The 59,855-nt window shown below is 37.4% G+C and overlaps 4 protein-coding genes across 8 annotated transcripts; 3 read left to right on the top strand and 1 right to left on the bottom strand.

Moving 5' to 3' along the window:
* Positions 1-7,387: 7,387 nt before the first annotated feature.
* Positions 7,388-28,981, top strand: LOC105428316 (uncharacterized). Of its 3 annotated transcripts, XM_089080671.1 has the most exons (7): positions 7,388-7,536; positions 9,991-10,100; positions 13,395-13,496; positions 17,149-17,388; positions 20,018-20,215; positions 23,034-23,189; positions 27,554-28,981. In XM_089080671.1, the coding sequence occupies exons 2-7, from the start codon at positions 10,011-10,013 to the stop codon at positions 27,617-27,619; spliced, it is 852 nt and encodes a 283-aa protein (XP_088936797.1). In that variant the 5' UTR covers positions 7,388-7,536; positions 9,991-10,010; the 3' UTR covers positions 27,620-28,981. The 3 variants fall into 3 exon arrangements, with proteins under 3 accessions (XP_088936797.1, XP_088936798.1, XP_011638858.2); XM_089080672.1 differs by lacking the exon at positions 13,395-13,496; XM_011640556.3 differs by lacking the exon at positions 20,018-20,215.
* Positions 28,982-29,699: 718 nt separating this feature from the next.
* On the bottom strand, positions 29,700-36,356 carry LOC105428315 (Mitochondrial amidoxime reducing component). The gene is made up of 5 exons (XM_089081317.1): positions 36,008-36,356; positions 31,892-32,190; positions 31,215-31,499; positions 30,282-30,559; positions 29,700-30,134 (listed from the first exon to the last, which is right to left on the bottom strand). Exons 1-5 carry the CDS (start codon positions 36,009-36,011, stop codon positions 29,969-29,971), a joined length of 1,032 nt encoding a protein of 343 aa, XP_088937443.1. The 5' UTR covers positions 36,012-36,356; the 3' UTR covers positions 29,700-29,968.
* A 1,279-nt stretch (positions 36,357-37,635) lies between these two features.
* Positions 37,636-40,501, top strand: Vamp7 (vesicle-associated membrane protein 7). The gene is made up of 6 exons (XM_089081318.1): positions 37,636-37,903; positions 38,813-39,025; positions 39,093-39,230; positions 39,311-39,469; positions 39,912-40,004; positions 40,084-40,501. Exons 2-6 carry the CDS (start codon positions 38,822-38,824, stop codon positions 40,150-40,152), a joined length of 663 nt encoding a protein of 220 aa, XP_088937444.1. The 5' UTR covers positions 37,636-37,903; positions 38,813-38,821; the 3' UTR covers positions 40,153-40,501.
* Positions 40,502-40,927: 426 nt separating this feature from the next.
* LOC105428314 (proton channel OtopLc) lies at positions 40,928-59,448 on the top strand. 3 transcript variants are annotated; one of them, XM_089081315.1, is made up of 10 exons: positions 40,928-41,263; positions 41,484-41,794; positions 45,308-45,616; positions 46,512-46,765; positions 52,832-53,059; positions 54,435-54,637; positions 55,131-55,444; positions 56,346-56,511; positions 56,582-56,861; positions 57,138-59,448. In XM_089081315.1, the coding sequence occupies exons 3-10, from the start codon at positions 45,530-45,532 to the stop codon at positions 57,841-57,843; spliced, it is 2,238 nt and encodes a 745-aa protein (XP_088937441.1). In that variant the 5' UTR covers positions 40,928-41,263; positions 41,484-41,794; positions 45,308-45,529; the 3' UTR covers positions 57,844-59,448. The 3 variants fall into 3 exon arrangements, with proteins under 3 accessions (XP_088937441.1, XP_088937442.1, XP_011638854.1); XM_089081316.1 differs by lacking the exon at positions 45,308-45,616 and having other exon boundaries at positions 40,928-41,794; XM_011640552.3 differs by lacking the exons at positions 40,928-41,263; positions 41,484-41,794; positions 45,308-45,616; positions 46,512-46,765 and adding an exon at positions 49,389-49,819.
* Positions 59,449-59,855: the final 407 nt, after the last annotated feature.

Raw genomic sequence — 59,855 nt, 5'->3', positions numbered from 1 at the left:
AAGTAATTGGCTTTTCTTCTAGCGCCATATGTTTCGTGGACATATTGAAGAGACAGCAAAAAGAAGATATCGCGAATTATTGATTTTTTTGCGTAACAATTAAAATTTTTAGTATTATTGATGCAGATAAAGGTGTCTCCGTCTGGTGAACATTCACCAAAGCCTTAGCACTAATCGAATTGTCCATTCCATTGGTTGTCTTAACAAGATAGCTGTCGGTAAAATCGTCATCATCATACAAAGATCAAGTTCATCGATATTTTTCTATATAATTCTAAAAAGAGCCGATCACTTCAGTCAAAAATATATGCTTCATTATGCGATGAGGCAACAATAATGTTATTTATGCATGAAAATATTATGTAGTAAAAACTATATTGCGCATGTTCGTGTCGTAATCGCATATCGTAAATAAAGTTTTCTTATAAGAAATGTTTCCTTATAAGAGACTTGCGGTTTATATTAATTAGATATATTGTAATAACTACAAAAATATGATAATTAGGAGTAATAAAACGCGCGAATCTACAGAATCTATATATTTAATCTATATATTTAAAAAAAAATTAAAAAAAAATATATATATATATATATATATATATATATATATATATATACATATATGTTTGCGATTTTAAATCGCACATATGTCAATATAATTGACATATAAAACGTATATGCATCTACGTATGCGTGTTATTGCACATGTAAATCACATTATGACATCATATTTAAATGACATACATACATATCTATCACATACGATTCGATGACGTCAAACGCTTTAAGAAATCAATATTTTCTAGTTACTTACTATTTTAAGTGCAAAAAGACAAAGGTACTTAAGCATAAGCTGAAATTATGGGAGTCGGCTGACAAAAATAGATCGACGAATTTAATTTCACTTTGCTTACAAACCTATGTCATTACGCAGGCTCATTACTCATTTCAGCAACGATTCTTGCAGAAATATAGGTGAAAAACGCGAAGCTCAATGACCGTTCTTTTCACCCTTTCGCAAATGCAGCGTAATCGATTCAAAAGATCGAACGCGAACGGCAAGAACGTCGAAACATCCGTTCGAGAGAGAAACCTTTGCACCGCTGTGCCAATCAATGATCATTTTCACTTTTACCCCGAATAATGATAAAAAAATGTTGAACCGGCACCCAGCGTGTGTCACATTTAATATGCACGTGAAACTCGTATTTTAGAGTGCAATCGAGTGGCAGAGCATAGAATATGCTTGCATGCACCCGGGTTCGCGATCGGGCAGTCCCGCTTTCATGCAAATCTCGTAATAACAAGGTCAACAACATTCGCGCTGAAACTATTCTTTCGGACGACGACGGCCTGTAGTACGTAGATAAATAATTCTTAGCTCGGTAGGTAGACGCGTGCTATTTTGAGCTTCATGCTATGACAACAAAACGAAACAGTATAAAATATACGACGGGAGAGAAAAAAGGAGGGAAACATCTGTAATAATACTAATTAAGATCAGTTTAGATCTCCATGCGCGATCACTTTTCCTTGTTGTATTTGCGAGATATATTATGCAAGACACACAATTGCAAAGAATTTTTATATAATTCTAGATTTCTATATGTGACGCAAAAAACAGTCTGAGAGGAAGGTACCTGATGATGATACTAATTAGATCCGGTTTAAATCAAAGTGTAATAATTTTGCAAGATATATCGTGATTGTAATGAATTTTTTTTTTAATTTTAGATTTCTACACAACAAGATGGATTATATTATTCTGTTTCGTTTCTAAAAGGTGTTTCTTGCGACATGGGAAAGAGAAAAAGAAAAGAGAAATTCAATATGTAACGTGGGAAAGAAAGGAGAGAAAGACAAATTATTTATTCATCCATTATTACACGTGTTTTCGCTTTTGTCAAACAATTTATGAAACATTTCGCAAAGCTCCGCTTGATTGTGCCAAGCTCGGAATTGCCTGATATTACAGTCTCCGGTTCGCAGAGAACAAAATCGTGCCACGTCACACTTTCACTGGTGACAGGAGAATCCGTTTCCGAACCAACGATCAAAAATATCATAAAAGGATTTATAAGATGATAATTCTGCGTCATGCGAAACGTGCGATATCGCGAAATAATGTGAGGAACATCTGGGAATATCTTTTTAATAGCAATTAATACTTGAAAGCTACAATATAAGAGATGATACTCCAAAATTTTTTCAACCAATAAAATTGTCGCTTGTCCTTTATCTAACGTCAACTGATTTGAGACGAACATTAGCAGTCGTAAAATGTTCGTAAATATAGAGGCTTTTTTTCTAGGCCATTACAGACATTTATACTTATAGATTGCAGCATTTATTCAAAGAACGTCATAATATACTCACAGACATTATGAATAATTGAAATGTTTTTTACTGAAACATTGACAACTGTTTTTTTCAAAAGAATTATTAATGAAAATTAATTATTGTTGTCGGATTATTTCTACTTGTCGGATTAACTTACAGATTATACATTTGTTCTTTATTATCTACATTATCTTTTTTTCTTGTTGTTTCTTCTTTTGCTTTTATACACATTATTTTTTATTATATTTTGATATTATGTGATTAATGTTTTTTTATAATTCTTGCATGTATCTTTACGTAAACTGTTTATTGGTATTTGAAGTGATATGCAAAAGTTATTCAGGTTACCTAGTTGTTCAATGAAATCAATGAAATCGTTTATTTCGAAAAAGACAAAGTCATACTCTAGATATTATCGATTCCAGATATTACCGAGGATTCGTTAACACGCGTCGAATCAAACAAATGCGGCGAAAGCGAAGAAAAAAATAAAGAAATACGAACAACAAGAATGACTCACAAGGTGATGCACAAAGATAAGTACGGTTTTGCAAGAACATCGAACAACGGCCTTGGCCTCTCCAGAAACATTCGGAATAATAACGAGAAATCATCGCTTCGTTTCTTTCGACCTATGATTGCCTTCATAGATACCTCGATCGTGCGAAAATATGGTTTTAATGTGGTAGAATATAACTAGCTGCGCGATAATGATAACGATAGCGATATTTATTGGTAATTAAGACCTTTCCATTATCTGAAATCTTTCTGAATAAAATTATATGAAGTCATCTATAAATATTTCTATAATTAAGAACTTCGATCTTTTTATTTTTTTATTTTTTTATTAAAAAGTGCCCGAAATTTTTATCTTAACACACGCATGTATATTTAACGTATACGTAAGTTGTATATTTATAAGATTTATTGCACTATATACAAGTGCGTAATGCCAGTTACGTATGCATTAATTAAATCTATAATTATTCCAGGCATTTCCTTTCTGTATAGCAACGTTACGATTATAACTTTTCATCCCTTTCTTTTGACGTTAACTATAAATTTATTCTTCCGGTTATATGTAATACTTTCGACGAGCAAAATGCATTAAAATAATTGATTAACATAAAAATTACATCAATATTATAGCTTTGTTCTTTATTTATTTTTGTTACTAATTGCTAGTCCAAATATAATTCCGGTATTGGAAATCTCTCGTTGGTTCTTTTTTAAGTTCCGCGTTACGCGATATGAGTTGCGATTGATATCGGAAATGCGTTCGCATTATACTCTCATTATAATATGTCACCCGACAAAATGAATGTAAGGATCTAAAAAAAATGAACTGTGAATTTCCGTAGATCGTAACCGCGATAAATGAGAGAAAACGAAAAAGCAGATTTATAATCAAGCTGTAGAGTCCCAAGAAAATTATAATTGCTGATTTTTGCTTATAATTAGGATAAAAAGAGAATAATTATTAAATAATAGACTTTTAATTTGTAAGTACCTAACTATAAATAATAATGTGCGCTCTTATGACGTATCAGAGTATGTGTCATCACATGCTCATTAATTATATACTTTCCAAGACAAATCATCTTCTTTTTGTCATAAAGAAAAAATAATTGCCTCACTTATGTGTCTTTTTTTTTTTGCTGTCATTCCGAGTTACTGACAAACGGAAACGAGAGAGGAAAATCAATCCGTCAACAAGCATTCGCAATCCTTAAAACAACGGAAAATTGCTAATGTAAAGATGCGATTTAACAATATACGCGACATAATTGAGAAGCTAAAGTAGGTAAAGATTGTTAATGTAATATGCATGAAATGACTTCACGGATGATTCAAAAACAATAAATTTATTAAGCATTAAAAATAGCGACATTGCGCAATGACTCAAGAACGAAGGATCGAATTCCAATTAATGGATAATTTCAAGAACAGTTACATTTCTGGTATCTCCAGTGGTAACATGGAAACGTTTAATTATATATTGTGCTAATTTGCACCTCCGTCTTTTGTAACCAGTGAAAATCTAGAAGCACGCAACATAAGTACTTGGAACGTATCGCTTTCGATTCTATTTTGCGGAAACTATAAGTTTCAAATTTTAAATTTCTCTAGTACTGAAATACGGTAGTACTTTGGATAATATCATTAGATACGTTATTATGAAATATATTAGATGTTATCCAATTAATTACTACTCATTTGAAGGATGTAATTAGGATATAGTTACGAATCATATAAAATATTTGTAGATCTTGCGTTAAGATAAACGGATTTTAATTTTAAGAGAAAACAACGTGTGAAACATTATGAAAAATCGACACGTAAAATTGATATATTATAATCACTTAAGATTAATTAAACCCTCTTACTTAAAAGTGTACTTTTAGTTCTTTAATTTTTACATTTATATGGTTTTATGATTTATTAAACTGGAGAGAAAGTATAGTTACATGAAATTATTACAGATTCGAATGAATTCATAATATAAAAGATGTATGTTTCTTTTATATATATGACAGTACGACATTGCAATTTCGTTACGACAATGACATGTAAAAGACTTATTACAGGATGGAAAATTTCACTTTCTTATTTATTTTATTTTACGCTACAATAAATGCGTATTGTACAATGCGTTGTTTTGCATTGATATAAACGTATGATATAATTTCAGGGGAGGGTTTCATAGCTTTCATAGCTTTTGTTTATGATAATTTTTTGCATACGCAAAACATGAGAATTTCTCAATTAATTTATGATTCTTTCTATTGTTAAGTTATTAGACTCTCTTATTAGATTCGAGTTCTATAAAAAAAATAACATAAAGCCAATTCAATAGGTGATATGAACGGAAAAGTCCATTGTTCTTCAAACTTTATCTTAAAGAAAAAAATATTTAAACATTAAAGTATAAACATTTAAATTTATATCCAAATAAATCGGCAATAAGTGAACAGGGAATATATGTGAATTAGAGATATCCTCATTGCTACTGAAACGAAAGCGTGTCAAAAGTACATGCACATTTCTGTAATCCAAATTCACGTGCGTTCCATTTCCAAACAGCGTTTGTTGGTAAATAAATAATTAAGTAAGAAAAAATTTCACGTTTGTTAAACAGAGCAGGATGATAGGTGCAATAGTCAAAAGTGATTCCTATCATTGAGGATATTTTGAGAAAGCCGATAGACAATAGCAGATAAAATTAAAGTGTTATCAATCGACTTTTTGCATAATTGCAAATCTATATATTGTCGCGTTCGCGGCGGTCACGATCACGAATCGCGTTACTCAGAAAAGCCGCGCGCGAAATAACATTTCTTTATAAGAACTTTATTAAGGCAAATGAACAATTAAAATGCCGCGGACACACGTCCGTCCGCCTCAAATCTCCGCGTAACAACAACCATACGTAAAACAGCGCGTTAAACATCCGTCAGGGAACGATCTTCTGTACGATCTTTAAATATTGATCCTTGAAGTATTGATTTTCCGGGGAAACGACGAGCGGATCACCGCTCGGTCGTAACAATATTATTTAATACAGTATTAAATATGTAACTTTCTAATTATTCACCTGTTCAATGTCAATGATATCGAGTACCCAGTAGGAAGCGAATTATTTAACTGTAAACGATTGATTTAAATTAAAACAAAGAGCATATACAAAATTTCCTTTAAACGGTTCAAGGCAATTCCCCATATAATTATATAGATGGTTGTGTGTCTTTATGAAGGATATATTCCGACGCACAAGTAATAAACACTGTAAGATTGCGGTGTATAATCATAATTGCTCTTTCCCATCAGAAGGGTTTATTTGCCTATGAATCAAGAGGCATGTAGCAGCGCATTTGCGCAATGCTACATCTGTCTACTTCCTATTGTCAGTAATATATGGTGTAATGAGAAATATATTACAGGCGTATTAAAACGCCTCGTTTCAACCCTTATTATAATTAACCCTATTAAAATTATAAACCGCGAGAGAGAAAAAAAAAAGCGCCACGTGGTGTTTTCACTACGACTAAACGGTTTCACCTGAAGAAAAATATTTGCACGACCTGCTAGAGTGTTTCATGACCCGAGTGAGAGATGCGTTTTATGTGCGCTTTTATTATCCGCGGCGCGCCGTAATTATCTATTGCGACATCGCATTTTGCATTAATCCATGGGGATTTACATCTAATAGCCTGTGTCATCAGAAAAAGAATAAGGTTTCACTGCTGCGATGCCTGCCGCTTTGTAATGCGAGTAAAAGTGATTGTTAGCAACGCATGGATAAACGTGATAAATAATAATCGCAGGACGTTAATTGGAAAGTCTTTTTGTAATTATCTGTGACAACTCCGCAGTTGTATCGAGCTAAAGTAACACGTGGATACATCATGTCTGTATCGAAAAATATAATATTTGAGACAAATGTCTCCGCAGACTGATTCTTATTTCGTAATTGTCCGTTGATTACTTAAAAATTTTATTCACGCCTTCGATCTTGTGTCGCATCTTATGATATATTATCTACCTACATCTTTGACACGCGTGTGTCTTTCTCATAATTTATGACTAATTATTGACTTTATCGATAATATTACAGAGCTTCCTGCCGCGGGAAAGAAAAGATTTAAATTGTTGTAAATGAGAAATCCGATAAGGGAAATCTTACTGTTTAATTGTCCGTACATTATTTTAAGATTTTGCTTAGATATCGTATCTGAGAAATGGCTTTATCGAAATATTAAGGTTTATCCAGAAAAAGAGATCTCGCAAGAGGCAAAGCTTTGCTAGACTAGCATAACAGAAATATAAATTACGTTGTTACATTCGAAAGCTCGCCACACGCGAGTGCACCTCTTGACGGTCATCCTTCAAATATATCCGCGTTTCGGAACAAAATTTATCGATCCCTTCTTCAGGATCTCTCGTGCAGGTTGCAGATAGAAGGAGAGGACGAGAGGCAGACGTGGACATAAGTGTAGCGTGGAGGTGGTGCCCAGGCCCCTCCTTCTAATAAAAGCCGCTCACTAAGCGTCGCTACACAGACAGTAACAGAAAACTCCGAAGAGAGCAGGAGCCGCCGAGAGCTCCTTCAGGGCCCCACGAAATAGTTTTTTTTTTTTTTTTCATTAAATTACATTTTCACGGCGAACCGTGTGACGGATATAATATCTGTGCGTGGTGAGTTCATACAAATCTCGCGTTTCTAATCTCAATCAGCGCCTTTTCCGGGACCGCTGTGCATCTCATCTTCAGTGTCTCGTGGAGAATTTGCTAAACGCGACGACCACGTGGTCAGATAGTGATAAGTGGGAAACTTTTGAGTTTCATGTGTTTTTCAAGGGGGACAAGTGTAGACAGACAGAACATTCGGAAAACATTTCCATATCCCAGATAAGAGATACATTATACATATAAATAATTACTGGCAAAGTGAAAAAATTATAAATTTACTTATGATCATTTGCAAAAAATCAGTACAATATATTTTAACATAATAAAATATTGGTTAATATTTAATGAAAGTGTTGCTAAATCGCGATTTTCCGGAGAAATCTCTTTCCATCTGGACGCTCAATTTCCTTAGTAATTAGTGATTATCTGATGAAAACGCAAGTTCTTTTTCTTTTCAAATAATAACTTATAAAAATACAAACATTGTTTTAAAATGTTGCTTATTTTTAACGAGATAATTGATGTAAATTTAAAGAAAAGAAAAGAGAAAGTAATTTTGATGAGGCACAGAAGGAAGTTGGTAGAGTAAAAATCTTGAAATTGAAGAACAAATTCTAGATGAAAATTGAAGTTTATGATAATCATACGAATTCAATTTCAACTCTGAAAAATATCCATTTTCTTTCTCCATACGAGAAATCCTTTGGAAAAATTCTCTTTGCGTCCGGTTCAATTGCAATCTTATTTATTTCACTTTCATTGCGCACAAAAGAGAAATAAAACTTTCTTAAAATAATTTAAGAAATCTTAATATTCTTAACCTTCACGATCTTAATTTGATTTTTTTTATTTAATAAATAATTATCTTCATTTATTCTTTTATAGTTTATTTTGTATAAATTTATGTATAAAAAAATTTTTAAATATTCCATTTGAGGAAAATTAAAAGAGATGCATAATTTATACATTATCATATCAAAATCACATTGTTCACTTCACGAAGATGATATGCCAATTAAAAATAATTAACATGTGGCCTCGAAAATGGAATATTATTGCAACATCGTCCTCGAGTAGATGTGATGTGTGCTGAATCTATATAATCTTAATGCCATTTTATATCGCCACGATCCATTCTCAGTGTGCCAAATACACGTGTAGTTATTTACACATACATTGACATACATTGGCAAACGTCAAAATTGCACGCACATCAACAACCTTTCTTACTAAAGAAACATTTCGTGATTCGTCATGCACATCTTACCTCTCACCCAATAAAATTATTTTAAAATCATTTTTTTTTTTAACATGCAAGTTAAGAATAATTAAATGCGATTGTTATTCTTTCACATTTGCTCCGATAGTTGCTACATATCCGTAATCGTTTTTTGTCAACTCCGGTCAGCGTTTACGTCACAAAACGAGTACTGATTTTATCCGATCGCAAGGAGCAAGTAAATTTACTTCGTGCCGAGTGATATGGAGGAAACGCATGAGTTAATAATAAGTACAATTCTAATGCGGACATAAAACGCAGGTGTTTAATAAAATCGGTACTAATTAAAAAGTTCACGCGCACGTTATCTCGCCTTTCCTCCCGCACCTGGAAGACGCCAGCAGCGTTCTCCACTTTCATTCCGTCGAAAGTGATAGTCGCGAACGGATCCATGTTCGAGAAAGGAGAGTCATTGCGCCTCTCCCTCTCGCTCTTCTCTCCGTGCGCCTTCTTGTCTCCTCCGTCTGTCATGATCCTCGTAAACGATTTCCGCTTTGCTGCCTGTGAACCGCGTCTTTGCATATCCACGTGAGAAAGAGAGAGAGAGAGAGAGAGAGAGAGAGAGAGAGAGAGAGAGAGAGAGAGAGAAAGAGAGAAAAGAGCGCATACTAAACATCTGAGAAAATCTGATAAGTAAGAAGAAGAATTATAATCTATAAAAAAATCTTTCATACTTTCATCATGCGCGCATTATATCTGAATATTTATTTATATCTAATAAATAATAAATAAATTATTTACATCTAAATATTTATTTTTATGTCGCGTGTGCCTCGAGTGAATGGTATTTCTAACACAGTCTCGAGGCTCATATAATGTTTATTCTTATCAACGTAAATTGATTACAATCTCAGTTTCATTTAGTTTTTACTAATTACATACTTTTCTAATTCTTAGAAATAAAAAGAGGTAGAAGGATAAAATTAAATCGAGATTAAAATTAATTAATGATAAAAATGGACACGAGAGAGATAAAAATAAATGTAACTACAAGAAATTCATCTTCGAGAAATCTGTATTCAATCGCGAGCACATGGATCTAAGCGATATAGATCTAAGCATCGCGTGGAGTGTGAAAAAAATCGTGAGAAAATACGATCCGCACACGACGCGTTAATGAGCACTAACTGCCGCCGTAATCGCGAATACTGTACGTTTAATGCAATACTTTATTTTCGCAGACTCTATCTACACGATCAAGATGAGATTTACCATTCTTTCGCTGACGGCTGCGCTCTGCCTCGCATTAGTGAGCTCGCATCCGCTTCCGGAAGACGGACTCCGATCAGAGGTAAGCACGTGAGCGGTGCATCTTCGTGCCTTTCTCTTTTAACCATCGCCATTCTATTTTGCGGAGATTAATTCGCGACATTAACGGTCACTCCTTCCGTGCATTATCGCTTAATTATCTAACACAAACGGCACGTGGCACGCAACTAACAGAATTCTCGATCGAATTTCAAGCGTGGCAATAGCGTGAAATTATGTTATTGTCTGTTTCGCAATTGGCAATATATGAGCGCTTCGACAGAGTTCGATAGTAGTACCTATGTAAAAATCGCGTGCATGACGATTATGATAATCTTCACCGGGTCATTGGGTCGTAATTTCAACCGTTTTCCATTAACCACTTCCATTAATCTTCACACACTTCTTCACTGGTCTTATCTTCATTTCTTTCCCATATCGATTAAGGAGAAAGTATCTGATTTGCAGAAAATATTTGTCGCAGAGAATTTCTCTGAATCGACGTATAGAAATTACGAGTGGTTATTAATTATTTAAACGATATGGATGATAAAACAAAATGATTCACTCTCGAACGCGAAAGTTCAGTTACGTATTGGTCTGAGAGCGTTAAATCCTCGATCGTTCTACCAAATCGACCAATTCCGATGGTCGAAGGTGATATTTTACTTTCAACGAGTCTTTCACTCGAACAATGTTGCTTCTAGTCGAGATTAGTGCGAACAAAACGGCGGGAAAAATCATCGCGCGATTGATATTTTACAGCACTACGTATCTGCGGTTTATGGAACCGCAGACAAAAATTTGTTTATTTAATGACATGGTTCTCGAAAACACGCCGGCAAACACGGAACAGATTTATTGTTCTCAACAGTAAATGAGCCTTACCGCGAAAACACTACTCTGATGAAGCCAATCAAATTTACATAAGATGATGCTACCATACATCGAAATACATAATAGAAATTCTTGAAATATTATCCGTAACACGTCACCGGAAGCTGTTCTGTAATTCTTCGAAAACGTGGCGTCGCGCGCGGTATTACGATCGCCGTTACGTTATTACATAACTTCGGAAATCATAGCTGTTACCCGAAGAGCTTGCTTTTCTCTCATAGCTGCTACTTGAACTTAGCGTAATTTATTTATAATTACCATGGCTTTACGTAATGCCGCGATACGATTCGCAATACGTCGCGTATGCGCGCGTAAATACGGCGGAAGAGCGGCCGGGCGGTTACGTGACAGTGAGTAAAGTACAAAAGGGAGTTATTCGTTCGGAAAACACTTGGCGGATAATGCCCGGGTACGAGGCACCGCACCGTCGCGATGAGTTCAATGTTTCGGTTATGCGGCCGTAAAATAGACGGTATAACCCTCAAAGTATACGGTCCGACGAAAAGCCGGGTCGTCCGACCGGCTCTCGTCCTCGCTCCGACACTTTCACTGGCCGCGAACACTGGCGAAGTTACCGGACACTTTCTTCGTTCGATAGGCGCCCGATGGAAAGCTGGTGCGTACGCACAAGTGCAATTTAACAACACGGTGTGATATACGAGGCACTGTGTACAAACAAATCGCCGGCTACACGCTCAATCTGCATTTTTGTAGCGAGCACAGGCAAGAGATATCATAGGAGATATCATGAGCATTAAGATAATATAAATAAATAAATACGAATATACAAGTGGGCAGACGAATACGAAGTATGCGAATGGTTTATTCAAAACTTATAAAAAATTCTTTAGATTTACATACTTAAATCCGGATATGTCCGGAATTAAGAAAATTTTTCTGGTTCTTTCAATTTTAATTTATTTTTATATAATCATTTAAATAAATAAAATGACCTTTTCTGATATTATATAGCTTAATTAGAATCGTAAAATTTTATTGGGGATAATCGGAAACTTCCTCTTTTAAATCTCGAAAATGAAAGTATAATTACAGTTGACCTTTTATTATATCATTTATTAATTTTTTCAAACGCAAAATAAAAGTTCAATTTTCATACAAATTAAATCTACTACAATTCTTTAGAATCTATAAATATTTTAGCAAAAAAAGATAGAAATAAAATTTTGGTTCAGAGTATTATTAGATAAATAAATAAATAAAAAACATTGAAAAATATTATGTGAAAAAACATAACGTTATTATACAGTAAATTATATATCATTTTTCCTATTTTATTCTTAAGATTATATTTTTAAATACGTCGAAACAAATTTAACAAGCAAAATTTCTTGACCAAAATTGGGAGAGACGAGTATTACGGTGACCACATGAATGTAAAACGAGGTTTGAGGGAAAGTATACCATAGTATACCATAGTACTCCGATTGAGCAACATCTGGATTCGGTGGTCGTCCATTGGCCAATCTACTTCCATCAGCGTTAAATTTAATATAAAATACGCACCGTTGGAATTGAATTGCCTTGTCACAAGTTGTCCTCCAATAAAATAGATATAGCCAAAATGTTGATGATTTCATAACTGAATTAACTAACTATAAATAAGCCAGAAATTTTATTTACATATTTCTTTAATGTATACATATTCAACCTTTACGAATTTAAATGAACGTTCAAGGATATACTTCTCGCAAGAATTTGAATCGCGATACTCAAATCCGAATTTACGATGACTGATTATCACACTTGTGCGAAGTAAATTGTGGGATAACCGAACAATTTCGTTCGACAGTGGCGCTGAATTAATGATAATCCTTGCTTGGCATCTAACACGAAGAACATTACACAACACAAATTACCTTCTCACAATAACATTCTCAAACGCACCAAATTCCATGATCTTTACCGTCCATTTTCAGAGTGGAAAAATTGTCCATCGCGGTACTTCCTTATTCGTCGTTACTTCGCGCAAATACGCTTCGCGAATATTTTAACGTCACCTCTGACAAGAACACGATGCACAAATGACCTTAACAAAAGAGACTTCTTCGCGTCCATCATATCGTAAATCAAACGTTGTCTAACACTTCACTTCGAGACACTACTCGTACTATTACTCCAGTATTCCGTAGGTTGAGAGATCTTAGTTTTTGCATACTTGGAAATTCTTGTGTAATAGAAATGCGCGAAACCGCTTACTTTGAGTAGATAGACATTTTCTCACAGTAGCAAAACATTGGCTTATTAATCCGTAGTAAATGCGTAGTCTCGATCAGCAATTTGAAATTCTACGCGAGTGTACCGATCGTATGCTTAATATCCCGCTGATCATCGGCTGAAAGGCTATCATCTCGTCGCTGTCGTAAAGATCCGATTTATTGCTGTCGTACGGCAGGGCCAACAGGAGGAAACTTTCTTTCAGGCCCTCGATCGGCTGGTGATGGCCGAAGCCGACAGCGAGGCGGCCCTGAGGAGCAAAAGGACGATCGGCATTCTACGACAGCTCTTCCCCGATATTTCTCAGGTGAGCAGTCGTGATACGCGAATTCAATCAGTAAGAGAAATCCTGCAGAAGGCCAGGACTAACACTGACACACGACGCCGACACGAGCGGCGTTTCGTAGAGGCGAGACTGTACATAAATTATCATCGCAGATTATATACCTCGCTCGAAACAACACTATCAAGGAGCAGTACGACATCCTTGAGCGATTCGCACTCGGGCTGAGGCGCACTAAGAACTTTTTGACACTCGCCGATTAGGATTTTGCTTGCGTCGATCTTTGCAGATCTGTGCCGTAAAACAGTACAGTAGAACGCTGAATACGCTCAGCCTTACATTCTTACCGAGAAAGTAACGCATACAATTTGCGAGGCGGCCAACACCAGCCAACTTACCCTTTGCTTATTCACTCTCGTACGCTCACGTATGGATCGATTTGTCTCGATCTAGTCGGGTTTATTCCGCATCAAGAGAGCGGAAGCGATTCGTCATGTTCGCGCTTGCAAAAAGAATAATCGCACGTCTCGTCGATCCTTATTGTTACCGATGTGTGGTTTCTCGAGTTTCTATTCCCCCTTTTTCTGAGACCCTTCGCTCGATCTCGTTGCGCGAGTGACACAATGGAAATTTTCACGGGATCTCCACGCAATTTGGTTAGGGAAAATTCCATTAGTTCTGAACGCAAAAATTGCGCAGTGCGAAGTAATCACCGACGGTAAAAGAGACTCCGTACCTATAAGAAATAAACATACTCGGGAAAGTTTCCTTCTTGCGTGTGAAATTCCTTCTGACCGCGCTGCCCATTTGAATTGTCCACGAATAAACTTCCTAATTTGACTAATAATATGCTGTGCGACTTTTTTGTCTCGTTAGCGAACGGCTTCCTCGGTGTTGGCCGGCGACGCCGGCTTCTTTTGCATGCGGTTGCATGTGCGTGCACATGCACGACAATGGCGATTGAATTAATAATTTCGAACTTACCTTCTTGTAGAATAACGTCAGTTAGTTATTCCGCATTGCCGCGAGGCCGCGATTTGCGCGAAACCGGAGGATCGTTCGTGGAGGAATGTCGAAATTTCTTCCGGGGCACGATCCTCGAGTGATTGGACAATCGACTACGATCGCACGAAGTGCAGGTCCCTCTCGGGTTACGAGATTACGGAATAACTGCATTTCGACAGGGAACCGGGTGTTCTTAATTCTGTCTTTATATTTAAAGTAGGCCTCGTTCTCGAATCTCGCTGAAATACCTGCCTCACCGAGCGCCGTTTATATTATATAAGAGCGACGAACCTGATTTCTCACCTGACTTGTAGCGCCTTTGAAATGAAGCAGTAATAAGAGATATAATGCAATAACAAGTGGTAACAAATCAGTCATACTTAAGTACGGCATTGACCAATCGCACGAATATTTATTATTAGACGGACGATTGGTTTCGGATATTCGAAAAGATCCTCGAACAGGCCGGGAAACGACTTGTAAGTCCGCATCATTCATAGAAAAAAACGTAAGTCAACGATCACTGTGCCGTGTGGACTGATCGATATCATACCATTCACCGATCACGATCGCAAAGCAAAGCGATGTCTTGAAGCCCTTGAATAAAAAAAAGAAGGAGAATCGAGCTAGCGCTATGATAGCGATAGCGATAAGAAGTTCTCCAGCTAAGGCCTGTTGTTTTCTAGAGAATCGAAGCGAAAGTCAACTCTATTATCGCGGAAGTCATTCGCGTCCTTGGTCCGGTCATCCTTCGCAATGTTCTTGGCGGCGGCGGCAATACCCAAGGTGTCCAGAGGGATGAGGACGGCACAAGCGTTGAAGGCAAGTCGCCCTTCGACGATGATGACGAGGATAATGCCGAGTCGACGTCAACAATCGGTTTAAACGGTTCCAAAGTGTCGATCTCTTTACCGACGTTTCCGCCAGATGACGTGGAAACCTCTTCTTCCACCACTTCGTCCTCAATAACGACGATAGAGAGCAGAGACAACTTTAATGCTACGACAACCACTATAGCGACACCAACGACAACACCGTCACTGACGGAAAACGAGGTCACCACTTCGCAGTGACTGTTTGACCAGCAGCTCGGTAAAAGTTTCGAGGTCATGACCTTGAGGAATCCTCACGAGGAATGCAGAACGCCTTGCAGAATGCCTTACCGCGCATTCAGGACTGCTGCGGCACTGCGCTGTCTATTTTATGTGCTAATTACTTACTGGCTACTCGAGAAAACGAGAATCATATCGATCGGCCGTTCGATCGACCAGCTCAGATCTCGAAGGATCTAACGACCGCTAAGTTACCGCGCAACCAGGACTGCCGCGGTTGCACACGGTTTCTCGTACATTGCTAACTGTTGTTGTTTCGTCCTCGTGTCTGCTATTTATCTAGCCATTAATAAATCGATTAATAACGTTGTATTGCAACTTATCCGTCGCCACGATATCCATCATTGCGATCTTACTCTATCAGAATTACACCGAAAAATTTTATTCTATTGGTATCTGGGTTCTTTTCATCTCGTTATTTCAATTATCTGTTCGTGATTCTCGTCTGCAACTCATGCCTCGTAAAATCATTCAAAAACTATACTGTGTCTATCCAAAGCTCTCACTTCTTCGTCATTTAACTCTGGCATAAATTTCAAGATCAGATTTTAATTTTTAGTCTCGCGCGTTTATGACGCTGAGACCATTTCAAGTGCGAAATCACTGTGATTCTCGAATTCTGAAACGCATCTCGAAATGATCCTTTTACCAAACAATCTTCTTCGTCCTTTCGCTCTGTCATCTTTATTTTTAGTACGTTAATCATTTTATAGTCATTAGCCATTGCAGGATAAATCAGTCTAGCGCGTTTATAATACTCTTGAGAAACACATTTTTTAAAAATCTCATACATCTCTTACAAGTACAATACAAGATATTATTGCAAAGACATAAGACTCGAGCAATCTCTTTGCAAATTATCAGTAATCAATGATCCAATAATCAGCTTTGTTTTTGTTCGATGAATCATTGGCGATTACATGACAGTGTCATGTATAATCTAACATAAATAACACATTAAAACATTTTGTTTAAAACATTTTTATTAATGTTGCTTCTGACTATGCAAACTTACGTATATCTGTCCCATTTGTTTTCGTAATACGCATGCTATTTTTATTTTTATATCCTTTTATAAAATCATAATCTACATAACTGTTCTGAAAAATTTTAAACTTTAAATGTAATATTAATTATACTTGCTTTAGCTCAAGTGCACGAAAAAACCCGATCAAAGAATAATGAAATTTATGCGTCGGAAGTCATATATACGTCATGAATAATTTATAAGATAACTTGCTGGAATATTACGTGAACCTAAGCGCACTTTACAGACCCTGGGATTATGCAGGTGACCCACTTATTTGCGATCGTGTTTTTTTGTGCATTCTTTTTGTCAAAGTAATCAACGATGATCTCTTGATTAATAACAAGATATTAACAATCAGTGTCAGGTATATATATTTTTACATCACGAGCGTTGCTTACGCTTACGCGATATGCACATGTAAAGTGACGAAACGAATAAATTATCCTTTATTCGTTCTGGAAAAATATTTGCAAAATATCGCACTGATTTATCGTAGGATCTCTGTCAGCCATGACGTTTTCTTTTACAGGACGTGAACCCGGAATCGGAGAATCGAGTGAACGAGATCGGATCGGAATCGCAGAACAACGAAGTGCGGGTGCAATTCGCGGACGAGGTGTCGAACGACAATTCGCCGCAGGAACTGACGCCATTGGACGAAGTTGAGACGGACGAGGACGAGAACAGAAACAAGAGATTCCTCTTTGGTTTAGGCGGCGGTGCCGGCGGCGGTGCTGGATCGGGCAACTTCATCTTCGATATTATCAGGGTGAGTCCGCGGTAGATCGAGAGATCTAGAAAAAAAAAAAAACCTGTCTTTAGTAACGCCGTGTGAAAAAGCCGTGGAGATCGGCACCGCGCTCACCAGCCGAGAAACGACGCTGCCGAGAACGAGGAAGCTAAAGAAAGCTTCGCGATCGCGTTGATAACGTCGCACCGCGACGATCAATCACGAATACACTTGATATTCCAGTAACGGGCGAGCAACCGCAAGGTCTTGCATCTAACTGCAAACGGCGGGTGAAAGTGAGCCACCGAATTGCCTTTAACCGCCGCCACACCACCTGGTTACTATTCCAAGGTTCCTGACCTAGGCACGATCGGGTATCTCGCGATAGAATTACCTCAGTCAAGATTCTCGAACGGAACCGGTGTCCTTGATTAAAGTCCACGCGGATCCGCGATTTCATATATGTGCGACTATAGCGAAATATTGCGGATTGGCCGGAAAAACAAGAAATTAACGATAATAGACGTAACGACTACTTTACCATGCCTACGAATATCGCTCGCGGTCTGATCAATCTAATCGCTGTCACGAAGAAATACTTATGCATATTTCTAAATTGATGTAGTTTTTTTTTTCCTCTTCAAATCCTTCTTAATGCTTTTTTCTTCTAAAAAAATTTAAAATTAATGATCGACCGAAAGTAACTCAATATTAAGTATTCAATAATCAGAACGCGATTTAATTATTAAAGTTAAACGAAATGTCGTGTTGTACCGCTAGAATGCGCATCAAAGTATAACAATGTTTTCCGATAGTGTTTTGAGGATAATAAGATAATATTTATATGAGAATCAGAAAGGGGTTTGCTAGAGGCGCTGCGGTTGTGAGGTGAAAATATAAACCAATCTCTCTTTTATAGAGATCTACTACTCACCTAGACGGCCAAATGACGCTCAAGATCGCATGTTGACAGTATGTTGATCAGCATATTGGCGACAATATGCCATCAATATAAGGTCGATATAACATTTTCCAGCACCATTTAGCATGTGGGTGGAGAAAAATCTCCCGAGTGTTCCCCCCCCTCCTCGGACAAAAGGTTTTATTTCCGTGGCGCTTTTAATTTTTGTTTTAAATCTCGTTGCCGTTAAAGAAATATCTTCTGCAAAAGTTAGTATTGACGGAAATCACACGTATTACAACACATTTTTTTTCTCTATTGCGACGTGCATTTAATTCTATAAAATTATAATTTTGCTTCTTATTTTCAGTTACCGTATCTCGATTAAATTATTATTATCTTTATTAAATTGTATTTAATTATAATTTAATGAAAATACATCTAAATTATATCAAATTTTTATTAAAAAAAGATATCTCTTCCATTAGGTGTTAATAAATTAACTGTAAATAAAATGCGTGATATTATGAGAAATCATTATTATGTGTTGGATGTAAGGTTTGTTTTCCGAGACGTAAAATCGGACGATTGCTCGTGTTGTGCGTCGCGTGGAAACGCGTGGAACAATAACGGTGTCGCGCATAAACATCACGCGGCGACTGGTTTTTCCTTTACAACGTCTATATCTGCGGAACTGGTTTTTCGTCGGCGCGACAGATGCAATCATGCGAAAATCGAGTTACCGTTTCCAATGGCCGCTGTCACCGTTATCCACTTTCCTAGCAAAAAGACGTTATTACGAGCGGCTCGAAGCGATTCCAGAACGGTCGGTCGCACCGCGACCCTTCACCGTTCGCCGATTGAGAAAACGAGAAACTCGCTACGTGACCGATACTCCATTTGTTCTTGTCGCGGATATTCACCTTAATAACAAGCTCGAAATCACATTGGAGACACCTTATCCTCTTATTCTATCACGAGAATAAATGACGCTCCACATGATTTCGCTTATTTAGAAGCTTAAAGATCTTAACGATTGTGAAATAGAATTGATATTTACCGCGTGACGAATTTTAATTGAGACATAAATCAATTAATCAGAAATATGTTACATCAGCGACGTAATAAGAGATGAGAGTATCTTTCACGATATCTACTAGTGAAATTCCCGATGACATTATATGGACCGCGTCGTCGCAGTCGGTCAGCAGCAGGCAACTTTCAATTATTCAACACGTTTATATGAGCAAAGTGCATACGAGGAAATCGTGCGCAACACCGCCAATAACATCGATCGTTCGCTCGTCGATTTGCATCGGCTTCTTTCCACACGTAAACATCATCCATAGAGATATACATATATATATATATATATATATATATCATTAAGTAACTAATTTCTCTCCATTTTTCACGACGGCGAAGCGAACTGCGACTGCGTCGAGAATCGTCGACGGCGACCGAGCGATTCCCGAGGGGAGCCCCCATTTCGTCGCAGGACTTTTTAATGAGCCACTTTCCAGGAGCCATTATTGCAGGACGTTCCAGAAGACGTTCCGTGCGGAGTTCCGTCAGGAAACGATCTCTCGTCACCCGCGTACTCGCGGGCGGACGAGGAAACTCGGGCGTGTGCAAAAGGGAGAGTGAGTGAGAGAGAGAAAGAGAGAGAGAGAGAGAGAGAGAGAGAGAGAGAGAGAGAGAAAACGCGATTCTTCCAGCGGGCAAGGGCCAAGTAAACGAAACGTTCTCGTCTCTGTTCTCGTTTAGCAAGCGGCCGACGGGGCGGCAAGAGCGGCGGGCACGGTGTACCGTGTCGTGGCCGGTACACAGAGCCTCGGGCTCGGCCTAAGCGCCTCGCGCGACGTGGGCCCGGCCGCCCCAGCTGCCGCCAACTCCGCCGGCGGTACTGGCACCCCGACGTCCGGCGCATCCTCGACCGCCGCCCCAGGAGCCGTTCAACCACCGGTACGCCAAACCCTTCCGACACGCCTAAGTGTCCGCCGACAGAGATACGGCGACTGCGCCTCTCTTCGATCGGGCCCGATAAGACCGCAGCGGCGTGGCTCGCAAGCGACAATCCTTTTTAGGGGATATCGGTCGCTCGACATTTGGACGCTCGAAGACGCTCGGACGATCCGTATCTTCCTTTAAAAGTCGAAGAGAACAACCATTAACGTCAAAGGATGCTGTGCGCCTGTCTATCGTCTCGTGCGAGAAAACACGGCGTACGGTATGCCGCGTACAGATGACTGTTTTCTTTCGATTTGTCACTTGTGAGTCAGTCGACGGTTGGTGCTGCACGTGTTTAGCATCAACTGAATTTATCGGGTTCGCTCAGTAACTCTCTCTTTCTTTTTTTTTTTCTGTATCAATCTTATTCTACTAATACGTACTGTACGTGACTTTTCTTTTTCTTCTCTCTTCTTTTCTCTAGATTCTTTTTCCTTTCATTAATCATCTTCAGCACGTCTCTTCTACATTTTACAATCGCATGAAAAGTATCGAAATCTATCTTACTTTTTGCTAATGCAATTATTCTTGACGCAAAGACATATCTTTAAAGTCTATCGTAATTTTTTTACAAATTTTTCTACAAATACTTTTCAATTATTATTATTATTATTATTATTATTATTATTATTATTATTATAAGCATTAACTTCTGCAACGTTTCACACAATCACGCACGATCTGTAAGCACAAGTAGTACAAAGTGCACTCTTCACATACGAGTATAGCCTACAACTACATTGTCTTAATCGTTATTTTCAACTATTTTTTTTCTCCATTGCATCTTATCTCTATTTGCATGTCGCACTTTTTCACACACACATGCATCACTCTCGACTTGGTTATAAGACATTTCCTTAAATCTTCCGACTTACTTTCTACCGGTGACTTAATCCCTCACGACGACTTATTCTAAACAGGCATATCGACACTCTTCCTGTCTGGCGCATATCTTTTTCTTCTTCCTCACACACCTTCCTTTGTACAAAACATCTACCTGATCTTGCCTGCCTAGTTGCGCATGAATTGCATATCAAGATCTCTATAATAATAATATTTCTATTGTATTTGCGTACGTGTATATGTCTGACAGTAATGCAACTATATAGCAAATATTCTAATCTTTCAATGTGACAGTAATGCAACAGCAACATTCTAATCTTTCCTCTGTAAGAAACTATCTTCTTCGACTTCACTGTACAACTACCTTTGTATTTACGCACGTTTTACACGTCTAATCGCAATGAGGTCTTGCCGTGTAATCTGTACAAATTGCGCATCCCTAACTCCTAACTAGATATTACTTTGTAAATTCCTAAACGCAAACATAGAGTTGAAGTACAAGTACTAGTTGACTAAAACGAGTAATATATTTACATAATTCGGCTTACATTAAAAACGTCACTGATCAACACTTCTTAATTACATAACATTTACGTATAAAAAAAATCATTGGCATATCTTAAACGTTTCTCTTTAATAATTTTATTGAAAGACACTTTACACTCAGCGACATTTAAAAGATTTATCAGAATGATGAAATAGCTCGTTAATGTTAGTCGCCTAGCTATTGAATCGTTTTCTTCAACTCTGGAATATTTGCCGGATAATTTTGCCTATTCATCTCGTTCCAAATCCCATCTTGTTCCACCCCGGCCAACGGTCCCGACGCAACGCTGACAACCACCGACTAAAAGACTTTTTATTTTTTTTTTATATGGCGTACTGATCGGCTGATGGACAGGCCGATTCATTCGGAATCTGGCGACCGCCATTGATCAGCGCTGATTCTCTCGTTGTTGTGATCTTCGTACTCGTCCACTGCACCGTATATATATATATATATATTTAGCGGCTCGTAATTGTATTTTGTTCCATTGTATTTTACATGCACCGGAGTAAACGCACGCAGTGCAATCGGCAGACGAATCGGCTGCAAATAATAAACAAATAAACAATAATACTCGCGCAAATCTCTCGAATGAAGAGCGAGCGATGTCGCTAAGTGGAAATTTTTTTCTCATCGCGCCGGAGAAAGATTTTTTTTTCTTATCGCACCGATTTGTCTGCCGAGCAGAGATTTGTATCTACGTAGACATTGTAAATTTAGTAATTAATCCACGACAGACTCGATGCGCCTGTAACTAGAGAATTCGCCCGAACGCCATATTGTTCTTATAACGTTGCGTTGCGAATCGCTAAGTACGAGGCGCATTATCGAGAACCGGTCGTAGATTGTATGGTTTATTCCATTGTCACCATTGGGTACTTGGCGATTTCACCTTTCTATGGTGCACGCGCAGGGTGTCCATATAAAAGTTCTTAACCGGATCTACGATCACCCAGCGGAATTGCCCACCGCTCAAGAATATGGCTTCGAATAATTTTTTTTTAAGCAGGGTGAGAAAAAAAGACATATGGACACCCTGCAGACGAAACCTCGAGTATTACGAGCCGAAGGAGCGCACGTAAGGATCGTAGCAGCAAGATCGATGGATCGTATGTCGTAGCCGCAAGTAGGAATAAGGATGTGAGAGCACCGTAGTGTCGGGAGCGCTGGAATTGGACGTGGAGCTGCAATACACACCGCAATTTTATATATCCCCAACAAACAAACAAACAAATCAAATATTGCAATTAATTTCCCGTCTTATGTCTTGTACCCGCTCCCGCAGCGCGTCCCCGGAGTCCATTCCGGGGACGGAAGTTCCAAAACGGCGGGAGCCCCCCTCCGTCCGCCTCGCCCGACTAACGCCTACGGATCTCTTTCCAGCTGGTGGCCGGAAGCGGAAGTGGAGGGAGTGGTTCCGGTGGTACCACCGAGCACGGAAAGGCGGACGAAACGCAGGAGGCCGTACCCGGTCCAGTCACCAGGTTCTTCGTCATCGCGAATCGAGGACTCTCGAATCTCTTCCAGGATCTCATACTCGTGAGTACAAACGCGATAACGCCTAAAACTTTCACCGCAATCTCTAATCGCAGCTTCCATTTTTGAATACGGCAAATTTGCAGAACGTAACGTTTACGACGTTCCAAATTTTCCACTTGCGATTCTAAACACCCGCGCGTTAAAGGTTTAATATTATTATTTTTTCTAGTCACGTAGCCTTTCCATAGGCGTAAGACGTCTAGTAGTAATTAAGTGCAGTAAATAATAGAATAATCGATCGTGCGACTGCAGTGGGGGTTATAATTATTTAGAAACTGCACTGTGCTTATTCTCGAGGAGAATATATCGAACTATTCCTGTGCGTAATAGGAGGGATAATTGAGTGATCGATAATCAAGCGGCGTCACAGCTCAGAGCTATTGCTAACAATGCGATCATACGCGACTACTTAATAATGTATTTTGAAAGACATCTACGTCAATCCCAGCCACATAGCACAGACGGATAATATGGCGGGAATTTATTTTTTTACACCGGACGTCGATTATGGATTTCGAGATTTTACTGAGTCACGCGAAAGTAAACCGCGACTATGACGAAATACTAAACAACTATATCGAAGAACGATTGATTAATAGACGTCAAGCTGAATATAATTTCATTAGACAATTGTGTTAGAAACAGATGGTATAATTCGTTTGGAAACTACGGGAATTTAATTCCAGTGTATGTAATTCTGCAAATAATTGCGTTATTTCTGACGCATATTAGTTGTTCGTATCTCCATTTTACTATCTGCGAAGAAACCGCGAGTGATTTCAACATCGTTAGATGAATGAGAAAAAGTATTTCTTATTCGGAATCACGGTCTTCACAGTTCGCTGCATGAAATTTGCGAAGTCTCGCGCTTAATACAGATCCAATAAAAGATTCAAATAAACGCGAATACGAAAAACTTAATATTGCACGTGACGTAATTCCGATTGCGATCCTATCTGCGATAAGCAATCCAATTTGTCGTCGCAAATGACTGCATTTGTTGACACGCGATAATTGCCATCGGATTTGTTTCTTCAGAGGATTTGCGAAGTGAAATTCGCGTCGTGATTTCTTGTGCAAAATTGCGAAATTAATTAAGATGGCGAACGCGCGACAAAGCATCGAAAGAAAACGCGAAGTCAAAGTTGCGAGCCTCACAATGAAGACATATTAATATCGAGCAAAGAAATATTAGTTAAATATATTTGAAGAAAAATTTATTTGAAATTTATTTGAAATTTAAAGTCGTAGGTGAAAAATAAAGTACTACAGCTTCAAAATACATAGGAGAAAAAGATAAAGATGCGATGGAATTTCGCAAGGCATGCCTCCTTAAAACTCTAGAATTAAAGAGATATTCCGTCCGTCATAATATTTACAATTTGCTCAGAACTGGCTTATGGCATAATGCTTTATTAAGGTCGAGTGTTGCGGCTGTAAGGCCACGTTATATCGGCTGCGATCGTTGATTAGAGAGCCTTGCGGCGTGGCGATCGCGAGATTAGAGCTTCGCGGTGCCGAAAGTCGAACCAGCGTAGCGCCGCGACGCGTCGCGTCGTGCCAGATATAAACCGGGCCATTACGCAAGGCACGCCGTCGGGATCGATGGAAAGTAAAAATGTAAGCGACTTTCTCTATGAAATAGCGCGTCCATTTGCCAGCTGCAACTTATGCAAGAGCCGATCCCGGCACGCAAGATCGCCGGAGGCGACAACCGCGGCTGCTACCAAATCAAAATCGCGAACGCGCATCGTGCCACGCTTTGTGGGCGACTGGCCTACATTTAATTTATCGGAAAGGCGAATCTCCGCGTAATCCAACGGTGAAGACTCGGCAATGCGAAAATATACGCGATATTTCCTCTACCTTTTCGCATCTTTTGCACCGTCAACACTCCACCGGAAACTGTAATTTCGGGAAAGATAATTGAATGTGCATAGATTGTGAAAGTGAATATATGCATGGCTTTTTGCCTGATTTCAATAATGTGGAAAGTTTGCCACGCGGTTTAATTTACATATTATAAATTGCCAAAGATTGAACGAAAAGGTTGAATCAATTTAACATGTGATAGTGACAAACATTATAGAGAGAAGATGAGAAAAGAAGTGACATTTATATTATATTTGCGAAAATTTTCATACGTTGCCGAGCAGACTGCGCTTTCACTTTGCGATTTAATCAGTTTTAAGCTCCTAGAGCATGAAATCAATGGCCTACAGTTGATTGGACATTGTCCAGCTGGAAGATTATTCTCGCGCCGTCTGAACGATTTTCAACCTTCGGACATTGCATGATGGATGATCTAAACGATATTGCTACTGAAAAATAAGATCTTGTCTGTTTCGCGATCGTTACAATAACTGGTTCCTCGATCTTTGATCTAAATATATATTATATATATTGTACCGTAGTCTAAATATTACGCATTTCGTAATCTATGAACTGATGACGGTTATAATTTATTAATTGCTAGAATATTAATGGTGACCCGAAAAAGCTATTAATTAAATCGCCGTTAAAATTTACAAACCGGAACTAAAGCTTAGATCATACGCAATCACGCGAGGATATTTTTATTTAGTGTAACGTACGATTCTCTGTGATTTTTTAAACCAATGATTTTTACGCTTGTAATACTTAGAATTACCGCGCAGACCGTGGAAAATGATTCACCTTAGATCATCTGATCGACGTAACCGCGACGTTTATTCTCGACCATTTGTTACTTCCGTACAATGACTGGATTTTGTAATCAGTTAATAGCAGATGATTATAGCTTTTACTAGAGATAATAATACGGACGCAAAAAACGGCTTACGAATAAATTAGATTTATTAATAACAAAAATAAAATTATGTTGATACAAAATTAATAATAATTTTTATATTTATATCGAAAAAAATGTTGGAGAGAGAAAATAATATTAATTGACTCACGCTACTTTTATTCGTCATAAGTTAGCCCGAAGGTTGTTTGTGAAAGTAAAAATATTCGCAATTAATTCACGCAAGATTTTAACAACCTATTGCGATATTTAAGTTAACATATCATTAATATTATTAACATTAAAAATAGACATTTGCTTTTTACAGATTTAAAGACATTGAATTGAATAAGCCTATTTATATTTAGAAATATTTTAATTAACAAAACATGAGAATCATATTAAATAATAATTATCCTTGATTTTAATTTTAAAGACGAAATATAAGACGAATAATGATAAAAAAAGATATAGAAAAATTAAAGAGAAAGAAATTAAACAGAAAATATTTTTTATATCTAAAAAATAGAAGAAAAATTTAGAAATTACATTGAGATCAATCGATGATAAGATGATAATAAGATAAAATGTTTAATAAAAAAAAAATAAAAAATAGTAATATTAATATGACAAATAATGACTGAGTGATTAATAATAAATGAGTAATTAATAATGAATGATTAATAATTAATGAGAAGGGAGTGTGTTTTGTAGTAAATAATCTCGCAAAATCCTTAGATAGCGGAAACACCGGTGTGTTGACGTGTATTACAGTCACTACAGGCTGAGATAACAGGCTTAAATTGTGCATAACTGTATTATACTTGCAAAAAAAAATCGTATACGCATAATGTAAATTAGGATTTCGCGGCGATCGATCAACTGTGCAACGGCAGGAAGGAGCGTTCGGGCAGAAGGAGCGCGGAGAGAAAGGAAACGAAGTAGAGATCCTGGAACACTTTTGTCGGCCACCGTGATTCTTCTTTTTTTTCCGCGCCGCGTCTCGCGTCGACCGTAATTGTTTTATTATGCCGCAATTTGCGGTACGTTGAATTCGCTCGCGCTAACGTGCGGAGGCGTCTTGCATAGGAGGACGAGGAGCGTCCGCCGTGCCGTGCGGCGGTTCGAAAGCGTTCACGCTTCGTGCGCCGCGCGGAATTCCTCGATCCGAGCCGAGCTCTTTTGCACGCGCGCGATTAAACGAAGACGCTTACTAGCAGGAAGGAGTTTTACACTGTTTGCAGAACAGCACGCGCTCGTGATTCTATTCTCATTTATCTCAACTTGAAACTCTTCGAGTGTTTTCCCTATAAACATAAACCCACATTAAATAACATAGTAATTTATTATGACAAAAAAAAAATTTAATTAATATAATAAGATATAATGTAATAATAAGAATTTAAAATTAGGAGGAATCAGTAATTAAGAATTAGAAAAAAATCTGTGGAAATTGTGAAACGTTTAGGTACTGCTTTTCCTCATAAAAATAAGTCGGAAGGTATATAGTAACTGACGGAAGATCTTACGAATATAACGATAATAGATAGATATAATAATCCAATTGACACCGAGATTAATCTGTTTTAATTTGCAGCGTCTGGCGGCCACGAGCGAGCGCTTTGTCAACTTCAAGGCGCGATTGATCACTTCCATCATCTAAGATCTCACTTGAGGACTGGGATGAGGAAGCACAAGAAGGGGGGGGCTTCGCCGGCTTTAGTACCGCCACGTGGGTACCATCGCCGAGCCGCCTTTGCCAGTAGGAGCACGGGTACGACGTTGGCAACAAAACCAATCTCATGGTGTTGCCCCCTTGTCCCTGAGATCCTGAATTTAATTCCTTCGTCGATGGCCGTCGAGCTTCTCGCGAAAACGCAAGACACTTCGCCGCCAAACGCATTCTCCCAAGCGATTGACTCGATTCCGTTTGACTTTGTTCACTATATTATTCAATTCCCTTTTTTTTCCCATCTACTTATCACTCTCTTATCTTTCTCTCCTTCTCTCTCTCTCTATCTCTCTCTCTCTTCCTATCTCTCTCTTTGCACTTCTATTATTTCTGCCTTTCAATCGACTAGAATAATGATAATGAATAATAAAGAAATTTTCACGAATCACAGTCGTCGTTTTAGGACGATCGAAATTTAATCGTTACGGCGTGGTGGCTCGCGCCGCCATGGTACGATGGAAGTACATCAAGAAAGACGGTGAAACTGTAAAATCATTTTGAATTTGTGATACGACACGCTCTCCGTTGACAATTTGAATGAAATGATGCATGCACCAACGATCACGGGTCGGGGAATTTCTCCGCGCGCTCTCTCGAATCGCGGGAAGTCATCTCTTGGCTAAAAATATTTCAATTCGCGCTTAAATTAAGAGATTAAATAATCTATTTTTTTATCTAGAACTATACGGAAGGCTTACGGTTTCATTTAACAGGGATAAGACGCGTGCAAAGTAAAAAGGATCGAAGAACAAAGAACAAAATATTTTCCCTTCGATTGTTCATGCGCGTACGTTACGTTTCGATTAATCGTCGAACACAAGGCAAACAAGATACTTGTACATAGCTCATCCCGGAATACAATAGTGCCAGGCATTCATCGTTTCTACCCACTTGTGTTTCTATCAATACCTTCTTGTCCAATTTTATCTTCGATACCTACTTCTCTCCTCCTCGAAAATTGCGGTGACATAAAACTTGTGAAATTTAGACACAATTAAAATTCTGTTAATAGAGAGAGAAAGAGAGAGTGAAACCAAAAGGATTTTTTTCTTTGTAATAATTAATACAGTCAGCCTGTCACCGCAGTGAACTGTCGGAGAAAAAAATTTTCTCTTCTTGGATTTTCTCAAAGCGGGAAAATTCAATAAGCGATTTAATTTAAAGAAAAATAATATCGTTAATATGTGAAACGCGGCGTTTCTCGTCCTTATACCGAGCGTAATTCTAAATCTATGTAAAGCGTCCCTGTTGTTTTTTGTAGTGCAAATAAATATTATTATAATAAAAAACAAAGCGTGTCTCTGTGATCTTACCTTTCCACTTAAGATAGAAATTCTTTACATATTGCTATGAAATATATCTGTATATTATTTATAAAAAAATATCAATAGTTTATTAAAAACTTATGATACAAAAATATATTTAGAAAGATATTATATATATATTATATGTATTAATAAAATTGCCAATCCACTAGGCTTAGAATTTATGAATCATTCGCACAGCAAAATTTATAATATGATAAACTTAAACAAGCCACTGTAAGATAAATATCCATTATCATTCTCTGTTTCTTATCTTGAAAACAAATAAAATATACTGTGCAATACATTATTGTGTTGTAATGAATTATCGTATACAAATCGTATTTATATTTTGTTTTAAAGTCGGATACAATATAATCATTTAACGATGCACTAAATTAAAACATTTGCTACAATTATCAACTCGATTTAGTTTTCTATATTTAAAGAAAATTTTGCAATTTATATGTTTTAAAACAAATTAAAATTTTTTTCTCTTCATTCTAAAACTCGACAATTTTAGATAAACAATATTTAAGAAATAAACAGCAATTTTTTGGTAATATAACAAAATATATTTTTAAATCTTTAGAAATATATCATATATATATATATATATATATATTATATATATATATATATATTATCATATATATTATCATTTTATCATGTGTGATGCAAAAATTAGAGATTTAAATCGTACAAAATTAGACCCAACATGAAATTTATCATTCCGACAAGATAACAACCTCTAATAATTATACAGTTTTACAATTTTACAATTCTTATTTCTAATCTTCATTTGTCCTTAGTTTACGTACATACTGTGCGTACACAATTTTCATACATCAATTTTAGCATTTTTATCAATTTCACTGTCAATTCTGGACTCCGCTGTCACATTATTTTTATTCTCGACTATCAAGTTTACGTCGAGTTGGTGTTCTGAAATTTCGCAGGAGTCCCAACGATGTAGCTATGATGGCGAGGTCACAGATGGAGCTTCCTCTTCTGGGATGCCCACATAAATTGGATCACCCAAGCGAATCATCCCGTTTGGACCACGCAACCCAAGATGAATTCCCATCATTGGACTGTCACCAATTGCAGATCGAATTGCTGGATCGGTTATTCCTCTGTAACTGCAAAACAATTTTTTTATCATTAACTACTAACTAAATTTTTTGATATCTTAAGTAAAATATAATTTTTTGTATGCCTTTATACTACATCGTATCATATTGCATTTGCTTAAAGAAATTTTATATATTTTTAATATATATATGTACGTTTTCAAAGTCTTTAGAGGCTCCGTATTGGGATGTTTCGTGCCGGTTTCTGGATTTATTGTAGTAAAGATACATCTTGTGCAGGGCCTGACATTTCTCATAATCACGTTTCCAATCTTCACCCAATCCCATTTATCTTCCTCATAAGCGGTGGCACCCTTGACCACGAAATTCATACGAAATTGCTGCGGCGTGACTGGCTCATCCAATCGGCTATTAAGTTCTGCTACTGAAGCTTCGTTGATCAGACTATAACTTGTTTCGTCTGGATAGGCTCCCTGTTGATATATTTCTCTTACAATTTTTATTTAAAACATTTAACATAGGAAAATAATTTTTTATTCAATGTATAATTCAAAATTATGAAGATATATTTAAATATATTTTTTTAATTATATTTATAAATATAATTAAAAAAATATATTTAAGTTTTAATTATTCTTTTATATCAAGATTCTCAATGATATACAAAGTTTAAGTTTTTTTAAGTTTTCTCGCAACAATCTCTTCTAATTTATATTGAGACATTCATCATTGTAACGTTAGTAACAGATGCATGACGCAAGAAAATCAAATTGGCTAACTTTGTTGTAGCGGAATATAGCGCGAAGTTAAAGAGCGATCTTTCCGTTAGGAATGCTTGAAAGAGGAAAGATATGATTACAATAGTTGAAAGATTATTTAGACATACAGGAATAAATAAAATAAAAAAGAAAATAATCTTATAATTATTTATATTAATTAAATTATTGATATTAATAATTATTGTATATAAGATGTGATAATATTTTTTTAGAAAAGCGTTTAAAAAGATATTTCAATGGGTCTTTTAAAATGGGACACTCTGTACATTAATAAAAATTATTATTCACATTATTCTTAATATTAATAATAATAAATAATTATATTAAACATATCATATAAAATACTTACCATATCTCTCGCTTCTTCCAAAGGAAAAACGTTAATATTTCTCTGCCTCACTGGTCTCACCGGTCGATCTAATGGATAATAGACTAAACGAAGACCGACATCCTCCTGAAGAAGGAACCGTGACAGCCATCGGGCAGGTTCCTCGCCACAATCACGTGCTGGTACCGCTTGACCCCACACAGCAACCCGGAAACCTTTGCCGCGAAGTTGTGCAAGGTCCACCGACATCGACATCATGCCTGGAGCGCGAAGCGTAAGCACAGAACCGGAAATACTAGGTGACACCTTCAACATTACATAGAGAGATGTAAATGTAAAAGATGCAGTGATTGATTTTTGATTTTTAATCGAATAAATAATAAATATGTAACAATGAAAGGAAAACATGGCTGAGCGAACCGTGTTTATAACGCGTATCGATCAATTGTTTTGATCTATGTTCGGTAGAATATATACCTAAACTCTCAATAGCGTTTCCGTTAATTTATTTTCTATTTTAAAGTCTATTGTTAAGATATGCGAAGCAAGATATGCAATGCATAATGTAATGTGCAATGAATGTGCAGCGAGAATTATATTTATACTGAGGTACAAGTTAACACTCTAAAGAATTATATTTTATTTTTTCTTCCTTATAATAAAAATAAATAATAAAAATTAATTCCATAACTTCTTACATTGACCATTTTGGGTGTATGTCTGGCAGTGATAAATCGCCCCTCGAGGTCGATAACGAGCAATGTCCGATCTCTCAACCAACCAGACTTCAGTCCCAATGGCGTGCATTCCATTTCTGTCATACGAATTGCACCGAGCGATTTCACCGGGAACACCATCAAGTCGCTCAATTCTCCGACTTTTCGCCATTTCGATGGTGGTTGAGGCTTCTGTTTTCTATTCCACCACCACCAGAGGAAACAAACCGCCGTGCCGAGGCCCACGGCAGCAGTTGTGACGTATGTAAGTCGCGTTCTATCTGAAAAGCAAATAAAAATAAAATATAAATTATTGTATTTCTATAGTTTATAATTATAGTTACAGTTCTAATTACATAAGAGATTAAAACACAAAAGAATTAATATGTATGTGTATGATTTTAGGTATAATACAAATGTGCATTTTTGTCAGCTCAAAATCAGCTGTCTTAACAATTTTGTAATGGATGGGCAGTTTTGTGATTTCATTCATAAAATCGCTGGATTTATCTCTTTGAAGTCTTATTCTTTAGACATACTTCATGTACGAAAATTCTCTAGTATACGTCCACAATGAGTCTTTTATTTCAGGTAGCTAGTTAGCCTTTAATTTATTTATTTTTTCAAAACTCAATTTTGTCCTTTATCTTAATCTTTTGTCCTTTATTTGTTTATTTTATTTAGTCCTTCATATAAAATTCTTTTCTAATTAGAGTTTCACTGTCAAATGTCGTACTAATAAATAAATTTTTAAAATAAAGTACATAAAATAAAAATACAATTTGAGTAAATTATATTCTTAATCTTTTTAATTAAAATTATTCAGATTAGATCCGTTTTCACTTTTTTTTATTTCAAATCCGTTCTAAATTTAAATCAAGGATTTGTTGCAACACAGTCGAACCAATTTAAATTATCAGAAAACTGCACAGTATCTCATTTTACATATACTGTGTAAAAAAATTTCGTAATGCACAAATTCCTGACAATTATAGATTTAGAAACATGTAAGGACAAGGCTCTAAAAACTTTTAGATCTGTTCTTCGTCAAAACAAATATGATTACTGTAGATATATTTCAAGAATAGGGCCCCATATTCACAGTCAACATGGTCGATCGCTTAAAAAGTCGTACTGCAACCCATTTCTTTCCCGTAACAAAAATTGAATCCGCGCGATGCATAACCGGTTTTATGAGTTGCGGAAACGTTTCATAAAATGGACATTAAACGAGGTCATCTGGTCGTTTACCGTAATGCAGTATATAATGATTTTAAATTACGATGCATTTAGTTGCCAAAAGAAGGCGGAAAACGACGAAAGTAATTTCAATTACAAAACAGATATAATTTCGATGTGCGGATGCGCGCACGTGCGCCATTGTTACGATGGAAAATCGGCGTGAGCTCCGCGTCTCCGAAAAAGAAATTACGGACGTGCCGTTACTTAAAAACGGCAAACGGGGAGTGGACGCGGTGTACATTTATTGTTTCGCGTTCTCTTTGTGCGTACTCTCGGTATAACATAATGATATGCATACGTGCGAGACCGGTTAACGCGTACACGATACAATTACGTGCAACGAGGCGCAACGGGCCGGCATAATGCGGAGTTCGTAGAATATTCTTTCTGTTAAAGTTTTCAATACCTTCACCTTACAGCACCTTACCAGCTCTTTTCCGCGAGATAAAATCTATTTTTACTTATAGATAAACTCCTCCATTCGAGGAAAGCCGCTATTTGAGCGCTGGTAATTAACACTCTGTGTGTAATCACGTGGATCTATTGTTTCTTCCAAAACTCCTAGCTTACAATGATAGATATTATCATATATTATGAAAGCAATTTACGTAAACGAGTAACTTACGTAAACAAAACAATTATGATATTATCTTCACTTTTTAAATGAGATATGTCACATTTCTATATCATGCTCTTCAGAAAAGTGTTTATTTGCTATCAGATCTTTTAAAGAGTAAAAATGCGCAGAACGTTCTTGACTTAGATTTCTTATCAATATCAATATTATATTCAATATTTTCGAAGTTAATTTTTCTTATAAGGCTAAAAATAATTTTAAAACGATAGATAATATAATATTTTTATAAATATGGATAGAACGTTAAGAAATGCTAAGTAATGATGAACCGGTTTTAAAAATAACAAATTTATCGTGTGTACACTGGATCAAAGAAAAACATTTAATGTTTTTATCAACATACAGGTTCCATTACTAACGGATCAATTGTTTAAAAATCAGGAGAAAGGATGATAACGGAAAGATACAGTAAGAGGCAAGTGACAACAAGTTCAAATAACATGGCATTTAAAGTTATATGTGCGTTATTGCGGTCGTCTTCTCGAACAAATAAAGAGAATGTAAAGAATGTAAAGTATGAAGAAAAACAGCTAATCATATTCACACAGTCTATTTATAATGTTTTCTTTTCTTGTAAGTTATATAAATATTTGCATCATAGCTGAGATATTTCAATATGTAACATGCCTATTTTCATAAAATTATTTTTATACTACCAACAGAATAGTAAACACATTCGATCCTTTACGTTTTATTCGATCCCTTTATTCGGAATTATATTTTCTCTACTAAAAGGGGAAATCCCCCATTGTGAACTTCTAGGGGACCACGCACCCTTCGCAGGATCAATACTGAAAGAAACAAGCATTATCTTCGAGGGTAAGGGAAACGTAGCTGTCCCTTTAACGCTTCAAGCATGACTGGTTTGATCACACACATATATATATATATATATATATATATATATATATATATATATATATATATACATGAGATAAAAATACAAACATTAAAATTATGTCTTATACTGTGGTAATTCATGAAAAAATTATTTTATAATAATTGATTAATAATAATAATAAATAATAATTAATAAGTAAAATGGTTTAAAGTTTGTAATGAATGCTAACTGGAAATTGCATATTTGTCAAATTGTTTGTATTGTAATGTCTTAATGAAAAGATAACTGTCAATGAGAGATATTGAAAGATAGCTAGAAACATATCTATGTATATATACGTCTTTCATTGATGATAAATGTGCCGTGCGAAAACGTTGAATTCCATGTAGTTATTTCCCGAGTAATACTTTTCCACTCTTACGCTTTTCTGGAATGTTGTATATATTCGTGCCGATTTTATTAAATAAAATAAACAAATATATCTTGTTATTTTATGTTATAAATTATAATTTATAGATCATTTGTATACTATGTTTTAAAATGTAATAAATGTAAAAAAGATATTGAGCCATCATTAAACATCAGAAAAATTTTTTATTTCATGCACACAACACATTTAGTTTTACTAATTAATTTTACTAATTAATTTTATATTTTTATTAAAAATTTGAGAATATATTATAAATGTATTTATAAAACAAAAATTTTATACACAAATATGGATTTCTCATTTTTTTCACTCTTTTCCATCTTTTAATTTAATGTATAACATATTTAGAATAATCAATCATCATTATCGTCTGACATTGAAGTGAAATATGAGAAATGATAAATTATCAAATTCCTTATCTCATATTACGTTTGATATGTTTTCCTTGCTCTCTAAAGTTATCACTCGCTAATTTGCTGTATCATTTAATGACGCAATATATGCATATTTAAAGTTTCGTTAACATTTTATCGTTAACATTTTATCGTTAACATTTTATATTCAACTAAACAATAATTAGTTATTAATTATATTTATAGTCTTCATTGAAAAGAATCTAAAATATCAAAGATCAAAAAGTTCTTGCAAAATTAACATTTTTTTTTAAACTTTTATCACACTTCCACTTGCATCTGTGTTTAGTATCAATTTTAATTTTCTCTTCTTTAGTTCATAATCTCATTTTTTCACTTCTCATTTTTTTTTCATTTTTTTATCAGTTTCGTGTATGTATTGATCTGCTCTCAATTCCGATTTATTCAACCGGCACTTAATCTTCTCGATAAGAAGATCATCCGAAGAAAACATTCTATTACTTCAAAGAACTTTCTACAAGCAAAAAAGGAATGATCTCGAGTATTAAGCGACATTAATAAGTCGGATATTTACCCATAATTAATAGCAAGATCGACGAGAGTCACGATAAATTCTGCAGACGATCACGGTCTCAGAAACAACTCTTAGAAAAGATTTCGAAGGCTTTCCTCAGGACCGTCCTGAAGAATCGGATAGTCGATCGACAAACGTCGTCTTCTCGCAGCCTTCGCGGCACTGATTCGCTCTTCACGTGCACATCACACCATCCTTCCTCGGGACGAAGACACCGTTATCTATTCGTGTTACGTTCGGCTATCTCCCTCCACCATTATAGTCACATAGTCGTCGGCATAGTCACCGGCGGATCGACATTTATGCGAAACCGAGAGAACATCGATATGGTCGTCCGGAATCGTCGTCCAGAATTAGAACGCGGCTTTCTACGGATGTGGGTGGCACATGCGCCGGTCTGTTGCGACTAGTGGCTTCAGGATTTTAGGAAACAAATATGTGACAAATTATAAAAATAATAAAAAATAATTTCCAATCCTTATAATTACTGATTAACATATTAATACGTCATATTTGTACTATTTAATACTAAAATAAAGAAAATAATTAATTTTTTTTTTATATTTGACATATAGAAATGTGTTATATAAGATAAGCTAAGAAGATTAAATTATATATCTTAGGGATAACAATTTATATAGTTGGAAATTTTGCAGTAAGCAATTCTTTCCGGTTGAATTAATCAGGGATTAAAACAATGTCTGGTTGAAGTTATCCTTATAACAAATTCAGTCACCCGTATTATATTGGATTAGTGCAACCTAAAAGCTGTTATGCTAACATGAAATTATTGAAATATAAAACGTACATAAACATTCTAAGCAACTATACAAATATATATTCAATTATATTTTTATTATATTATTTAATAAAATATACATCAATAATTTCATCCTAAAAGAAGTTATATTGTGCTACTACGTTCAGATGTTTCATATGTAACAGCCTTTAAGTCTTTAATGCGCACTTGATGTAAGCGGATGACTGAATTCTATTAGATTATGTAGTCATGCAGCTTAGGATTTATTCGAAATTCAAATTATTAGATTAAAAAAGACTATTTCCAACTTATTTTTCTCCAATATAATTTTCCACGTTAATAACGAAATGCAGAAATATGAAATAAGAGTGAACTATAACATATATTTAAAATTTCAAATCTCTTTCAAAAAAAGAAATATAAAAATGCAATATTTTTTAATAGTTTAATCTTTAATCATTTTTACATTTCAATAATTAACATTTTTTTCTATTTGATATATACATAATATGAAATAAAACAATAATTAATAATAATTTTACATTTCAATAAGTTTCTTTATATTCGTGTGATATGTACATAATATAAAATAAAATAATAATTAAGATAAAATTACATCCAAACTATTAAACTATTACAAACTATTAAAAAATGTCTCAAAAATATTTCTAAAACATTTTTAAACATTATGATATCTTTAAAACATTTTATTTTTCGGAAGCTAGAATTAAGGTTAGAATTAAGATAAAAGTCAGCTTAAGTTAGATTACACCGGAGTTTGGTTGAGTTACTCTTGACGTTCTTCGACGCGTTGTCGTTTTGAATTTCGCGCTTTTTAATGTACGCAAGTTCAAACGAGCGCAAACGAGCACAAACGTCAGATGCCCCACCAAACTACGTTGCCACTGACGAACTGTCATCCATACTTACTCATTGTTAATTTCACGGAAATCAACTATCTTACAGTCGTGGAGAGTGTTTCGATGTTTTTGTCGAGATTTCCGAACAGAAGCGACCAATTGATTAATCATTGGATAGACACAAAGTCGCACGATACCAGCACACTGCATCGTCGAGAACGTAAATAGAAAAGTGCGCAGCTGTTCGTTCAATTAAATATTTTATTTTGTACCAAGGTAGGTCGAACATTGGATTGACGATTTATTCTTTCGTCAGGAACGTACTCTAGCTACATCTCCGCGTCCAAATAGCAAAACTTATTCGATAATAAAAAAGAATTCTTGAAATTTAACCTCATTTCATCGAGTTGTCAAAGAGTAATCAAAGATTAAAATTAAGAATACATAGGATATTTACGCCGGCAATTGCTGCTCGTACGTCATAGCTGATATGTGTCATTAATGATGCTTTTAACGAGTAATTTGCATGCTTAGAGACAGATCAGACAGTTATTTGCGTATTGTCTGCTGTGGTCTTGTTTTCAGTTAGATATGATTAAGGTAACCAGATCGCTCGACCAGAAAAAGAATACAGGAGAACTCAGTTAAGCAGGGATAAGATAAAATTAGAAATAAAATTTTGCATAAAATTATCGTTTTTATTATAACGAGTTATTTTATTAATATAGAAACATAGATAATCTCACAAAATGAAACAAACAATATTTACAACAATATTTAGCATTGTATCTAAAACATTTAATAAAATGTAAAATAAAGTAACACTTATATATTCAATGTTATTAAGTTTTTCATATCAAGTTAGTGCAGCTGGTGCATAAAAAAATAGAAAAGAGATACAAAGAATGTTTTTATGAGAGAAGTAAATGTCAAATATATTTGTATTCTTCTTTCTGATTCAGAAAAAATATATATATTCTTTGAAAAAAATGCACATCTGGTCATTAGATATGATAAAGAAATCCCACTGGGTAATAATATCATTTATATCATTTATTGCTGGTAATTTAAAAAAATTTAAAAAGAAATGAAGTTACCATTACTAAAAAAAAGATGTATGTAAAGAAAATATCTTTAATTTTATATATTATCTTATTTAATTGAATGTATGCCCTTCTGTTACAGAATACCAGAATGCCAATTTTATACAGCGTGGTAGCTCGTGGTACAATTATATTGGCGAAACATGCTGCATGTGTTGGAAACTTTGAGGAAGTCACAGCGAAGATCTTAGCAAAGATACCACCAGACAATGACAAACTTACATACTCACAAGGGCCTTATCTTTTTCACTACATATGCGAGAATCGCCTTATTTATATGTGCATTACCGATGATGTATGTGCTAAACTTACTAAAATGTACTTAGCAAACATTAAGATTGAATAACAAAATATAATTTCAGGATTTTCAAAGATCTAGAGCATTCTTGTATCTCAATGAAATCAAGAGAAGATTTTTGGCCGTATACGGACTAGGTGCTCAAACTGCCGTAGCTTATGCCATGAACACAGAATTTGGCCGTGTTTTGGCCAATGAAATGGTAATGATAGATCTGATTATATACTATAAAAAATTATTCTTATATTTATCTCAACATATATTATTCTTTCTTTTTTTTAGAAACATTACAGTGAATCAAAAGATCTTGATAGATTGTCCAAAGTTCATGGCGAATTAGATGAGCTTAAAGATATTATGGTAAAAAATATTGACAATATAGCTATGCGTGGCGAGCGGTTGGAACTGCTTGTGAATAAAACGGAAAATTTGTCTGCCAACGTATGTAAAACTGTGTTTATAATTGATATTATTAATTATTAAATATCACAAAATTTAATTTTTTTAATTTTTTGCAATAATTTCTCGTCAGGAAAAGGGAATAATCGATGTCATATTTGATTATTGATTTATTAAAAGAGAAAATTTAATTGTGATTTTAAACCATTGTGTTGCAAATCTGTTAAAAAATAACATGTTAATATAAGAGCTGTTATCTTGAGTTTTATATATATATATATATATATAAAATATATAAATATATATATTTTTTTAATAATATATTTTGTGTGTGTGTGTGTGTGTGCACGCGCGCGCGCGCGCGCGCAAAAAAGAAATTATTAAGGATTTAAAATCCTGCCTATTGAGTAATGTCATCTATTACATTCTATTACTTAATATATTATATTAATTAATTATATTAATTTAATTTTTTTTATTCTAGTCTGTGACATTCAGGAAAACAAGTAGAAACCTAGCGCGCTCTTTATTTTGGAAGAATGTCAAAATCTATGTTATTGTAGGCGCAATTTTAATTGTGAGTCTGTTATAATCAATTTCGAATATTCTTTTTAATTTCTATTGCAATCTAAAGTTGTCCATCTTTATTATTGCAGGTTGTAATATATGTAATTGTTTCTATAACATGCGGAGGACTGGCTTGGCAAAAATGTGTTGGAAATTAATGCATAATATATGTATAATAACGTGTTCAAACGCTGATAACTACGGATGGGAGAAAAAAAAATTCGCAGAAATGTAGGATGAGACTGATGAAAATTGTTAAATCCGCGTGATTATGTTAGATACACAACTCTATTGTTAACAATTTAGTTTTACATGATATGATAAGAGCTTGTACTAATACATGTATATATATATATATATATATATACGTCTGCAATATTTATCCTAATGCTTGTATTATGATTATTATTACAAGAAATGTAACACGATTTATACTCTATGGACAAAATGTGTATATATATATATATATATATATATAAAAAATCTATTTTATTTTTTACACCAGAATATGCACCTTCATATCTTATTTTAAAAAGGCAAAAACTTTTCCTTGTTCAAGTCCTACATGTTTTTACGTTTTGCCATTCCTAATCTTACAAAATGAATATATTTTAAGCTGTATAAAATGAGATATGATGGCTTATCGTAATATCTCCGATATTCTATACATTGGAAAAGGACATCGGAGAGAGAGAGAGAGGGGGGGGGGGGAGAGCGAGAACATTTATGTAGAGATATACACAAAAAAATGGATATTAATTTTCAAGAAAAATAAATTCCTGCTATTATGTATATATTTTGGGAGTTCTCCAGTTTCTTTTGGAAAATCGACACGGTATCGACGGAACGTCATCCAGATCTTACGCCTCCGAGGGTCCATTCTTTCGCTACAGAGCGTGCGCCGCGATGCAACGACGTCGTTCGGCGCAGCGGCGTGCGACGGGTGGCGGCGACGTGGCGCGGGCGCTCTCCCATCGCGAAGCCCGGGCCATCGCAGCAGCCCGGCAGCTCTCGCGGGATGTCGATGTCTCGCGCGGCGCGCCCTTCGGGAGGTGCCGAAGTGTCTCCGTATCTTGTACACACGCGCTACGATTGATCGCGCTCCATCCCCCCCCAGCAGCATCGAAATTTTGAGGAAAACGATCCTTCCGTTTACGTCGTCCCGTCCTCCCCAACTTCAACTCGCTCAACAAGTTTTACAACCCCTTCTTTCCCGGTGAATTCGAAGAGAAAAAGAAAATAAAAAGAAAAGGATCAAAAGGTCAACAGGTCGGTAATGGGAAAAGGGAGGGAAAGAGGGAGAGAAAAAAATCGAAAAGTTTAATCGAGCAACGCGCGTTTTTCGGATTCGTCTCTCTCTCTCTCTCTCTCTCTCTCTCTCTCTCTCTCTCCCCTGGGATGGGGTAGAGGGAAGAGGGATAGCGGCATAAGAAGCTCGCGGGAAAACGCGCGGCCCGTACACATCCCGAGAGAGACGAGCCGCTTTCAGGTACGCGTGTGCGTGTGAAACAGCGCGTTGGTGCGTGTGTTTACAACCTGTGGGTGGTGCGGCAGCGGCAGCGGCGGCGTTAGGCACCGATTACGCGATATGGATTCGTGGTGGACACGGGTGGAGGCGGAAGACGGCAGATGACGGGAAACGCGGCCGAGCCCGGCGAGAGGAGGCGCCGAACGAAAGTGAAAACGGAGGACTGCACGGTGCGCACTGTGATGGGAGGATGCGTCGCCCTCGGGAGAACGACGACGAAGGGTGCTGGGAAGATGAACGCCGGAAGGCGACGAATGCCTTGAGCTCTCCCCGTAAGTGCGTTTCTTTCCCTTTCGCCGCCTTCCTTCGAATGAGACGCGCGGAAGTCGCGGCGTTCGGCGGTTGGAGGGAAAAGCTGATAAATCGACGGACTTTCACTTTGCGTTAAATAAAACAAAATTTTGCAATTCGATTTCCGCTCTCATCGAAATTGCGTTTAATCAAAATGGATTGTTAATTATTTATACGTGGCTGTGAATTATTTATTTCGTGAAATGTAAGACGATAAGTCGCAAAATCGATCGAACGATATGTAGACTATTCTTGAAATAGATGGGCAAAATTTGGTAAATTTATTTTTGAGCCAAGATCTGGAACTGGCTTCCATTTATAAAGAAATTATTATATTATGACCTCAATGGCTCTCATAGCTGAAGTAATTCAAAATGGGAGGCAAAATTTTTGCCAAAATTAAGTTTCAGAGTTAATCAATAATTAAGCTTTGTTAGTTAAGTTTAGTTAAGCTTAGTTTAAATTTATATTAATTTTACTTTAATAAAATTGAAATTTTTCATATAAATCAGAAGACGGTTTCCACCGGTTTTCTAAATAACGTGCTAATATCAAGTAGCTGTGTTTTTTTTTCATGTTTTGACGTGACTCGATAGCTCTCGGCCTATCATTTACCGATCATTTATTTATTTTTCATCCCGTTGCGTGCTTTATTGCGTGCATCTAGCAACGAGAGACGTATAGTTTAGATAAAACATCGCGAACGCGACATCGCCGGCGCAAAAAGGCAATGAACTGCTTCGCAGCATGAACGGTGGAATGGAAAATACGCTACCTTTCGCCGCACGCGACGGAAGCAACGGAAAATCGTTGCCGCGGAATTCTGGGAAAATAACAACTGCACCACTGTACCAGCGATAATATTAATACTGCTGCTTATAGAATCTCCGTATCGATTCTAAACGTAATCCTCCTTGCCTCGTTACAGTTGCTTTACAACCCTTGCCCGTTGTTTTGATTATGTTATAACATCCATATAAATTATTTCATTCAGATACGAAAGCTATCACCCTTGTATCCCCTTGTTTGACTTTGATTAATCAATTTATTCGGTTATTTATCAAAACCGCTTCTCATTAAGAATTTATTTTTTACTCCACGAGAAAGCTCTATAATTAAACAATATGAATTTTTTAATATCGTGAGAAATCAATGATCTTAATTATTGATATGATATTCAAAAATTTGTAAGAGCGATTCATGAAATTCTTGATATCTAAAATATGATATTCAAAAGTATGTAAGAATAATGCATGAAATCCTTGAATAATAATTCATAATCGTATTACTCCGTGTGCCACGAAATTCTTTACTCCACAAAAAAACCTATAAAGAAACAATATGAATTTTTTAATATCGCGAGAAATCAATAATCTTAATTATTACGAATTATTCAAAAATGTATAAGAGTAGTTCATGAAATCTTTAAATAACAATTTGTGATCAATAATATTCCGTATGCCACAAAATTTTTTATTCCACAAACAAATCTGTAATAAAACGAGATGAATTTTTTAACATCGTGAGAAATCAATAATCTAAATTATTATGATACCCAAAAATATGTAGGAGTGGTTCATAAATCCTTAAATAATAATTCATGCTCAGTAATATTCCGTGTGCCACGAAATTTTTTACTCCGCAAAAAAATCTATAATAAAATTATGAATTTTTTTAACATCGCGAGAAATTAATAATTTTAATTATTATGATATATCCAAAATTATGTAGGAGTGGTTTGTGAAATTCTTGAATAATAATTCGGTAATCGGTACTATTTCGTATTCCACGAAATAATCTATGTTACTGTGGTCGATCCGAAACATAGGCGGCTGACCCCACGTTTTACTTCTGCTGTGCCCAGTGTTTCCCTAATGCGCGCAGGGAGTCATTTTGATGGAGAAATATTCGATGCCACGTATACCGGCCATAAAGCGTTCGACGAACGGGAGGGTCCGTCGTGGAATGGCGTTAGGGACGAGCTTGGAACAGGAAGAATGTTCATTGACGTTAGAACCCCCCCGTGTCCTGGCAAGGAAGCGTTTCGCTATCTTCGCTCTGAATCATTCGTAGGACGACAAATGTTCCGCGGGGCATTGTCTTCTCTCGCGTGTAAGCGAATAAATTGAACTGTTCGATATGATTTTGGCAGATGAAATTTAGCCAATCATAGCCAATCATTTACATTTCGCGCGAAATTCTTCGTCGATATTTAATTAACAAATGTAAAAGTGAAGAATCATTCTTCAATTTCCTCGCTGTCAAAGTAGGAAATGCGACAATGGTGGATTACATTGTAATCGGCTCGAATTTCGAGGGCTTTTGAGTAACTTTCGCGAGAGTAATTATGTATTCTGCGTGTACAAGCAGCGTCTTACAGTGGAGTGTCTTGTTACTTCGACCAACAACAATCCTGCGTGCAGGGAGTTCGCCTATAAAACTTAGAAACAACATGACTAAGCGCCTAAGTACATAAGTCTGTTTCTCCTAAGATAAACTGTAACTTCGTACGATATACATTTTCGCAAGCTATACTCATCGCGTCAATGCATATTAATTAACCTGCCGATAAAATTTACAAGGGTCCGCTTCTTACCGCTTATATTATTAAAATGTAATTTCTGTGCGCGGCGCACGAAACTCGCAGTTATCGATTCCGCGGCCGCTAGGCAATCGTCGTATATATATAATTATGTTTTTACAGTTTCGATTGAGAAATTATCACCACTGCTGCGAACGGGATAATTAACTTGAAGAGAGCCAGATTTAATTTCCTATCTGGCGTAATTAGTTTCTTACAAAGTACGTCGCCGCACCGTCTCCTCGCCTTACGTAATTAAGGACATCGAAGATTGTTGTTTTCGAGATTGCCCCGCAGTTGGACGAAGTTTCTCTCAGCGTAAAACACCTGTGATAAATATCGTCGAAAGGACGTCATAGCCTCGTGTTATGTCGACGTCAAAACACAATATTCCATTTATTTGATTTAAAAGACATGATTACTGAAAAGAATAAGTGATTTTCTCTCGTAACTGAAGAAGTAAGAAAAAAAAAAAACTATAAAAATTTTACAAATTTCATTGATAAATTTGCATCTCATTTATTTACACTTGACATGACAGAATCTTTGAAGCGAATGCAGCTTTATGATGACATGTACAAGTTTGAGGGGAGGGTTTTAAAGAGCAATTCCCAGCAACAACCCCGGAGATCCTTCTCCCGTCGACTAATAACCGGGATAAGCGTCGAAATGAAAATCATAGCTTCCCGGCGTGCGCTCGCGCGATCGTCTCTTTCGCGAAGGGGTAAAGAGGAGCGCTTTTGATATCCGGGGTTGTCGTTGAAGACGAGAGACACGCGCGTTCACCGACTCCTTTCACTGGAATATTTTCACATCGCGCGGTCGAGAGTCACCCTCTCGCTTCTTCTCGCACGAAAGGCAGGTGAAGGAGGCGCGGTGAGGCGATCTGTCTCTCAAGGGCCGATTCTTTCAGGCTGCAAACCCGGTGGATTGTGTGCGCAAGGACCCACCCTCTTTAGAATTCCCCGTCCGTAGAGGAGCTCGTGTCGAAGACAAAGACGAGGGGGTCGGCGCGCGAGAGAGGGTGAAAGGAGCGAGGAGAGGCGCGAGGGAGAGTTCGGGGGACTTCCCGAGAGGTGCGGTTGAGCCTGAGGGGAAGGTGAAAAAGCGAGAGGGAGATAAGGAGATAAGGAAGATGGGCGAGAGCTCGCCGGATCTCAGCCTCCGGCTACGCCAGGGCAGCTCCGACTCCAGAGACTCCTTTTACATGGACTTCGCGCAGGTACGGAAGGAGGAAAGACGAAGAGTCCTGTAGATTAAAAATCATCTGTCTTGAGTAACCGAGGGTAATTACCCGGAAAGATTTCGAATGGCGTGACGTAAATCACGGGACTGCCAAAATTTTCCGATTCACCAGTTCACGTTATGACGAATAACGACGGAAAAGTGACGGACAACACTATTTACTGAATGTTTCTTCTCTTTAGCACGTTTTTGAAATTCGCCTTTATAGAATTGTGAAATCTCAATGTAGTATACATCTCCGAGTATGAAAGTATATGATATTAAAACACAACACATACACATATGCAGAAAGTTCAATAATTACTCCTTTATTTTCGACAATTGATAAAGAGTGACAGATAATAATTTTTGGGACGCGAATGTCAGAATTTGATAAATTTCTATTAAGTCATGCTCGTGATATTTTCAACTCTGTATTTGACCCTTCTAAAATCGGATTAAAGCGCAGCGATGTGTCACTGATATGTCACACCACTAAAGCTCCGAAAGACGAATTCAATATTCTCAGTGGGATAATTAAAAATTTGTAAAATTTGTAAAATTGATCATCCTGCAACTAAATCATTTACTATTCGATTAAAAACTTGTACCTATCAAATATTTATTCCGTTCACATGTCATTTCACGTTATTGGCAAACGTTATGCTTTTTTATTGCTGTCAGTTTACCGATATTACGTTTAAACGAATCCTTTTAATTTCATTAAAGTATATATCGACTGCAATTTATTCGTGCGGAAGATATTCCGATATATCCTAAAAAATATCATTTTCTGTGAAAAATGATTTTTGAGAGAAAACTGAAAACTAAAAACGAAACGCATATTTACATCATATATCAATTACGGTATATTTCCTGACTTTATTCCGCAGGGTATCGATTCCGATATCGAGGAAGTGACGCGGCCAGGCGATAATAATTCTGATCCTATGCTGGAAAATCACCTAGAGGAGAACGGGAACGACCTACCGCCGATCGAGGACATTACGACGATCCCTGAGGAGGCCTCGGAAGAATTGAGGGAGGAGGAGGAGGCGGCCGCATTGGAGGCCGCGCTTCGAACGCCAGACGGTGGCACGATTAGCACGGAAATCGAGAAACCGTCGGCCGCGACGATCACGCAGGAGTGAGTACAGAAAGTGCCTTTACCTCTCTGAGATGTCGACCCATAATGTGCGCCGCTTGAGACTTGCGCCTCGTTCACTTTCCCTCTTCGCTAATTTTCGCCGATCGTTAACGATTCACGCGCGGCGTGCCTTGGCTGAAGCCACTTGACTGGAAAAGCTGGAACAGGAAGTGGGTAAACAGAACGAATAAGTGGCATTCGCGACCTCACAGCAAAATAAATTTTCCAAACTGGTGAATGTCCAATCACCAGTTTTTAATTTTAGCTTTATAACTGACTAATTCGAAAGTAAAAATGATGAAAAATTATTAATGATTAATATAAATAATAATGTACAAAATTATTAATTAATTATTATAATTCAATTTTATATAAGTGAGATTGTTGTTGAGAAACGGCAAGCAGTTTGCCATTGATTTGACCATTTTGTATCGATTGTTGCCGCTTTGTATCCACCACCGCAACGTAAATTACAGCCTCCCCTAAAGAGCCGACGTTTCTCCACGTCTCTTCATTGGAGTGACCAACGCCGGCGGTCCTGACGGGCGGCATTAATCACCGTCTGCGATTAACGCGCATTTCCCTCGTTTCCCAGCGTGTACGACCCAGCGTACTTCGTACACCGTCGGCAATTAAACTTGATCGTGAAAAATGCCTCCGCGATTTCGTAGGAACACGCCGATTTCCTCCGCGCCATCAATCCCACATTCACATCATTCAAATGCGAATCTCTTTGAGTTCTGACAAACGCGAGGAACTGTCTCGACGCAATTTTTTTTTTTTATTCACATTTACAATTGCCAATATTATAGCGCAAGCACATGTAGACGCGTGACACGGTTTAGAAGTACCTATGTAATATTATTAGGTCATTTTACGTCATATGAAATAAAACTTTTATTTACAATTGCAATTTCAAACAGAGGAGAATTTATCTGTCTGTATGTTATTGTCGCGAACTGAAAGGAAAACGCGCGCAGTTTCCCATACGACGTCTCGCACAATAATGCGGGTCTTTGTTCGTGCATTGGCTTTTACACGTTGTTCGCCGCGATGTCTCGAATGGAACCGATTTACCGGCCCGAATGCCAAGTCCCTCTCGAATTCCAACGTGCAGGAGCGGTATCTGGTTTGCGCGCGTATTCGGTCCATCCGCGGAACTCGATTACTTCCGCCGGATATCGAACGCGAATTCGCGTGCATTCGGAACGACCGTCGGCGTCAGAGTTAATATTGACCTGTCACTCGGTTATGGTTTACGTTCGATCTCCGTGCCTTCCCTTTCGCTTCCGGCTCGACCTTCGGAGAGGTCTTCTAACCACCCCTCTTTCCTTCTAAATCTCCATTCCCCGAATCCTCCAATCTATCAGAAAAGCAGCTTATTCCCTCGATTTACATGCAGATTCAATCAGCGTAGACATGTACTCAAGACGATATCGACAGCGCGAGAAGTTCATGTCACTTTGTATATTTGCAGTTTCTAAGACGGCGTCAATATATAATTAATTTAAAAATGAGAGTACAGCCTGATGCAAAGATTGAAATTATTATATCCTGCAAAAAATGCAATCGTGCACGCCTCGTTTCGTTCGGGGATAAAAAATTTTCTGGTCATACCAGAAGTGTCGTACGATGGAAAATTTATATTCCACAATCTTCCGACGAAGGAGCATCTCTCTTTTTCGTTGAATTTGTCGTCTTGATGGGAAAATGGTGGGAGCGGTGGGTCGAGGAAGTGCCGTCAGATATTTTCCAGTAAATGTACGAAGGCCGATCTCGGAGGCAGACGAAATAAAAATCGAAACGTGAATATTAGAGTACGGTATTTTCACGTATCTTAGAGATGATATTCACTGTGCACTTTTCTAAAATCTCTTAAAACGAAAAAACGGTATTATTAGTTTTTCAACTCGGTTTTCTCAAAATTGCATGTAAAGACATTTTTTGCTTTTGATTTAAGCAAAAATGTTTTTACATGAGAAAACCGAGTTGAAAAAAAATATATAAGTTGTTATAATAATATAATATTTTATATATATAAAATATTATTGTAATAATTAATAGCTTCCCTATATTAAGAGAAAAAAAAATAGTTCTGACTAACCAACTATATTTATGATAATTATAACATCTAAGCATCTGCAACTAGTTTTTCAAACTAATAAGAACGAAATAGTATTGAATACAATAAAAGTATAATCATGGTGACAATATATGTGAATTATTGAGTGAAATAGCGACTTAACTATAATTACGTTGTTATATAGATTTTATACAAATGGAATATTACATTTTTTTCAGTTTAGACAAATATTTTTGTGAAGCAGAATGCCACAATATCATTGATATAAATTGAAAAAAATACATACTGACAACAATAGCATACAATATATTAGTTTATCTAATAATTTACTACAAATGATTAATATTACTACTATACTTATTATTACTATATTTTCATGGTTTCATATAATTTGTTGACTGTTTTTATTATAACTTTACTATATATAATTGTGGCGCTACTTATATACAAATTTCTAGTCGCTGATACGACTCTTTTCTCCGAGTGTAACACCTATTGTTCGTAAAATCCTGCTTTGCATCTAACACACGTTGCCAATTTTTTTCCCCCGTTTTCCTGTTAATCTCCGTTTTCCCAACCCGAACTCTTTCCCTCTCGAATTCCGACACGTAACCGAGACAAAGCGATCAGCTGGCGCACTGGCGATGTAACGGCGGTGTTACGCCGCTGCAAATTTGATATACCGCTAACGAGCTCGCTATCAAACGGTCGCATATCCAGGCAGGGAGACAGAGAGAAATGATACGCGAAGAGAAGGATCGATAGATACAATGGTCAGGGAGCCGGTCTGCCCCAGTTAGGGCCTCAGTTTGTGATGCGGGGTCCGTGAGTGCCGTGTCACGAGCCGGGGAGGGCCGTGATAGTGTCATCCGTTGGTGAGGGCCGTTCATGAGGGCCAACGTACCACCGAGACGATCGAGGAAAGCGCGAGTCAAGGTCACGGGTATGCTCATCAAGGAGACGTCGCTCAGGTATCACGATTTCGCCGCCCTGCGTTTGATCGTATCGATCGCTAGAAAAAGGTTTTCTCCGAGCTTGTACCTATACACGTTGCGCGTACATTTGGCGAGATTTAATTAAACGCTGATATTGCTTCAAGGTAGAAACTATGTTATATGAATGCGACTATTTTGTTACTTTTTTATTACAAGAAAAAACGGGGAGCTTTTGTATAAAAAATTTACCGTTGCGTGAGATAGGATAAATTGGAAAACGCACTAGAAGGAGACGGGATGTGAGGGATAGTAAGTGACGAACAACGAAATGACAAGTGATGGAATCGATGTTTTTCCATTCGACAGGCGTCTCGGAAGCGTAATTCCCATCGTAATATGCGGAAAGTGATGGAAATGAAAGGCTAGCGAGCTGGAATTTCCGAGGCACAAAGTTCAAAGGGACCGCGCGAGAAGTCCCTGAGTTTCTGAATAAGAGATGTACTTTGACAATGGGGCTGCGTGGCAATTGAATTCAAATGAAATACCTCTGACGCTCTTACAGAACGCGGAGAATTTCTCTCGGAAAATCGCATCGACATGCGATAGATTATGTACATAACAATGAAAAAATGCAACTCGTTTTTCGAAAAAATCCGAAAGGTACGTCTATCCAGCAATTTTGCAAATACGAAAACGCGTGTCTTTATAAAAAAAACCAGCTTTAAAGAAAATTTTTGTGGAAGAGAAAGAACATTGATGTTACAATCATTCTTTCACTCTCCTTCGTTTCTGACTTTAAAAAGTCTGAATAGTTTCTAGATTCAATTAAATTAGAAGATAAATGATGTTTGATCGAAGCATAGGACATCGATCAATTCATGCGCACCGAACTTTATCGTCATCTCTAAACAAATGAAAATTGCGAAAGAAACCAGGTCAGCGTCGTGTCAAAGTCCGCTGAAAGGAACCTTAATAAATGATATAATAAATCCGGCCGAGAAAAGTTACGAAAAAAAAAGAGAAAAGATACTGAGAAACGAGATGCCGCGACGGAGGATGGCGATGGATGGAGGATGGATAGCGTAAGGGCAGGAGATTTCCACGAAAGGGTGGGCAACGCGCTGGCGTTCTCAAGCCCTTCGCAACGAGGGACGACACTCGACCACTGAATCAACCCTCTCAGTGCCCTCTTGTCCTATCCGTTTTTCCCTCGGCCAACGACATCCTCTCTCGCTCCAACGCTTCACAACGCTACGTGATTATTTCAAAAAGCTCGGAGGCAAGAGACGAGCTTCCGTCCTCCTCTTCTCGTTGCCTTCGTATCGCGCCAAAGCCACATTTTCGCTGCTAAAAAATATTTTTTACACCGTTCCGCATGCAAAACGAGAGAGAGCCAGATTCCTTTTCTTACTTTCTTCCCGACATCGTAAGAATCAACGATGCATCAGATCGTTCATCTCCTAAAATAAAAATCCCAAAACAACGTTGCATCCCTTGTGAAACATCAAAGTGCCTAATTTCTATGATAATGCTTGTGATGGTAAACGAATCAGGCGCATAGACTGTTTTTAAACGGTCTTTGTGATAAAAATTTGAAGAAATTTAAATTAGAATTTACATCAAATTAGAAGCTAAATTAGAATAACACAGAGACTAAGAAGATAAAAAAATATAGATATAATAATTAAAAAAAAAATAATTTTTATATATGAGTAATATCAGTTCGTTTAAAATAACCATAATATAATCCTTCCTTTTAGATTTTATTAATACAGAATTTCATAAGATATTATTTTATAACAATTTAATGAATATATTTAATGTCACGTATTAATAATTTTTACATATTTGTAAAATAAAAAATATATACGTATGCAAAGAGCGAGAAAAGCACGCTTTATCGCGTATCGGATTAAGTACCTTAGTTACGACTATTATTAGATAAATGACTCGTGTTAGAAAGTCAACGCTACGTCATTTAATGATACTCACAAAGCCATCAGCACTAGTCGGTCTCTTCCTGCAGCCAGTGTCAATGTAATGTGTCAAACATTATGGCACCGGGTTGACCTTAAATCAAACGGGCACGTGGATTTATATAAAAATCGTCTATAATAGAGTGGATATAGATTTACATGTATTTATCTTTTAGATACATATATTTTTTTTTATTTCTTTTTATATCTATCTTATATCTTTATAAAGCCATATATGTATATAGCGAATATAAGTAATTAACTACCGACGCAGCTAATTAAAAAGAATAAAATATCATGAGAAAATATAAATGTAGAATTAAAGTTGTACTAAATGGATTCGTCGCTAATGCAAGAATAAAGCCATTTTGTTAAAAAAATAATCGAAACTTATCGAGCGAATTAATTAATTAAAATGGCTAATGGCAATTGCTGCGAAAGGCGTGGTTATAAAGTTGCTGGCAATTTCCACGAGCCATCACATAAAATGCATAAAAAATGAAGGCAGACACATTTCACAAGTTTACTTGAAAGTAAATTTTTTTCTCACTTAAATACCAAAGTGTGTAGCGCTTATATAAAATAAATTATGTCCTTAAATTTATATCTTTCCAACTTTAGAATGCGTACCTCGCTAATTACATACAATAAATTAAATATGACTATTTGAATCTCAATTCAATTTATCACAGTTCTAAAATCTTCTTTTATTCAAAAGAAAATGATAGTCATCGCGAAAGCTGAACAGATAAAATAATTTACAAAAACGATTAGAAAATCAAAGCAGATTTCCGAGATAGAATTTTTTTTACATTATACATACACACACACACACACACACACACACACACACACACACACACACACACACACACATACACTCTTCTCTCTAGCGTAGACATAAATCGATCATCTGGCAAGATATTTTTATCTCAACGAGGAAATATACGTACAGAGCACGAACGACGATCTTAAAAATAAAAAAGTCCCAACTTCGGGGAGCAGAATGGATAATAATATAAAAAAATATATTTTAATAGATACGAAATAATAATAGACATGTTCCGTATAGCTGGCCAGGACTGCCGGTTGCGCTGCCGTCACCAGCCTCACCATCGGCGGTAATCGTTTCGCCGGAAACGCTGTCTAGACACAGCAGCAGCTCACCTTCTCGCATTCACCGGCCACCCCAGTTCGCGTTGGCCCTGCCATGCTCCTCACAACCGATTCCGGCGGTCTGCTATCCGGCGCCGACCTTCCTCGAGGTCACCGACGAGCGGAAGTGGAAGAACCTTGGATGGTGAGTAGCGGATCAAACGTTTCGCCATCGTATCGAGGTCGACGTACCGACTTCTAATCTCAGCGTTTCTCCTGGCATTTCGCGTCCGACGGAAATCCTCCGAATTTTCAACAAATAAACGTTATGCGCAGTTATAACAAGAAGATTAATAAACAGAAAATTACAATTTTTAGCTTTTATGTAATGGTAAAAATATGATGAATGATTTATCTAACAGAAGAGTGCATATAGTAATTTTACGCGTGATAAATTTTACACGTAACGACTTTGTATGTAGTAATGCGATTAGATATCATTAATATCATTAATTGGATTATTAAACGCAGAAATTTGCAATTTGTTAATTACTGGATCTGTAGCGATATTCATTAATATATCTACATTATTTTAAGTAAAGGACCGATTTTAAAATTAAAATTACAGCACTTACTTGTTTACAGAATTATCAATTTAAATAATTATTTATTTGCTTACATAATCTGACAAAATCATGTGAGGAACTTTGAGATGTTACAGTTTTGTATAAATCGATTTTGTTGCAAATCATGCGTCGTCAAGAGAGACTTCGCGACTTGAATTCATTTTCGTTGTCCGATATACGCCAAGGGGGGGGGGGGGGGGAAATGCCAATCACCACGGAAATTTCACGTGATCCTCCAGGTTATCCTGACCGACGTCTGTACCGCAATTACCGGCACTTTATGAATCAAACACACGCGTACAGGCGACCAAGCGATTACTCGTAATTGAGCCAATTCTTACGGGGGTGGATGTATTTGCGGCCAATGGTACCTCCGCTGTATGTAATGTTACACGATGATGTGCATCGAGCTAACGATCCATCATTCGCGCGGCTGCCCTCAATCTCTCCCGTTTTCAATGATTCCTTCGAGAAAAGACGTTTTTATCCGGGTCAGGGCCGAGAAAGGGGATTTATCCGCACGCAAACTTTCGTGCCGTCGTTATGAAAACGTCGTTGCGACTCTTTTAATTCTCCTCGATTAAAATGAATAATAACAATTGTCACGGCGATAAACGAGACTCACGTCTGGATTGATTTGTACGCGCGTGTACAGCGAGAGAATTATTAGTCCATTCGACACGGTTCACCGATTTAAATTCCCCTTTGCCGATGAAAAGGCCGGTGTGGCGGATTTTATAGACGAGCGGATTTATATAAAATTCCTCATCGATGTATCTCGAGTGAAGAGATCCATTTGATACCCGGCAAGTGGAGTGACGCTGAGGAGAAACGCGCGCGTGATTCCTCAAAGTACGGCCGGAGATGGATCTATTTCCTCGCGCGAGGATTTAATCCGCTCGCGACGCGGATCCGCTGCTTTCGTTCAGCTTCAATTTCCGTTTTCTGCTGCAGCGACGCCCTGGCGACCACTCTGAGCGCGCTGTACGGGAAACTTCTGGTCGTGATGGGGATCGCCTTTCCCATGGCGGAAGTAATATCCACGTACATACCGCCGTCATTCTACGAGGCTTTCTACCTTTACCTCTACTTCGGCAGCATGATCTTCCTCGTGTACATGTACGCCATGTTGTTTACGGACAACAAGACGAAACCAAGTGAGTTCAGAAACACTGTAAAGAATTTACCTCGTTCGATCGTCGTCCCTATCCGCCGTCGTGATGAATATTTCCAGTCCAGTAGGAAATATCGATTTCATGCTCTTACGTGCAAAGCGACGAAAAGCATGCTCCGTGAGATTTACGCGCAAAAGTATCTACTTTAAAGCTTCCCGTGGCCGAACCGCCGCCGAGTCGCTTTGGCAATCGCAGCCTTACATACCGATCAATCTACATTCATGGTGACGCAATGTTTTATATATATATATATATATATATATATATATATCTCATCACGACGACCTCGCTCCGTTCCTCGTCGAAATTCCTCTCTCGGTCGGCAGCGATCGCCAAAACGGAAACGGGTCACCGGAGGCGGCGCGAATTTCATGTGAAATGACAGGCGATCGTTGCCGTAATAATCGCCGTAATAACCGTTGCCTGACGTAATTAACCCGTCCCGTTTCGCATAAATCGCAAACTCGCGGAGCAGAGAAGCAGAAGGACGTGTGCGATCTGGACTCGTCGAGATCGTCGAGCGGCGCCGGCGGCGACAGCGACGCGCCTGAGACCGGATGCCCGCACATGAATCCGGTACGTCCGGTCCAGCACTATGGCAGCTTCTATCTGCGAATGGGCGCCGTGGCGTTCGGCATCGGCTCGATGATCTACTCGGGGCTGGAGTTCGGCCAGTACTTCGAGCTGGAGCAGAACACCAAGTGCCACAACATCATGCTGGCCCTCACGCCCGCCACGAGGATGGCCTTCATCTTCATCCAGATGTACTTCATATTCCTGAACAATGAGGTGAGTGGGCGCCGAGTGTGAATGACACGTACGCATTCCCACGACTCCGTAACCTTACTCTTAATGAGTCCCTCATCGTTTATGAAGTTTCATTTTATATATACGACGAAAATATCAAGGATCACCGTTTGTGATCCTTGTTGACTTTTTAATTTCCGAACGCTGTATGTCTTTATGGTCGAGTCTTAAATTAAAACTGTTGTTGAAACAAAGTCTATGTGAAATTAATTAGAAAAAAATGGAATTGTAATATGGACGATAAAGCTTATAAGAAGATTAAATGTATATAGGAAGTTGCTATATTGATTTCTTGAGAATCGCTCGAACACATATTGTATTGGAAAACCTCGATGGTGTAACCCTCGATGGGAAATCTGCTGATGGAAGTATCGAGCTAACACAAGCTCGACGGTTACGGGGTTAATGAAACAGAAGGGTGAACAACCCTAAGAGCAATAGTAGAACGTGACTATCCGAGCGTTCTACTGCCTCGTTGATGTAACATACTACCCGTTTCTTTCTATTTCTAATATTAATTCTCAACAAATTAAACTTTTATCGCGGCTCATCTAAAATCTAAAACGATTAAAAAAAATTTATATCCAAAAAAAATTGTTGATGAAAAAATTGTGTACTTTCATACAATTTGTTTCTTTCCTTTGTCGTTAAAATCGACCATATGTGTGTATAATAAATAAAAACACAGAAATAAATATTTAATTAAAAAAACAAGTTATAATATTTATTATATTTTATTATAAATTTTGTTATTTTATTATATTAATTACCAAATATATAATTTTGCTATGTTAACATAAATATACACATCTATAAAAAGAGACATAAAGGTAAAATGATATATTTGATATTAATATTAATAAGATTGCCTTTCATATTCTAGCAAATGAAGGTTTATCGTCATCGCGTCGTGGCACGTTTCGGATTAATGCATATGATCGGCACGAATCTATCAGTCTGGCTGAATGTTCTTGTGCAAGAAACAAAACACGAGATCCTCACATTTTATAATCCGGAAAACAACTCCCTCAGGATCTCTCACAGACTAGGTAAACGCGCGTCGTCAAAACACAATATTCCATCACAATTTTATAAGCCATCTAACTTTTGAATTTTTAGGCACGAAAGGAGGACTTCATCTCGGTGGTCACATCCATTCTCATCACGGAGAACACGTGAGACTGCCGCGCGGTCTCAAAGGACCCCATCACATGTTCGAATGCAGAAGGACGAATATAATGGGATCATTGGTACAAGACGCCAGTCCCTTTCTCTTCCCGTGCACGATAGAATATAGCCTAATCTGCGCGGCTATTTTATACGTAATGTGGAAAAACATATCGAAAGCCGGATTTACGCAACCCACGATGCCACCGCATCATCACGCACACGCCTACAGGTATAATGACAATATATTCGTCTATGGCCTATAGTAATAATACACGCCCACAGCTGCGGCAACAATACATGCTTACGGAAGTACGCAAATGACAACCTTTAGTTTACGAACTAATTCCGTTGTCGCGTAGCCTATGGAAAAGTCGATTGCGCATAATATTCTATTCGCGGAGCAACGCGATAATAAAATGTCACTACACAACACACACGTTACGCTCAGTCGCGAATTCGCAAAGAACGTATTCTTCAAAGAACGAATTCTCATTATTATTCGCAGGAAATCGCCTCACCATTATAGCGTAGACTGCGCCCGCGCGCACAAAGGCCTCTTCGTGGGTATTCTAATTCTGGTGCTGACCATAATCTCCCTGATCCTCTTCTTCGTCCTCATCTCGCGGCCTGAGCTGGTCAGCCTCGCCGTGACCGAGGTGAACATCTGCGAGCTGACGCTCTACGGGATGTCGACCCTGGCGACGCTGGTCGGCATGTTTCAAATGCGCAAACTACGCTACGACGGCGGCAGAAATCTGGAGCTGGACAATATTCTCCTGGTGGCCGCTCAGACCGGCATGTTCATCTATTCCACGTTCACCATCATCGGCGGTCACTTCACCTTGCAGAAACACACGGTCCTCGTGCTGGTCACCGCTCTGGCCAGCGTCGTCCAGACCACTTGTCAGACCATCTTCATTCTGGACGCGTCCAGACGCACGGTCGCCACCGCCGAGCAGATACGCAGAAAGCCGGGCAGAGAGATTGTGACGTTCCTCCTGGTGACGAATCTGGCCATGTGGGCGATCAACACGCTGGAGAAGTCACGAGCGGAGTCGCACCCGGTACAGCTGCACTTCTATGGCTTATGGGCGTGGACGATCATCACCCATGTCTCGATGCCGCTGGCGATCTTCTACAGGTTCCACAGCACCGTGTGCCTGTGCGAGGTGTGGAAGCGGGCCTATAAGGTGAAACCGACCTACATGTGACGCAAGGGGTCCCGTGAGATCGTATGGAAGACCGGTGGGATCCCGTCGCGGCCCAAGAGTCAACTGTCGAGGCTTGACGCCATCGCGGAGAACGATCCGGCGTACTTCATATGATCGAGAAAGACGTCGAGTCGCGACGGAGATTGTCGAATCGCGCGACTGGCGCGAAAACCATCTTGGAGAGCGGCGTTATAAGTAGACATCGATATCTTTAGACGGGCAGAACTTTTCTAGGCGTCCGGATCCACGATTAATACGCGTTAATACATACATGACAGTTCATACACACAGTAATTTGTATCAATTTCAGGGTATTTCGGAAAGCTAACGGTATATAAAAGCAAACAGATTTGGAGACTCGACAACGGTGTCTCGATATTATATACGTAATCTGATTACAATTAGAGAAGAAGACTTTCGGCACAAAAATGCTCATAGAGACTAATTGTCCCATAAACATAGGTTACTTCGTCATTTATCGACGGTCAGTGTTCTAGCTAGCCTTGTACGAATAAATGTTGGCGATTTCCATAGAGTTTACACAGCGCCATTGTGTAAGTCTAATATTATTTTCCAAAATGGATCATTGTCCCACCGAGAAGTATCATTATGGCTCACGTTAAAAAGAATAACTTTATCAAGGTGCAAAAATCATCTTCAGAAATGAGCGTATTGAAATCTTATCGATTATAGGCCAATATATCGAAGCACTATATTATATACATTGCCTCCTTGATCCCTAGTCGATTACTTTTTAGAGATTTCGACGATTAAATAATCCTTTTATCCACCAGCGATACCTGTAAATAGCCATTTGCGGCTTCATCGCGCTATAAAATCGACACAAAGAGGGGAGATTTACAAATCGCACAAGCACGCTTATCAGAATCGCAATGCTCACGCGACAAAAGGGACATTACACGTGCGCATTGACGCTTGCCATTATCACAACTTTTGCCCCACAGCGATAATCCTGCGGAACAAAAATAATAGAACAAAGTCACGGTACAGGAAAGGAGAATTTCATTCGATAAAGGAAGGTTCCATCGCGATAGCAATGGATAAACGATCTCGTTATTCGCACTCTGTTTCACAATAACCGTGCGAATCGATAGGAGATAAGAACAGCATTTATCTGTTACATGAAACAATATTTTTGGAAAGTGAACTGGAAATAATCAATTGTACGTCAGATGATCAGACTTGGTCAGGCATAACCTGCAGAGATCTCCTGCCGAGATGAAATTCACTGATAGATGTTGAATCGATGCCTGTTACATACATTTTAACATTTTTCTCTTATAGATATTGAAATAGACATTTCATTAGTTCAATCGACCAAAAGGAACGATTCGACATAAAGTCACGGAGAAACATTGATCTTTATTACATATTTCAACTGTAACGCTCTCGCTTAAATATCAGAACGCATGATTCTGTAGGCGACAAAATGTCCATTTGTTAGACGTAGAGAGGATTAGATTTTTCTTAGAACCAATCTGGTCGAAGCGTAGGGTCTTCGATCAATACGGGAACAATGAATCTTCTACGTTCGATAAATTTTTCTACTCATTTCGAGTGACGGAGCGAGTGTTCGGGAAAGAGCTAAATTTCCTCTTTCTAAAGACTGAAACGTACGTCAGGAGAATGGTCAGAGCACTAAGCACAAATCCACTACGAGCCGATAGAACCGATAGTCCTGTAGTCCGAATATATATGGTGCTTGCAAAGCACTTGGACAGTTTCACGGATATCCGTCTTCCACGTAGTACAAAACTGCAATTTAAACCACAATTGTCGCGTCCATGCGGACATGGTTCGAGAGGTAAAATAAAAGCGACGAGAGAATTAGATTACGAGTATGTTCAATAGTGCAAACAGCAAAGATCTTAGCCTAAAGTTCATAGATTTTCGTGATAAACCAAATTATAGAACATTACAAAATTATGGAACACTACGTGATGCGATTTACACAGATTTTAAATATAATTGACAAATAAATCTCGCAGGGA

This window comes from Pogonomyrmex barbatus, unplaced genomic scaffold (assembly GCF_055798465.1).
Source record: "Pogonomyrmex barbatus isolate J1 unplaced genomic scaffold, ASM5579846v1 scaffold4, whole genome shotgun sequence".
In the NCBI taxonomy this organism is placed as follows: domain Eukaryota; kingdom Metazoa; phylum Arthropoda; class Insecta; order Hymenoptera; family Formicidae; genus Pogonomyrmex; species Pogonomyrmex barbatus.
The sequence above is the reverse complement of the archived record's forward strand: the minus strand, read 5'-3'. Positions and strand labels throughout refer to the sequence as shown.

Coding starts and splice junctions, on each gene's coding strand:
- LOC105428316 (XM_089080671.1), top strand. CDS start 10,011: ATGAGATTTACCATTCTTTCGCTGACGGCTGCGCTCTGCCTCGCATTA. Junction 13,497..17,148: donor TCTTCCCCGATATTTCTCAG/GTGAGCAGTCGT, acceptor TTTCTTTTACAG/GACGTGAACCCGGAATCGGA. Junction 20,216..23,033: donor CAGGAGCCGTTCAACCACCG/GTACGCCAAACC, acceptor ATCTCTTTCCAG/CTGGTGGCCGGAAGCGGAAG.
- LOC105428315 (XM_089081317.1), bottom strand. Junction 31,500..31,891: donor ATACACCCAAAATGGTCAAT/GTAAGAAGTTAT, acceptor GTAATGTTGAAG/GTGTCACCTAGTATTTCCGG. Junction 30,560..31,214: donor TGGAAGAAGCGAGAGATATG/GTAAGTATTTTA, acceptor ATATATCAACAG/GGAGCCTATCCAGACGAAAC.
- Vamp7 (XM_089081318.1), top strand. CDS start 38,822: ATGCCAATTTTATACAGCGTGGTAGCTCGTGGTACAATTATATTGGCG. Junction 39,470..39,911: donor CGGAAAATTTGTCTGCCAAC/GTATGTAAAACT, acceptor TTTTTATTCTAG/TCTGTGACATTCAGGAAAAC. Junction 40,005..40,083: donor TTGTAGGCGCAATTTTAATT/GTGAGTCTGTTA, acceptor TTATTATTGCAG/GTTGTAATATATGTAATTGT.
- LOC105428314 (XM_089081315.1), top strand. CDS start 45,530: ATGGGCGAGAGCTCGCCGGATCTCAGCCTCCGGCTACGCCAGGGCAGC. Junction 55,445..56,345: donor TCATATTCCTGAACAATGAG/GTGAGTGGGCGC, acceptor TTCATATTCTAG/CAAATGAAGGTTTATCGTCA. Junction 56,512..56,581: donor CAGGATCTCTCACAGACTAG/GTAAACGCGCGT, acceptor TTGAATTTTTAG/GCACGAAAGGAGGACTTCAT.